This window comes from Cardiocondyla obscurior, linkage group LG11 (assembly GCF_019399895.1).
Source record: "Cardiocondyla obscurior isolate alpha-2009 linkage group LG11, Cobs3.1, whole genome shotgun sequence".
Classification (NCBI taxonomy): Eukaryota; Metazoa; Arthropoda; class Insecta; order Hymenoptera; family Formicidae; genus Cardiocondyla; species Cardiocondyla obscurior.
Genome location: NC_091874.1, coordinates 7,249,949 through 7,322,037, shown reverse-complemented (window position 1 = coordinate 7,322,037; position 72,089 = coordinate 7,249,949). Strand labels below are relative to the sequence as shown.

At 36.0% G+C, this 72,089-nt stretch overlaps 3 protein-coding genes across 3 annotated transcripts; all 3 read left to right on the top strand.

The window, feature by feature from the left end:
• The first annotated feature begins 40,662 nt into the window (after positions 1 to 40,662).
• On the top strand, positions 40,663 to 44,715 carry LOC139106718 (uncharacterized). The gene is made up of 3 exons (XM_070663657.1): positions 40,663 to 41,047; positions 41,105 to 42,840; positions 43,411 to 44,715. Exons 1-3 carry the CDS (start codon positions 40,663 to 40,665, stop codon positions 44,713 to 44,715), a joined length of 3,426 nt encoding a protein of 1,141 aa, XP_070519758.1.
• Positions 44,716 to 60,062: 15,347 nt separating this feature from the next.
• LOC139106717 (uncharacterized) lies at positions 60,063 to 61,781 on the top strand. The gene is made up of 5 exons (XM_070663656.1): positions 60,063 to 60,355; positions 60,470 to 60,728; positions 60,834 to 60,896; positions 61,012 to 61,227; positions 61,327 to 61,781. Exons 1-5 carry the CDS (start codon positions 60,063 to 60,065, stop codon positions 61,720 to 61,722), a joined length of 1,227 nt encoding a protein of 408 aa, XP_070519757.1. The 3' UTR covers positions 61,723 to 61,781.
• Positions 61,782 to 61,885: 104 nt separating this feature from the next.
• Positions 61,886 to 63,091, top strand: LOC139106716 (E3 ubiquitin-protein ligase cblA-like). Its single transcript, XM_070663654.1, has 4 exons — positions 61,886 to 61,905; positions 62,030 to 62,100; positions 62,180 to 62,386; positions 62,736 to 63,091. The coding sequence occupies exons 1-4, from the start codon at positions 61,886 to 61,888 to the stop codon at positions 63,089 to 63,091; spliced, it is 654 nt and encodes a 217-aa protein (XP_070519755.1).
• The last annotated feature ends 8,998 nt before the right edge of the window (positions 63,092 to 72,089 follow it).

Below are 72,089 nucleotides of genomic sequence, written 5' to 3'. Positions count from 1 at the left end.
GCGTTTTACCTTCACCAGAAGCAGAGATATTAACAAAAAACAAAAAAAAAATTTTTGAAAATCTGGCAACGTATCATTGTGCGGTGACGTCAGCATATGCCCACGTGACTATTTTCAGCGTTCTACCTTCATCAGAGGCAGAGATATTGACAAAAAACGAAAAAAAAATTTTTGAAAATCTGGCAACGTATCATTGTGCGGTGACGTCAGCAAATGCCCACGTGACTATTTTTAGCGTTCTACCTCCACCAGAAGCAGAGATATTGACAAAAAACATAAAAAAATTTTTTGAATATTTGGCAACGTATCATTGTGCGGTGACGTCAGCAGATGCCCACGTGACTATTTTCAGCGTTTTACCTTCACCAGAAGCAGAGATATTGACAAAAAACAAAAAAGTTTTTAAAATTTGGCAACGTAACATTGTGCGGTGACGTCAGCAGATGCCCACGTAACTATTTTCAGCGTTCTACTTTCACCAGAAAAAAAATATTGACAAAAAACAAAAAAAAGTCTTTTGAAAATTTTGCAACGTATCATTGTGCAGTGACGTCAGCAGATGCCCACGTGATTTTTTTCAGCGTTCTACCTTCACCAGAAGCAGAGATATTAACAAAAAACAAAAAAAAAATTTTTGAAAATCTGGCAACGAATCTTCGTGCGGTGACGTCAGCTGATGCCCACGTGATTATTTTCAACGTTCTACCTTCACCAGAAGCAGAGATATTGACAAAAAACGAAAAAAAAATTTTTAAAAATCTGGCAACAAATTTTCGTGCGGTGACGTCAGCAAATGCCCACGTGACCATTTTCAACGTTTTACTTCCACCAGGAGCAGAGATATTGACAAAAAACAAAAATAAAATTTTTTTTAATCAGGCAAACAGTCATCGTGCGGTGACGTCAGCAGATGCTTACGTTACAATTTTCAGCGTTCTACTTCCACCAGAAGCAGAGATATTGACAAAAAACAAAAAAAAAGTTTTTTAAAATCTGGCAACGTAACATTTTGCGGTGACGTCAGCAGATGCCCACGTAACTATTCTCAGCGTTCTACTTTCACCAGAAAAAAAATATTGACAAAAAAAAAAAAAAGTTTTTTGAAAATTTTGCAACGTATCATTGTGCAGTGACGTCAGCAGATGCCCACGTGATTTTTTTCAGCGTTTTACCTTCACCAGAAGCAGAGATATTAACAAAAAACAAAAAAAAAATTTTTGAAAATCTGGCAACGTATCATTGTGCGGTGACGTCAGCATATGCCCACGTGACTATTTTCAGCGTTCTACCTTCACCAGAGGCAGAGATATTGACAAAAAACGAAAAAAAAATTTTTGAAAATCTGGCAACGTATCATTGTGCGGTGACGTCAGCAAATGCCCACGTGACTATTTTTAGCGTTCTACCTCCACCAGAAGCAGAGATATTGACAAAAAACATAAAAAAATTTTTTGAATATTTGGCAACGTATCATTGTGCGGTGACGTCAGCAGATGCCCACGTGACTATTTTCAGCGTTTTACTTTTACCAGAGGCAAAGATATTGACAAAAAACGGAAAAAACATTTTTGAAAATTTGGCAACTAATCATCGTGCGGTGACGTCAGCAAATGCCCACGTGACTATTTTTAGCGTTCTATCTCCACCAGAAGCAGAGAAATTGACAAAAAACATAAAAAAATTTTTTAAAAATTTAAAAACGTATCATTGTGCGGTGACGTCAGCAGATGCCCACGTGACTATTTTCAGCGTTTTACCTTCACCAGAAGCAAAGATATTGACAAAAAACGGAAAAAAAATTTTTTTTAATTTGGCAACGAATCTTCGTGCGGTGACGTCAGCAGATGCCCACGTAACAATTTTCACCGTTTATCTCCACCAGAAGCAGAGATATTGACAAAAAATGATAAAAAAATTTTTCAAAATCTGGCAACGTATCATTGTGCGGTGACGTCAGCAAATGCCCACGTGACCATTTTCAGCGTTCTACCTTCACCAGAAACAGAAATATTGACAAAAAACGAAAAAAAAAATTTTGAAAATTTGGCAAAAAATTATCGTGCGGTGACGTCAGCAGATGCCCACGTGACCATTTTTAGCGTCCTATCCCTTCCAGAAGCGGAGATATTAACAAAAAACGAAAAAAAAATTTTTGAAAATTTGACCACGTGACGTCGTGCGGTGACGTCAGCAGATGCCCACGTTACCATTTTTAGCGTCCTACCCCCTCCAAAAACGGAGATATTGACAAAAACAAAAGAAAAATTTTTGAAAATCTGACCACGTGACGTCGTGCGGTGACATCAGCAGATGCCCACGTAATAATTTTTAGCGTCCTATTCTCTCCAGGGGCAAAAATATTGACAAAAAACAATAAAAAAATTTTTGAAAATCTGACCACGTGACGTCGTGCGGTGACGTCAGCAGATGCCCACGTGATTATTTTTAGCGTCCTACCCCCTCCAGGAGCGAAGATATTGACAAAAAACAAAAAAAAAATTTTTTTAAATATGACCACGTGACGTCGTGCGGTGACGTCAGCAGATGCCCACGTGACCATTTTTAGCGTCCTACCTTCTCCAGGGGCAAAAATATTGACGAAAAACAAAAAAAATATTTTTGAAAATCTGACCACGTGACGTCGTGCGGTGACGTCAGCAGATGTTTACGTGACTATTTTTAGCGTCCTACTCCCTCCAGGGGCGATGATATTGACGAAAAACGAAAAAGAAATTATTAAAAATTTGACCACGTGACGTCGTGCGGTGACGTCAGCAGATGCCCACGTGACCATTTTTAGCGTCCTACCCCTTCCAGAACCGGAAATATTAACAAAAAACAAAAAAAATATTTTTAAAAATCTGACCACGTGACGTCGTGCGGTGACGTCAGCAGATGCCCACGTGACCATTTTTAGCGTCCTACCCCCTCCAGGGGCGGAGATATTGACAAAAAACAGAAGAAAAATTTTTGAAAATCTGACCACATGACGTCGTGCGGTGACGTCAGCAGATGCCCACGTGACCATTTTTAGCGTCCTACTCCCTCCAGGGGCGATGATATTGACGAAAAACGAAAACGAAATTTTTAAAAATTTGACCACGTGACGTCGTGCGGTGACGTCAGCAGATGCCCACGTGACCATTTTTAGCGTCCTACCCCTTCCAGAAGCGGAGATATTAACAAAAATCAAAAAAAAAATTTTTGAAAATTTGACTACGTGACGTCGTGCGGTGACGTCAGCAGATGCCCACGTGACCATTTTTAGCGTCCTACCTCCTCCAAGGGCGGAGATATTAACAAAAAACAAAAAAAAAATTTTTGAAAATTTGACCACGTGACGTCGTGCGGTGACGTCAGCAGATGCCCACGTGACCATTTTTAGCGTCCTACCCCCTCCAGGGGCGGAGATATTGACAAAAAACAAAAGAAAAATTTTTGAAAATCTGACCACGTGACGTCGTGCGGTGACGTCAGCAGATGCCCACGTGACCATTTTTAGCGTCTTACTCCCTCCAGGGGCGAAGATATTGACGAAAAACAAAAAAGAAATTTTTGAAAATCTGACCACGTGACGTCGTGCGGTGACGTCAGCAGATGCCCACGTAACAATTTTCAGCGTTCTACCTTCACCAGAAGCAGAGATATTGACAAAAAACAAAATAAAATTTTTTAAATCTGGCAAACAATCATCGTGCGGTGACGTCAGCAGATGCTCACGTTACAATTTTCAGCGTTCTACTTCCACCAGAAGCAGAGATATTGACAAAAAACAAAAAAAAAGTTTCTTAAAATCTGGCAACGTAACATTTTGCGGTGACGTCAGCAGATGCTCACGTGACAATTTTCAGCGATCTACATTCTCAAGGGCGGAGATATTAACGAAAAACAAAATAGAAGTTTTTAAAAATTTGATTACGTGACGTCGTGCGGTGACGTCAGCAGATGCCCACGTGACCATTTTTGGCGTTTTACTTCCACCAGAAGCAGAGATATTGACAAAAAACAAAAATAAAATTTTTTTTAATCTGGCAAACAATCATCGTGCAGTGACGTCAGCAGATGCCCACGTAACAATTTTCAGCGTTCTACTTCCACCAGAAACAGAAATATTGACAAAAAACAAAAAAAGTTTTTAAAATCTGGCAACGTAACATTGTGCGGTGACGTCAGCAGATGCCCACGTAATTATTTTCAGCGTTCTACTTTCACCAGAAAAAAATTGTGACAAAAAACAAAAAAGTCTTTTAAAATTTTGCAACGTATCATTGTGCAGTGACGTCAGCAGATGCTCACGTGATTTTTTCAGCGTTCTACCTTTACCAGAAGCAGAGATATTAACAAAAAACGAAAAAAAAATTTTTGAAAATCTGGCAACGAATCTTCGTGCGGTGACGTCAGCTGATGCCCACGTGATTATTTTCAACGTTCTACCTTCACCAGAAGCAGAGATATTGACAAAAAACGAAAAAAAAATTTTTAAAAATCTGGCAACAAATTTTCGTGCGGTGACGTCAGCAGATGCCCACGTGACCATTTTTAGCGTCCTACCTCCTCCAAGGGCGGAGATATTAACAAAAAACAAAAAAAAAATTTTTGAAAATTTGACCACGTGACGTCGTGCGGTGACGTCAGCAGATGCCCACGTGACCATTTTTAGCGTCCTACCCCCTCCAGGGGCGGAGATATTGACAAAAAACAAAAGAAAAATTTTTGAAAATCTGACCACGTGACGTCGTGCGGTGACGTCAGCAGATGCCCACGTGACCATTTTTAGCGTCTTACTCCCTCCAGGGGCGAAGATATTGACGAAAAACAAAAAAGAAATTTTTGAAAATCTGACCACGTGACGTCGTGCGGTGACGTCAGCAGATGCCCACGTAACAATTTTCAGCGTTCTACCTTCACCAGAAGCAGAGATATTGACAAAAAACAAAAATAAAATTTTTTTAAATCAGGCAAACAATCATCGTGCGGTGACGTCAGTAGATGCCCACGTTACAATTTTCAGCGTTCTACTTCCACCAGAAGCAGAGATATTGACAAAAAACAAAAAAAAAGTTTCTTAAAATCTGGCAACGTAACATTTTGCGGTGACGTCAGCAGATGCTCACGTGACAATTTTTAGCGATCTACATTCTCCAAGGGCGGAGATATTAACGAAAAACAAAATAAAAGTTTTTAAAAATTTGATTACGTGACGTCGTGCGGTGACGTCAGCAGATGCCCACGTGACCATTTTTGGCGTTTTACTTCCACCAGAAGCAGAGATATTGACAAAAAACAAAAATAAAATTTTTTTTAATCTGGCAAACAATCATCGTGCAGTGACGTCAGCAGATGCCCACGTAACAATTTTCAGCGTTCTACTTCCACCAGAAACAGAAATATTGACAAAAAACAAAACAAAAGTTTTTTAAAATCTGGCAACGTAACATTGTGCGGTGACGTCAGCAGATGCCCACGTAATTATTTTCAGCGTTCTACTTTCAGAAAAAAATTGTGACAAAAAACAAAAAAAAGTCTTTTAAAAATTTTGCAACGTATCATTGTGCAGTGACGTCAGCAGATGCTCACGTGATTTTTTTCAGCGTTCTACCTTTACCAGAAGCAGAGATATTAACAAAAAACGAAAAAAAAATTTTTGAAAATCTGGCAACGAATCTTCGTGCGGTGACGTCAGCTGATGCCCACGTGATTATTTTCAACGTTCTACCTTCACCAGAAGCAGAGATATTGACAAAAAACGAAAAAAAAATTTTTAAAAATCTGGCAACAAATTTTCGTGCGGTGACGTCAGCAAATGCCCACGTGACCATTTTCAACGTTTTACTTCCACCAGGAGCAGAGATATTGACAAAAAACAAAAATAAAATTTTTTAATCAGGCAAACAGTCATCGTGCGGTGACGTCAGCAGATGCTCACGTTACAATTTTCAGCGTTCTACTTCCACCAGAAGCAGAGATATTGACAAAAAACAAAAAAAAAGTTTTTTAAAATCTGGCAACGTAACATTGTGCGGTGACGTCAGCAGATGCCCACGTAACTATTTTCAGCGTTCTACTTTCACCAGAAAAAAAATATTGACAAAAAAAAAAAAAGTCTTTTGAAAATTTTGCAACGTATCATTGTGCAGTGACGTCAGCAGATGCCCACGTGATTTTTTTCAGCGTTTTACCTTCACCAGAAGCAGAGATATTAACAAAAAACAAAAAAAAAATTTTTGAAAATCTGGCAACGTATCATTGTGCGGTGACGTCAGCATATGCCCACGTGACTATTTTCAGCGTTCTACCTTCACCAGAGGCAGAGATATTGACAAAAAACGAAAAAAAAATTTTTGAAAATCTGGCAACGTATCATTGTGCGGTGACGTCAGCAAATGCCCACGTGACCATTTTCAACGTTTTACTTCCACCAGGAGCAGAGATATTGACAAAAAACAAAAATAAAATTTTTTTAAATCTGGCAAACAATCATCGTGCGGTGACGTCAGTAGATGCCCACGTGACTATTTTCAGCGTTTTACTTTTACCAGAAGCAAAGATATTGACAAAAAACGGAAAAAAACTTTTTGAAAATTTGGCAACTAATCATCGTGCGGTGACGTCAGCAGATGCCCACGTAACAATTTTCACCGTTTTATCTCCACCAGAAGCAGAGATATTGACAAAAAACAATAAAAAAATTTTTCAAAATCTAGCAACGTATCATTGTGCGGTGACGTCAGCAAATGCCCACGTAAAAATTTTTCACCGTTCTATCTCCACCAGAAGCAGAGATATTGACAAAAAACAAAAAAAAAATTTTTGAAAATCTGGCAAAAAATCTTCGTGCGGTGACGTTAGCAAATGCCCACGTAACAATTTTCACCGTTCTATCTCCACCAGAAGCAGAAATATTGACAAAAAACGATAAAAAAATTTTTCAAAATTTGGCAATGTATCATTGTGCGGTGACGTCAGCAAATTCTCACGTGACTATTTTTAGCGTTCTATCTCCACCAGAAGCAGAGAAATTGACAAAAAACATTTTTAAAAATTTGAAAACGTATCATTGTGCGGTGACGTCAGCAGATGCCCACGTGACTATTTTCAGCGTTTTACCTTCACCAGAAACAGAGATATTGACAAAAAACGAAAAATAAATTTTTTTAAATTTGGCAACAAATTTTCGTGCGGTGACGTCAGCAGATGCCCACGTAACAATTTTCAGCGTTTTACTCTCACCAGAAGCTGAGATATTGACAAAAAACAAAAAAAAGGATTTTTGAAAATTTGGCAAAGTATCATTGTGCGGTGACGTCAGCAAATGCCCACGTGACCATTTTCAGCGTTCTACCTTCACCAGAAACAGAAATATTGACAAAAAACGAAAAAAAAAATTTTGAAAATTTGGCAAAAAATTATCGTGCGGTGACGTCAGCAGATGCCCACGTAACAATTTTCAGCGTTCTACCTTCACCAGAAGCAGAGATATTGACAAAAAACAAAAAAAAAATTTTTGAAACTTTGGCAACGAATCTTCGTGCGGTGACGTCAGCAGATGCTCACGTAACAATTTTCACCGTTCTATCTCCACCAGAAGCAGAGATATTGACAAAAAACGATAAAAAAATTTCTCAAAATCTGGCAATGTATCATTGTGCGGTGACGTCAGCAAATGTTCACGTGACTAGTTTTAACGTTCTACCTCCACCAGAAGCAAAGATATTGACAAAAAACATAAAAAAATTTTTTGAAAATTTAAAAACGTATCATTGTGCGGTGACGTCAGCAGATGCCCACGTGACTATTTTCAGCGTTTTACCTTCACCAGAAGCAAAGATATTGACAAAAAACAAAAAAAAAATTTTTGAAAATTTGGCAACGAATCTTCGTGCGGTGACGTCAGCAGATGCCCACGTGACCATTTTCAGCGTTTTACTTCCACCAGAAGCAGAGATATTGACAAAAAACAAAAAAAAATTTTTTAATCTGGCAAACAATCATCGTGCAGTGACGTCAGCAGATGCCCACGTAACAATTTTCAGCGTTCTACTTCCACCAGAAACAGAAATATTGACAAAAAACAAAAAAAAAGTTTTTTAAAATCTGGCAACGTAACATTGTGCGGTGACGTCAGCAGATGCCCACGTAATTATTTTCAGCGTTCTACTTTCACCAGAAAAAAAATTTGACAAAAAACAAAAAAGTTTTTAAAATTTTGCAACGTATCATTGTGCGGTGACGTCAGCAGATGCCCACGTGATTTTTTCAGCGTTCTACCTTTACCAGAAGCAGAGATATTAACAAAAAACAAAAAAAAAATTTTTGAAAATCTGGCAACGAATCTTCGTGCGGTGACGTCAGCTGATGCCCACGTGACCATTTTCAGCGTTCTATCTTCACCAGAAGCAGAAATATTGACAAAAAACAAAAAGAAAATTTTTGAAAATCTGGCAATGAATTATCGTGCGGTGACGTCAGCAGATGCCCACGTAACAATTTTCAGCGTTTTACTTTCACCAGAAGCAGAGATATTGACAAAAAACGGAAAAAAAATTTTTGAAAATTTGGCAACGAATCTTTGTGCGGTGACGTCAGCAGATGCTTACGTAACAATTTTCACCGTTCTATCTCCATCAGAAGCAGAGATATTGACAAGAAACGATAAAAAAATTTCTCAAAATCTGGCAATGTATCATTGTGCGGTGACGTCAGCAAATGCCCACGTGACTATTTTCAGCGTTCTATCTTCTCCAGAAGCAGAGATATTGACAAAAAACAAAAAAAATATTTTGAAAATCTAGCAAATAATCATCGTGCGGTGACGTCAGCAGATGCTCACGTAACAATTTTCAGCGTTCTATCTTCACCAAAAGCAGAGATATTGACAAAAAACAAACAAAAAATTTTTGAATATCTGGCAAAGAATCATCGTGGGGTTGACGTCAGCAGATGCCCACGTAACAATTTTCAGCGTTCTATTTTCACCAGAATCAGAGATATTGACAAAAAACGATAAAAAAATTTTTGAAAATTTGGCAACGAATCATCGTGCGGTGACGTCAGCAGATGCCCACGTAACAATTTTCACCGTTTCATCTCCACCAGAAGCAGAGATATTGACAAAAAACGATAAAAAAATTTTTCAAAATCTGGCAACGTATCATTGTGCGGTGACGTCAGCAAATGCCCACGTGACCATTTTTAGCGTTCTACATTCACCAAAAGCAGAGATATTGACAAAAAACAAAAAAAAGTTTGTGAAAATCTGGCAAAGAATCATCATGCGGTGACGTCAGCAGATGCCCACGTAACAATTTTCAGCGTTATACCTTCACCAGAAGCAGAGATATTGACAAAAAACGGAAATAAAATTTTTGAAAATTTGGCAACGAATCTTCGTGCGGTGACGTCAGCAGATGCTTACGTAACAATTTTCACCGTTCTATTTCCACCAGAAGCAGAGATATTGACAAGAAACGATAAAAAAATTTTTCAAAATTTGGCAATGTATCATTGTGCGGTGACGTCAGCAAATGCCCACGTGACAATTTTCAGCGTTCTATCTTCTCCAGAAGCAGAGATATTGACAAAAACAAAAATTTTTGAAAATCTAACAAATAATCATGTGATGACGTCAGCAGATGCTCACGTGACTATTTTCAGCGTTTTACTTTCACCAGAGGCAAAGATATTGACAAAAAACAAAAAAAAAATTTTTGAAAATTTGGCAACGAATTTTCGTGCGGTGACGTCAGCAGATGCCCACGTAACAATTTTCAGCGTTCTATCTTCACCAGAAGCAGAGATATTGACAAAAAACAAAAAAAAAATTTTTGAAAATCTGGCAATGAATTATCGTGCGGTGACGTCAGCAGATGCCCACGTAACAATTTTCAGCGTTCTACCTTCACCAGAATCAAAGATATTGACAAAAAACGATAAAAAAATTTTTGAAAATTTGGCAACAAATCTTTGTGCGGTGACGTCAGCAAATGTTCACGTGACCATTTTCAGCGTTCTATCTTCACCAGAAGCAGAAATATTGACAAAAAACAAAAAAAAAAGTTTTGAAAATCTGGCAATAAATTATCGTGCGGTGACGTCAACAGATGCCCACGTAAATATTTTCAGCGTTCTACCTTCACCAGAAGCAGAGATATTGACAAAAAACAAAAAAAAAATTTTTGAAAATTTGGCAACGAATCTTCGTGCGGTGACGTCAGCAGATGCCCACGTAACAATTTTCACCGTTCTATCTCCACCAGAAGCAGAGATATTGACAAGAAACAATAAAAAAATTTTTTTTAATCTGGCAATGTATCATTGTGCGGTGACGTCAGCAAATGCCCACGTGACTATTTTTAGCGCTTTACCTCCACCAGAAGCAGAGATATTGACAAAAAACAGAAATTTTGAAATTTTGGCAACGAATCTTCGTGCGGTGACGTCAGCAGATGCCCACGTAACAATTTTGCGTTCTATCCTCCACCAGAAGCAGAAGATATTGACAAAAAACGATAAAACAATTTTTCAAAATCTGGCAACGTATCATTGTGCGGTGACGTCAGCAAATGTCCGTAACCATTTTAGCGTTCTACATTCACCAGAAGCAGAGATATTGACAAAAAACGAAAAAAAAATTTTTGAAAATCTGGCAAAGAATTATCGTGCGGTGACGTCAGCAGATGCCCACGTAACAATTTTCAGCGTTTTATTTTTACCAGAATCAAAGATATTGACAAAAGACGATAAAAAAATTTTTGAAAATTTGGCAACAAATCTTTGTGCGGTGACGTCAGCAAATGCCCACGTGTCCATTTTCAGCGTTCTATCTTCACCAGAAGCAGAAATATTGACAAAAAACAAAAAAAAAATTTTTTTAAATCTGGCAATGAATTATCGTGCGGTAACGTCAGCAGATGCCCACGTAACATTTTTCAGCGTTCTACCTTCACCAGAAGCAGAGATATTGACAAAAAACGGAAAAAAAACTTTTGAAAATTTGGCAATGTATCATTGTGCGGTGACGTCAGCAAATGCCTACGTGACTATTTTCAGCGTTCTATTTTCTCCAGAAGCAGAGATATTGACAAAAAACAAAAAAAATATTTTGAAAATCTAGCAAATAATCATCGTGCGGTGACGTCAGCAGATGCTCACGTAACAATTTTCAGCGTTCTATCTTCACCAAAAGCAGAGATATTGACAAAAAACAAAAAAAAATTTTTGAATATCTGGCAAAGAATCATCGTGGGGTTGACGTCAGCAGATGCCCACGTAACAATTTTCAGCGTTCTATTTTCACCAGAATCAGAGATATTGACAAAAAACGATAAAAAAATTTTTGAAAATTTGGCAACAAATCTTTGTGCGGTGACGTCAGCAAATGTCCACGTGACTATTTTTAGCGCTTTACCTCCACCAGAAGCAGAGATATTGACAAAAAACAGAAATAAAATTTTTGAAATTTTGGCAACGAATCTTCGTGCGGTGACGTCAGCAGATGCCCACGTGACTATTTTTAGCGTTTTACCTCCACCAGAAGCAGAGATATTGACAAGAAACATAAAAAAATTTTTTGAAAATTTGGCAACGTATCATTGTGCGGTGACGTCAGCAGATGCCCACGTAAAAATTTTCACCGTTCTATCTCCACCAGAAGCAGAAATATTGACAAAAAATTTTGAAAATCTGGCAAAAATCTTCGTGCGGTGACGTCAGCAGATGCCCACGTGACTATTTTCAGCGTTTTATTTTCACCAGAAGCAAAGATATTGACAAAAAACGAAAAAATAATTTTTGAAAATTTGGAAACGAATCTTCGTGCGATGACGTTAGCAAATGCCCACGAAACAATTTTCAGCGTTTTACCTCCACCAAAGGCAAAAATATTAACAAAAAACAAAAAAAAATTTTTTGAAATACTGGCAACGTATCATTGTGCGGTGACGTCAGCAGATGACCACGTAACAATTTTCAGCGTTCTACTTCCACCAGAAGGAGAGTTATTAACAAAAAACGATAATAAAATTCTTCAAAATTTGGCAACGAATCTTTGTGCGGTGACGTCAGCAAATGCTCACGTGATCATTTTCAGCGTTCTACTTTCACCAGAGGCAGAAATATTGACAAAAAACAAAAAAAATTTTGAAAATGGCAACAAATCTTCGTGCGGTGACGTCAGCAAATGACAAATTTCAGCGTTCTATTTTCACCAAAAGCAGAAATATTGACAAAAAACGAAAAAAAATTTTTGAAAATCTGGCAATGAATTATCGTGCGGTGACGTCAGCAGATGCCCACGTAACAATTTTCAGCGTTCTACCTCCACCAGAAGCAAAGATATTGACAAAAAACGGAAAAAATTTTTCAAAATCTGGCAATGTATCATTGTGCGGTGACGTCAGCAAATGCCCACGTGACTATTTTTAGCGTTCTACCTCCACCAGAAGCAGAGATATTGACAAAAAACATAAAAAAATTTTTTGAAAATTTGGCAACGTATCATTGTGCGGTGACGTCAGCAGATGCCCACGTGACTATTTTCAGCGTTTTACTTTCACCAGAGGCAAAGATATTGACAAAGCAGAAAAAAAAATTTTTTAAATTTTGGCAACGAATCTTCGTGCGGTGACGTCAGCAGATGCCCACGTAACAATTTTTACCGTTCTATCTCCACCAGAAGCAGAGATATTGACAAAAAACGATAAAACAATTTTTCAAAATCTGGCAACGTATCATTGTGTCGTGACGTCAGAAAATGTCCACGTAACCATTTTTAGCGTTCTACATTCACCAGAAGCAGAGATATTGACAAAAAACGAAAAAAAAATTTTTGAAAATCTGGCAAAGAATTATCGTGCGTTGACGTCAGCAGATGCCCACGTAACAATTTTCAGCGTTTTATTTTCACCAGAATCAAAGATATTGACAAAAGACAATAAAAAAATTTTTGAAAATTTGGCAACAAATCTTTGTGCGGTGACGTCAGCAAATGCCCACGTGACCATTTTCAGCGTTCTATCTTCACCAGAAGCAGAAATATTGACAAAAAACAAAAAAAAAATTTTTGAAAATCTGGCAATGAATTATCGTGCGGTGACGTCAGCAGATGCCCACGTAACAATTTTCAGCGTTCTACCTTCACCAGAAGCAGAGATATTGACAAAAAACGGAAAAAGAAAATTTGGCAATGTATCATTGTGCGGTGACGTCAGCAAATGCCCACGTGACTATTTTCAGCGTTCTATCTTCTCCAGAAGCAGAGATATTGACAAAAAACAAAAAAAATATTTTGAAAATCTAGCAAATTATCATCGTGCGGTGACGTCAGCAGATGCTCACGTAACAATTTTCAGCGTTCTACCTTCACCAGAAGCAGAGATATTGACAAAAAACAAAAAAAAAATTTTTGAAAATTTGGCAACGAATCTTCGTGCGGTGACGTTAGCAGATGCCCACGTAACAATTTTCACCGTTCTATCTTTACCAGAAGCAGAGATATTGACAAGAAACAATAAAAAAATTTTTTTAAATCTGGCAATGTATCATTGTGCGGTGACGTCAGCAAATGCCCACGTGACTATTTTTAGCGTTTTACCTCCACCAGAAGCAGAGATATTGACAAGAAACATAAAAAAATTTTTTAAAAATTTGGCAACGTATCATTGTGCGGTGACGTCAGCAGATGCCCACGTAAAAATTTTCACCGTTCTATCTCCACCAGAAGCAGAAATATTGACAAAAAAAAAAAAAAAATTTTTGAAAATTTGGCAAAGAATCTTCGTGCGGTGACGTCAGCAGATGCCCACGTGACTATTTTCAGCGTTTTAACTTCACCAGAAGCAAAGATATTGACAAAGAACGAAGAAATAATTTTTGAAAATTTGGCAACAAATCTTCGTGCGATGACGTTAGCAAATGCCCACGAAACAATTTTCAGCGTTCTATTTCCACCAGAGGCAAAATATTAACAAAAAAACAAAAAAATTTTTGAAATACTGGCAACGTATCATTGTGCGGTGACGTCAGCAGATGACCACGCGTAACAATTTTCTCAGCGTTCTTACTCTCCACTTCTGGTGATGAGAGTTATTAACAAAACGATAATAAAATTCTTTCAAAATTTGGCAACGAATCTTGTGCAGACGTCAGCAAATGCTCACGATCATTTTCAGCGTTCTACTTTCACCAGAGGCAGAAATATTGACAAAAAAACAAAAAAATTTTTGAAAATTTGGCAACAAATTCGTGGCGGTGATCGTCAGCAAATGCTCACGTGACAAATTTCAGCGTTCTACTTTCAAAAGCAGAAATATTGACAAAAAACGAAAAAAATTTCTTTTGTGTAACTATAATGAATTATCGTGCGGTGACGTCGCAGACGCCCAACAATTCTTTCAGCCGTCCCAACCTCCACCAGAAGCAAAGATATTGACAAAAACGGAAAATAAATTTTTCAAATGTAACTCAGGCAATGTATCATTGTGGTGTGTGACGTCAGCAACGCCCACGTGACTATTTTTAGCGTTCTAATCTCCACCAGAAGTTATGAGATATTGACAAAAAACATAAAAATTTTTTTGAAAATTTTGGCAACGTATCATTGTGGCAGACGTCAGCAGATGCCCACGGACTAGTTTTCGTTTTACTTTCACCAGAGGCAAGATATTGATTTCAGCAAAACAAAGAAAAGTTTTTGAAAATTTGGCAACGAATCTTTCTCGCAGGACGCCGTAAGTAGATGCCCATTGTAAATTTTCAGCGTTCTACCTTCACCAGAAACAGAGATATTGACAAAAACGAAAAAAAATTTGAAAATTTGCGCATCATTGTGTGGTGACGTCAGCAAATGCCACGTGACTATTTTCAGCGTTCTATCTTCCCTCCAGAAGTGTAGATATTGACAAAAACAAAAAAAAAAAAAATATTTTGAAAATCCCACGTAACAATTTTTCAGCGTTCTACCTCCACCAGAAGCAGAGATATTGACAAAACGAAAAAAAATAATTTTGAAAATCTGGCAACAATCATTGTGCGGTGACGTCAGCAGATGCCCACGTGACCATTTTCAGCGTTCTATTTTCACCAGAAGCAAAGATATTGACAAAAAACAAAAAAAAATTTTTGAAAATCTGGCAAAGAAATCATCGTGCGGTGACGTCAGCAAATGCCCACGTAACAATTTTCAGCGTTCTACTTCCACAGAAGCAGAGATATTGACAAAAAACGAAAAAAAAATTTTGAAAATCTGGCAACAATCATTGTGCGGTGACGTCAGCAGATGCCCACGTTATTTCAAGCGTTCTACTTTCACCAGAAGCAGAAGATATTGACAAAAAACAAAAAATTTTTGAAAATCTGGCAACGTATCTTCGTGCGGTGACGTCAGCAGATGCCCACGTGACAATTTTCAGCGTTCTATCTTCACCAAAAGCAGAGATATTGACAAAAATCAAAAAAAGGATTTTTAAAAATCTGGCAAAGAATCATCGTGCGGTGACGTCAGCAGATGCCCACGTAACAATTTTCAGCGTTCTACCTTCACCAAAAGCAGAGATATTGACAAAAAACGATAAAAAAATTTTTCAAAATCTGGCAACGTATCATTGTGCGGTGACGTCAGCAGATGCCCACCATTTTCAGCGTTCTACCTTCACCAGAAGCAAGATATTGACAAAAACGAAAAAAATTTTTGAAATTCTGGCAACGAATCATCGTGCGGTGACGTCAGCAGATGCCCACGTAACAATTTTCAGCGTTCTATCTTTACCAGAAGCAGAGATATTGACAAAAAACAAAAAAAAAATTTTTGAAAATCTGGCAACGGATCATTGTGCGGTGACGTCAGCAGATGCCCACGTGACAATTTTCAGCGTTCTACTTCCACCAGAAGCAAAGATATTGACAAAAGGAAAAAATTTTTGAAAATCTGGCAACGGATCATTGTGCGTGACGTCAGCAGATGCCCACGTGACCATTTTCAGCGTTCTTTCACCAGAAACAGAGATATTGACAAACGAAAGAAAAATTTTTGAAATTTGGCAACGTATCATTGTGCGGTGACGTCAGCAGATGCCCACGTGACCATTTTCAGCGTTCTATTTTCACCAGAGGCAAAGATATTGACAAAAAACGAAAAAAAAATTTTTGAAAATCTGGCAACAAATCATCGTGCGGTGACGTCAGCAAATGCCCACGTAACAATTTTCGGCGTTCTGCCTCCACCAGAAGCAGAGATATTGACAAAAAACGAAAAAAGTAATTTTGAAATTGTGGTAAACAATCATTGTGCGGTGACGTCAGCAGATGCTCACGTGATTATTTTCAGCGTTCCACCCCCACCAAGGGCGAAGATATTGACGAAAAACAAAAAAAAATTTTTTACTATCCGGCAACGTAGCTTTGTGCGGTGACGTCAGCAAATGCCCACGTGACAATTTTCAGCGTTCTACTTCCACCAGAAGCAAAGATATTGACAAAAGAGGAAAAAAAAATTTTTGAAAATCTGACAAAGAATCATCGTGCGGTGACGTCAGCAGATGCCCACCTAACAATATTAAGCGTTCTACCTTCACCAAAAGCAGAGATATTGACAGAAAACGATAAAAAAATTTTTCAAAATCTGGCAACGTATCATTGTGCGGTGACGTCAGCAGATGCCCACGTGACCATTTTCAGCGTTCTACCTTCACCAGAAGCAGAAATATTGACAAGAAACGAAAAAAAAATTTTTGAAATTCTGGCAACGAATCATCGTGCGGTGACGTCAGCAGATGCCCACGTAACAATTTTCAGCGTTCTATCTTTACCAGAAGCAGAGATATTGACAAAAAACAAAAAAAAAATTTTTGAAAATCTGGCAACGGATCATTGTGCGGTGACGTCAGCAGATGCCCACGTGACAATTTTCAGCGTTCTACTTCCACCAGAAGCAAAGATATTGACAAAAGAGGAAAAAAAAATTTTTGAAAATCTGGCAACGGATCATTGTGCGGTGACGTCAGCAGATGCCCACGTGACCATTTTCAGCGTTCTACTTTCACCAGAAACGGAGATATTGACAAAAAACGAAAGAAAAATTTTTGAAATTTGAACAACGTAGCATCGTGCGGTGACGTCAGCAGATGCCCACGTGACCATTTTCAGCGTTCTACCTTCACCAGAAGCAGAGATATTGACAAAAAACAATAAAAAAATTTTTTTTAATCTGGCAACGTATTATTGTGCGATGACGTCAGCAGAGGCCCACGTGACCATTTTCAGCGTTCTACCTTCACCAGAAGCAGAAATATTGACAAAAAACGATAAAAAAATGTTTCAAAATCTGGCAACGTATCATTGTGCGGTGACGTCAGCAGATGCCCACGTGACAATTTTCAGCGTTCTACCTGTACAAAAAGCGGAGATATTGACAAAAAACGAAAAAATGTTTTGAAATTTTAACAACGTATTATCGTGAGGCGACGTCAGCAGATGCCCAAGTGACTATTTTTAACGATCTACCCCCACCAAGGGCGGAGACATTGACAAAAAACGAAAAAAAAATTTTTTTTCATTCTGGCAACGTAGCTTTGTGCAGTGACGTCAGCAGATGCCCACTGATTATTTTCAGCGTTCTACTTCCACCAGAAGCAAAAATATTGACAAAAAACAAAAAATAAATTCTTGAAAATGTGGCAACATATCATTGTGCGGTGATGTCAGCAGATGCCCACGTAACCATTTCAACGTTTTACCCCCACCAGAAACAAAGATATTAACAAAAAACAAAAAAATAATTTTTGAAGTTTTAACAATGTAGCATCGTGCGGTAACGTCAGCAGAGGCCCACGTGACCATTTTCAGCGTTCTACCTTCACCAGAAGCAAAGATATTGACAAAAAAGGAAAAAAAAATTTTTGAAAATTTGGCAAAGAATCATCGTGCGGTGACGTCAGCAGATGCCCACCTAACAATTTTAAGCGTTCTACTTTCACCAAAAGCAGAGATATTGACAGAAAACGAAAAAATTTTTTGAAATTTTAACAACGTAGCATCGTGCGGCGACGTCAGCAGATAATCACGTGACAATTTTTAGCGTTCTACCTCCACCAAAAGCGGAGATATTGACAAAAGACAAAAAAAAAATTTTTGAAATTCTAACAACGTAGCATCGTGCGGTGACGTCAACAGATGCTCACGTGACCATTTTCAGCGTTCTACTTTCACCAGAAGCTGAGATTTTGACAAAAAACGAAAAAAAAATTTTGAAAATCTGGCAACGTAGCATCGTACGGTGATGTTAGCAAATGCCCACGTGACCATTTTCAGCGTTCTACCCGCACCAGGAGCGAAGATCGTAACGAAAAACAAAAAATAAATTTTTTACATTCTGGCAACGTAGCTTTGTGCGGTGACGTCAGCAGATGCCCACGTGACTATTTTCAGCGTTTTACCTCCACCAGAAGCGAAAATATGGCCAAAAAACAAAAAAAAAATTTTTCTTAAATTTGGCAACGATTTATTGAGCGGAACTTTAAAGAAATGCATACGAGCCTATCCCCAGCTTCTTATTTTTACCAGAAACCGAGATATGGCAATAAACAAAAAACAATATTTTTAAAATCTGGCAACATAGTTTTGTGCGGAACTTAAAAGGGATGCCTACGTGCCTATCCCGAGCTTTCTATTTTCACCAGAAGTTGAAACATGGCCAAAAAACAAAAAAAAATATTTTTGAAATCTGGCAACGTAGTATTGTTCGGAACTTGAGAAAGATGCATACGGGCCTATTTCGTGCTTTCTATTTTCACCAGTAGCCGAGATATGGCCAAAAAACAATAAAAAATATTTTAAAAATCTGGCAACGTAGCATTGTGCGAAACTTAAAAAAATGCATACGGGCCTATTTCGAGTTTTCTATCTTCATCAGCAGCCGAGATATGGCCGAAAAACGAAAGAAAATATTATTTAAATCTAACAACGTAGCATTGTGCGGAACTTGAATAAAATGCATACGGGCCTATTCCGAGCTTTCTACTTTCACCAGTAACCGAGATATGGCCAAAAAAAAAAACAAAAATTTTTGAAATCTTATAACGTGTCATTGTGCGGAACTTGAAAAGAATGCATTCAAGTTTATTTTGAGCTTTCTACCTTTACCAGTAACCGAAATATAGCCAAAAAACAAAAAAAAAGTATTTTTGAAATCTGGCAATATGTCATTGTGCGGAACTTAATAAAGATGCGTACGAGTCTGTTTTGAACTTTTGATTATTACCAGTAACCGACATATGGCCAAAAAGCAAAAAAATATATTTTTGAAATCTGGCAACGTTTCATTGAGCGAAAATTAAAGGAAATGCATACAAGTTTATTTTGAACTTTTTGCCTTTACCAGTAATCGACATATGGCCAAAAAGCAAAAAAATATATTTTTGAAATCTGGCAACGTTTCATTGAGCGAAAATTAAAGAAAATGCATACAAATTTATTTTGAATTTTTTGCCTTTACCAGTAATCGACATATGACCAAAAATAAAAAAAAATATTTTTTAAATCTGGCAACGTAGCATTCTGCGAAACTTAAAAAAAATGCATACGTGCTTATTCCGAGCTTTCTACTTTTATCGGTAGCCAAAATATGATCAAGAAACAAAAAAAAATATTTTTTTAATCTGGCAACGTAGCATTGTGCGAAACTTAAAAAAATTGCATACGGGCCTTTTTCGAGTTTTCTATCTTCATCAGCAGCCGAGATATGGCCAAAAAACGATAAAAAATATTTTTTTAATCTGGCAACGTAGCATTCTGCGGAACTTGAAAAAAATGCATACGGTCTATTCCGAGCTTTCTACTTTCACTAGTAGCCAAGATATGGCCAAAAAACAAAAAAAAAAATTTTTGAAATCTGGCAACGTAGTATTGTTCGGAACTTGAGGAAGATGCATACGGGCCTATTTCGAGCGTTCTACTTTTACCAGAAGCCGAGATATGGTCAAAAAACAAAAAAAAATGTTTTTTGAATTTGGCAACGTAAATTTGTGCGGAACTTAAAAGAAATGCCTACGTGCCAATCCCGAGCTTTCTACCTTCACCAGAAGCCGAAATATGGCCAAGAAACAAAAAAAATATTTTTGAAATTTGGCAACGTAGTTTTAAGCGGAACTTAAAGGAGATGCATACGGGCTTTTCTTGAGCTTTTTATTTCTACCAATGGCCGAGATGTGGCCGAAAAACAAAAAAAAATTTTAGAAATTTAGCAACGTCGCGTTGTGCAGAACTCAAAGGGAACTTAATTAAGATTATCCCGAGCATTCTATTTTTACCAAGAGTTGAAATATTTACGAGAAACAAAAAAATAAAAATTTTTGAAATTTGACATTGTAGCATTTTGCAGGGCTCAATGATAAAATTTATTTGAGCTTTCGCGAGCCATCTACTTTCACTTGGAGCCAAGATATGGCCAAAAAACAAAAAAAAATTTTGAATATTTAGCAATGTCGCATTGTGCGAGGCTAAAAAAAAAACTTATTTGAGTTTTTCCCGAGCTTTCTACTCCCACCAGGAGCCGAGATATGGCCAAAAAACAAAAAAAAATTTGGAAATTTAGCAACGTCGCCTTGTGCGGGGCTCAAAGGGGACTCATTTAAGCCTATCCCGAGCTTTTTACTTTTACCAGAAGCCAAGATATAGCCAAAAAACGAAAAAAAAATTTTGGAAACTTGGCAACGTAGCATTGTGCGGGGTTTAAAGGGGACCTATTTGAGCGTATCCCGAGTTTTTTATTTCCACCAGAAGCCGAGTTATGGCCAAAAAACGACCTGTGTAAACTTAGCACCCCACTTTTATATAATTAACTTTTTTTTACAGAAATAGATAGCATTTTGTTTGTAGTTGTTTGTAGTAACTTTTATTTCGTTTGTAGTTCTGTATAAATTTTTGAGTTTTACAAATGAGAATTTACGAAAACGCCGTGGGGATATTACGCGGTCGTGGCCGGTTTGAATTTATGCGAACAGGCGGGTGTAAGTCCCTTGTATGCGAGCCACGCGGAAGCACGCGGTGAGCACGTGTTCGTCTTGAGTAATGCGCTCTGAGTCTAGAATGAGTATATCTAAGTTTTTTCTTGAGTCGAGAGTCTTTTGATTGTTTTTGTATTCCCGCACTGAGTTTAACAAAGTCACAATTCTATTAATCGTGAGATCACGCTGCAAGATCAGACGAGTTACTGAGCACGAGGTTCAACACCCCTCGTGCTGCAGGATGATGTCTTCCAGATGTTCCTTTGTGTGTTGCACACGGCGAGGATGCTCTGGTTGAGTTGCACTGAAGACAAAGCTTGAGTTTTCGGATGAGTCGCACGATGAGTAATTTTCCAAGAGAGTTGCACACTGCACGTCGTTACGCACGAGGCGATGCTAGGCACAGCTGAACGAACAATGAAAGTCTCGAGCCGGCAACGCCTTCGAGAATCGGAGGCAAATTATCGAACGACAGATCGATATCGATCCGTCGCCGGCGATCGGCCACGAGGTGCTGCCCCCGCGGCGGTGACATAACTAATCACCAAATTCAAATCTTTTAACAAGTTCCGTTAATTATTATTATAAAATATTTAAAAAAAGAGTAGCACCCGAGATTAAGATATTTGAAATCCGCTTGCGCAGGTAGCTAGAGAATTATTTGTAGTAGTTTTACTTTCATTTGTAGTTCAACGGTTCAAAATTTATTAACAATTAATGTTATTGCAAAACGCCAACTTTGTCATTTTTTAAGATATTTGAAATCCGCTTGCGCAGGTAGCTAGAGAATCGTTTGTAGTTGCTTGTAGTAGTTTTACTTTTGTTTGTAGTTAAACGGTTTAAAAGTTATTAACAATTAACGTTATTGTAAAATGCCAACTTTGCCATTTTTTAAGATATTTGAAATCCGCTTGCGCAGATCGTTAGAGAATCGTTTGTAGTTGTTTGTAGTAGTTTTTTTTGTTTTTTTTTGTTTTTTATTTTTTTAATTTTTTTTAATTTTTTTGTTTTTATTTTTTGTTTTTTTGGTTTTAATTTTCTTGTTTTTATTATTGTTTTTATTTTCTTTTTAAATAAAGATGTTTATAATATATAAAAGGTACATGTTTAAATTTTATTTTTTTACATAATATAGAACGTGAATGCTTCTTTTTTGGTAAAGTTTGCGACTTGTTACTGAAGATATTTTTTTATTTGTTGTAAGATCATCGTACTTTTGCCAGTTTTTTTAAATCTTTTTTATAAAAGTTATATAGTGTTCAATGCTCCCTGGTATATGTATAAATACTATAACTGCAACAAGTTTATATTCGTTTTGGCAAAATTCTAAATCGGTTAATAATTAAGCCAATGTAAATGTTTTATTCGACTCAGGATAGCCTAACCGTGATGCCAAAATTTCATTCTCAATGTATTCGATATCGATGAACATATGTTCTTCACCGGTGTAGATTGAGCGGTTGTTTGTGTTCTTGCATTGGTTGCAAATAACATTTTGCGTTTTATAACATTGCACCGCTTCTTGGAGTCTTTTCATACCTTGTCTTTATAATGGAATGGCATTTACTTGTAATATAGGACTTATATGTGTTTCTTTAAATGTACAATCGTCACAAATATATGTACATTCTAACGATGGCACATCGTGCATTATTTTGAAATTATAAATGAAATATTTTTGACGCTATCCATAATATTATTTTTTAACAACACAATGCAACTCATTATCTCTGCTCTTTCACTATATATTGTTGTAACCCGACCCTGGCAACAGCAAAGCCGCGCCCGCAAATGCGCAGGCCGGGTTAACAACCGGCGTCAATTGGATCTTCCGATCGCGGAATCCGCTGACTGATCGACGCCTTGCACTTTTCACATAGGCAATGACCGAACGCGGTCACTGTCCTATGTGCCCAAAATCCGCGGACTGTTGCTTTTCCGCCTTAGCAACAGTCGCGTATAAAACCCGCGGCCGCCGAACGTCCGCGGGTTATTCTGATAACAGCTACGACGCGGTAACGCTGCCCGACGCCTGTACGGTTTCAAGGAAGAGAATAAAGTCAGTTATAATAAAAAGAAGTCTATTTATTGTCCCCTCGTGGGTATACAAGTGTTCCGGGAGGACGGACCCCTTGCACCGTTACCTGGTGCAACAATATTTTTTGTGTAACTCCTGTCGTACTTATTTTCGTAATTAGTTGGAAAATTCAATTACACAATTGATCAACATATTTATGATAGTTTATCCATTCATTGTAAGCGGCAATAATGCACTGTATGGTCGCATCAAAGGGACATGTGTTCTTGACCATGACACGTTTATTTCCAACTTTAACAGAAGATAAAGCATTTCCATTTTGTAGGAAATGAGCAACATTACTGCATTTAGGTCTCTTATGCAAATTTTCAATTTCTGGGCAAACAGTTAAATATTTCCCTCGCTTTTTTGTCGCATTTAACCCTCTCCACGATTCAATTTCATTTAAAAAACTGGCATGACTGGCATCTGTTACATCTTGTGATATATTGATAACATTGTCACTTTCATCGGTGTTAGAATTGTTACAATTAATACTATCCAGAATTTCTTTTACCTTTATTGTTTCGGTTTTGCGAACTACGTTGTAATAATCTAAATTAATTGTTTTTTCCAATGAAATATTATTAGAAGCATGCAATAATTTCATTGTCCTCGCCAAAGATCGCAAATGTAAAATAATAAATTTATCTGCTCGAATTGATGCGACATCTTTAAGTATAAAATTTTTTATTTTGCGAAAATATTCCTCACTACAAGCGGAAGATGCAACCAAATTTTCCGAAGTTGTGGACATAACGGCGGTCACAATAAAAAATGTCTACTTAATTTTAGAAAACAAACTCCAAAATCAGGGCAATAATATGGATTAGGACGAGTTCCACTGTTTTCTTTCTTACTGTCTATTTCAATAGATTGTGAAAATTGAAGAACTTTTTGACCGCATACCATATTTAAAGTTTCATCGTCTTCAGAATTGTTAAATGACGCAAACAAATCAGACTCTGAAGTATTGGTTATATTAGTATCAGTTTTTATGATATGGAGAAGTCTGCGTTGCGCACTGTAACATCCATTATCAATGTTCTCTATGCCTTCTGAACTCGAGAAAGCTACAATTAATACATCTGTACAGATGCGACAAAAATCATTAATGGTTGAACATTTAGATAAAATGCTAACACATCGTACAAAAAAATCTTTAGCGCTATTTTGCTTATTGTTAAAACACGGCCATCGGCATACTAATTTTATTATGTGTGCAATGTCGATGCGTATTTTGCAGGTTATCGAATTTTTATCTGTAGGCATTTTCAAACAGTATTCCATATAATTTTGTAAGTCGATATTATTAAATGCAAGAGCAACGGCATTAAAAAGCGCCAATGAATAGTCTGTCACTATCTGTTTAGGACACGGCACCCCTGAACGCAACCACTCTCTCATCCAATATGTTAAAATATTAGTATCATGTTTTTCAGATATCATCTGAAAAACAGGTAATATTTTTTTTCTTATTGTTGCTACCGCTTGGTATAAAAATATAGGGCTTTTAGATCCGTCTGGTTTCGCGAGCGATTTTATTAACGAACCGGTTGCGTCAATACTAAGACTACCTGTTATGTCGTTTTTTTATAAATTCTTTATATAAAAAAATTTGTTCCGGTGTCCAGTATACAGGGTGTCTCATACCTCATGACCCACCCGGAAGACATAGGTAGTTCTAATTATTTTGAACAAGAAAGTCCATTTTTTAATTTGGGCGTTTATTTACGAGAAATCAACGTTTGAAAATTTATTATATCTGACTGAGAGCGAGACGATGCGACGACGCACGAGCGAGCGGTGCGGCGATACGCGAGGCGTGGTTAAAGACATCACGCGAGCGAGACGATGCGACGACGCGCGAGTGACACGATGCGAAGACGTGCGAGCGAATTTAAGTACAATCGCATCGTGTCACTCACGCGTCGTCGCATCGTCTCGCTCTCGGTAGAATATAATAAATTTTCAAACGTTGATTTCTCGCAAATAAACGCCCAAATTAAAAAATGGTATGAGACTTTCTTGTTCAAAATAATTAAAACTACTCATGTCTCCCGGGTGGGTCATGAGGTATGGGACACTCTGTATAAATATTCACATTTTTTTTTATATCTTTTTATTTGTTCACATTTGCGCTCTGTAATATTATTCTCATGAATTGATAAAATTACCTATTTATTTTTAAAATAAAAAATAATTATTTTTTCTTTATTATTTCTTATTTTCTTTGTTTTATTTTTTTGTATTAATTAGTTTGTAATAAATGTTTAATTTTTTTAAAGTTGCAAACCTACATTTTAACATTTTTAAAATAAACCCTGGAACCCATTTGCTGTGAAACCACCTCCGGTTCTTTCCCTGGGAACAAGAATTAAAATTTTTTCCTTTAAAAGAACAAAAATCGCGCTAACTCAAATCTTTTGTTGCTTAAATCTATTCCTAACGCTAAATACACGTGGCGCCGAATCGCACGCGTCACGCAAAGATCGGTAGTTGCGTCTCTCTTTCCAAACTCTTTTCCTCCTCCTTACCTGCTCTCGAGCCATTTCCTTAGCTGCCGAAAAGCGGTAACCTTCCTTTTAAAAATATTTCCTTTCCTGACGTAACACTTCAATTGCCTCCTGTACGTGAAGATTGCGTTTTTATGCAAATATTAAATAATAAAATTAACAAATGCGTTGGTTCTATAACTGCTGTTAATTTGTGGACTACGTTATTTCATTATGATGAATTGACAATGTGCGTCAGCAAGAAGACGATACATATAGGCAATTGTTGTCGAGAATTCGTATTGGTACATTAACAACGACTGATCGTGCTTACTTGAAAATAGAAAAATAATTTTTAAAGGTGATTCTATTGAATCTAGATTAAAGGAAATATGTGATTTTATTATTAATCGTTCATTGAATACTGTTTGTCTATTACCTACTCGTCATATGTGTGACGCTCTTATTCCAGCTATGTTAAGTCGCATTGAATCGAAAGAGATATTACTAATTGCTGAAGATACAATTGACTGTACTTCATATTAAAAAAAAAAAGTATTAAAAGTATTATCAAATAATGACGATGATAATTTAAAAACTGCTGGACTTTCAAAAGAAATTGTAATTAAAATTGGAGCAAAAGTTATGATAAGACGTAATATCGATGCTTCTTTGGGTTTAATAAATGGTACAATAGCTATAGTAGTTTTAGTTGTACGAGACGTATCTACCGATTGTATTAAAAAAATCAAACTTCTTTTACTCTCAGGATTAGAATATTTTATTGAGAGAGTGACCATCAAATTTGAAGTAGTGGATAAAGCATTTGTTGTCAGAAAACAATTTCCACTGTGTCTGAGTTATGGAATAACTATTCAAAAATGTCAAGGATTGAGTTTACAGATTGCTGTTATTGATATAGGCAATTCTATATTTAATTGTGGTCAATCTTACGTTGCATTGTTTCGAGTAACAACTGTGGAAGGATTGCATTTGATTAACTTTGATTTTTCTAAAGTGACAGCTGACGAAAAAGCTATTGAGGAATATAATCGACTAAGGTATAAGTACAAACCAGAGGCAGAAATAATTGCTATTCAAAAAGAACGTTGTCCCAAAGTGAAAGATATTCTATGGATACAATCTAAACTAGTCGAAGCTGTTCAAGAGAATGGTCAGCAAAATCAAACGTTACAAATAAATACCACTTGGGTTTTACGTGGTTTTCAAAATACAGATAATGTCGCATGTTACGCTAATAGGGTTATTCAATGTCTATTTCATTTAAGTGCTATTAGAAAGCAACTGCTTAATTGTGATAAATCAAATATTCTACGTATGTTAATGCATCGGTATGAATATGGAATGAGTAATTTAAATACATATGATGTTCGACAAGATTTAGAAAAATCGTTTTCGATGAATATAAAACTAGATGGAATCAATTTTTTAACAACTTTGTGTACAAGGTACAAGTGTATAAGAGAATCAGTGGAGTATGAAGTAACTTCTACTACTCGGTGTGTTACGTGTCAATATACAAAAACAATTTGTTTTAATAATTTATTTATTTCAATACCTTGTTACGTCTCCGATTCCGCGTCTTTTTTTTCGACATATATTAGAAAATTTAGTTAAGGGGGAGGTAGACCGTAGTCCATTGCAATACAAAAAAAACTTCAGAACCTTTCAAAAAGGCAATTCATAAAATACTAACATATTCCGGGACAAGTTGTTGCGTGAAAGCATAAAAAACATGCAACAAATTGTAAACGGGCGTCAACGAAAATCAGACAAAGAAATTTGTCTAAACATAACACAAAAAATCAAAACCTAAGGGGCTCATAAATATTTCAACTCTGATAGCCTGTCCATCATAAGTGTTACGTCTCCGACTCCGCGTCTCTTTTTTTCGACGTATATTAAAATTTTAGTTAAGGGGAAGGTAGACCGTAGTCTATTGTAACATAAAAAAAAAAACTTCAGAGCCTTTCAGAAGATAATTCATCAGACGTCGACATATTCCGGGACAATTTGTTGCGTGAAAGCATAAAAAACATGCAACAAATTGTAAACGGGCGCCAACGAAAGTCAGACAAAGAATTTATCTAGACATAATACAAAAAATCAAAACCTTAGGGGCTCATAAATATTTCAACTTTGATAACCTGTCTGTCACAGGAAAAAAAAAATAACTTTTTCTTAAAATTGTAATTGCGTACAGCTCCTGAGCTTTAGAAAAACCAAGGGCGCGCGAGGCCCGTAATTACCGGAGTATGTGGCGCAGACAAAGGCAATAAAGCCAGATAACCATATGTCATATGGAAGGTAAAAGTTTCCCCACATTCCCTCGATGGAAATGATAGTAAAATTCTGGAAGGCTTGGAAGGGATAACTTGTTGAAGCGGGGGTGCTTCGTAGGCATATTATTTTCTTAAAACCAATGGATTTCGGGAACTCCTCACCAAAATTTAGAAACTAAGGGCGAAAACTTAGAAGTTTGAGAGGTAGAGAAGGGATAAGGTGCGAATGCCCAATAATTTTGAGATAGAAAAAGTGGAGGAATAAGCTTTGCAAATGAGAGATTAGAATTTCGGAAAAGTGAAAATTCAGGAAGAGTCCTCCCCTTTTCCGAGCTTATAAGATCTTGTGCTTTGGCGGAACACGCTCTCTTGCATCTCAGCTACAACCGACTCAGTTTACTTGAAATTAACGTGAGTGTTAGAGTGTGCAAGTCGAACCACCAGGTATCGAAGAAGCCGTTAGAAGATCTCCTACAAAGTAAGTATCTACGTTTCAATATGTATCCCCGCGAAATACGATTCCACTAAATGTATTTTCCAAACTAATTGTTTTCAAAGTGTTATCTAAAAGAGAAAGAAATGTCCGAGTCAAGATTCCGCGGTTTTGATTCTGTTCTGATTGTTCCTGTGATCTGTTAAATGTGTGAGAATGCCTGCTTCCGAACATCGGCCGGGACACGCTGTCGAATAACTAGCAATTTTCTGTGGTTAACGCCGCGAAATACTGCTGGAAATTTGGCGACTGTCCACGGCTAAAGAATCGGCAAGCAATTCTCGCCAAAGATAGATTACGTGGATTCACTCATGGACGAGTCGAGGCTTTCGGAAATCGTCGGTGACGAATCTCCTTCACTCCATTCTTTCTTAAACATTCCAAAATTCTGTTCAATCGAATTAAAAAAAATTAATAATTTTAGTAAAATCTCTAAATAAGAAAACTCTGAAGAAAAGCCGGGCGCGACGGAATAAACAGATTAAAAATCTGAGGGAGCTGGTCCGCCGCTTCTTCATTCAATACTTGCTCGCGGCGGCGCCAAGCGAAGAGGTGTTTGTCTCTCCCGCGCGCCACGAAGAGAGACCTTGGTCTCCTCGTCCGGGCCCTCCGCCACCGTCACCTATCCACGGCGATCCGGAACCGTTACACGGATATGTCCCGGAAGAAGAAGAGATCCTAAACGTTCCGACCGAAAATTCAACCTCCGAGATCAATTTTTCAAGTCAGTCTACGGAGCCGGGATCGGAACAATTCCGCCCCACGACTCCTTCGTATACCCCGAATTCTTCCCTCATCTCCGAACCACGGTTTCCCGGAGGTGAGTCTCGACCTGTTTCTCTCCTCTCTCACCGCCTCCTTTTCCGTTCGAACCCGAGGAAGCCGACTCCCTGGGCGAAGATGAATTCATCTCTCTCCCAAAAGTAGACCTTCCCGATCAACCTCCATCTCCCGTCCCGAGTATTGAGGTTCTCGAGGAGCATCTGGAACCAAGAGAGGTTAGAGACCCTCTTCTGGAGCTCCTGCGCAGGGCCTGTACTCAGTAAACAGATCCTGTTCCGGAAAGGGCCTTCTCCATTGGCCCTGACCATTTTGAGCCAGAAGAGATCAGGAGACAGGCAGCTCGTTCTGCTCCTGATTCTCACTTTCTTATATATTATCCCGGGGTAGAATTTCCTTTCCTGGCCCCGATGCGACTGATCGACCTGGTCTTCCCAAGAACTACAGCGAGGGTGATAGAGATCGACGAGATCACCCTGGATTAAAACATTTACACACACACACACACACACACATTTTTCTGTAAACACACACTCGGTTCTTTCGCAATGTTAAATTTATATTTATTAATCAGACTAAACCCATTTTCTTACTTTTTAATTTTTTCTGTCAGAACGATAATTTTATTTTTATATTTTAAACAGAACAACTAATATTTAAATTGTTAATTATATCTGCCGAAACGTTAAATCTTGGTTTTATAATTTTTATCACAATGACTAGTAATAAAATTGTTAAATTTTGTTTTGAAATTCTGAGTTAAATATTTTATAATTACCCTCATTATCCTCCATAAGCGAATAATCACGTCTGGTTCAATCCCAGAGAATAAGGATTCACCTCTGTATAAAAATCAAACTTATAATATAAGTTTTACAAATGAGAATTGCAATTAACGCCGCGGGGATGTTACGCGGTCGTGGCCGGTTTATTTAACGCGAAAAGGCGGGTGTTAGTCCTTCGAATATGCGAGTTACGCGGAGACACACGTTGAGCACGTGGCCAGTAGATGAGATCCGCACAGAATCTATAAATGAGTTTCACGCTTGAGTTAGTCTTTAAATTGATATCTGTCTGTTTAACTGTTCTTGAAAACTCGCACTGAGTTAAACAATGAGTCACAATAATATTAATCGTGAGTTCACACGCTGCGAGATGTGATGAGCTACTGAGCACGAGGTTCAACACGCCTCGTGCTGCAAGGTGATGTCTTCCAGAAGATTCTTGGCGTGTTGCACACTGCGAAGATGATCTGGATGAGTTGTACTGGAGACAAGGCGATGAGTTGAACGATGAGTTGAACGATGAGTAAGAATTCTGAGAGAGGCACACTGCACGTTGTTGCACACGAGATGATGCTTAGCACGGCTGAGTGAACACTGATAAGCCTCGAGCCGGCAACGCCTTCGATAATCGGAGGCAATTATCGAACGACGGATCGATATCGATCCGTCGCCGGCGATCGGCCACGAGGTGCTGCCTCCGCGGCGGTGACATGATTAATTACTAAATTAAAATCTTTTAACAAGTGTAATAATATGGTCAGTTTTGCTGCATATTATATGTAACGCAAAGTACTAACGTGTCTCTAGATTGATGTAACTCCCCAACAATACTCTCCCCAAAATAAAACAGAATGTGTATTTTAACCAAAAACAAAACTCTCCCCAAAAACGATTTCCCCAAAAAAAGATTTCCCCCCAAAAAAAATCCTCAAAAAAAACTCCTACAAAATGACTGCAAAAAAAAACTCCCTCAAAATAGAACGTAAAATGTGTACATTAATATTGATTGATTATAAACTACAAAATGAATAAAATCTCCCCAAAATTACATTTTTTTTAAAAAAAGTATAAAAAAGCGCTAAGTATAAGCGCGCGAAAAGCATTTTCGACAAACTTTTTAAGCAAAACCGAGACTCTTCCATAAAAAGACTCTTCCAAAACCAAGACTTTTTCAAACAAAGATTCCCCAAAAAAAGAACCCCCTCCCCTAAAAAAACTCCCAAAAGCAGAACTCCTCCAAAAAAAAACTTCTCTAAAAAAATAATCCCCAAAAAAAACTACAAAAAGTCTACAAAAAAAGACTCCTTTAAAATAGAACATAAAATGTGTACATTAATATCAAATACTCTCTATAAAAATAATGAGATCAAATAATTGCGCCAAGAACCTGAAGAAAATAGAAAATTATATTTAAGCAAAATCAAGACTCCTCAAAAAAAGACCCTCAAAACCAAGACTCCATCGAAAAAAGACTTTCCAAAAATAGAACATAAAATGTGTACTTTAATATAAAATACTCTTTATAAAACTAATGAGATCAAATAATTGCACCAAGAACTTAAAGAAACTAGAAAATTATATTTAAGCAAAACTAAGATTCCCCCAAAAAAAGACTTTCCAAAATCAATCAATATCAAATACTCTGTATTAAAATAATGAGATCAAATAATTGCGCCAAAAATCCGAATCCAAACAAACTAGAAAATTATATTTAAGCAAAACCAAGACTCCCCCTACCAAAAAGGCTGCCCGGAAAAAAACTCCTCCAAACTTATACTCTCCCAAACTTGAACATAAATGTGTACTTTAATATCAAATATTCTATATAAAACTAATGAGAACAAATAATAGCACCAAGAACCTAAAGAAGCTAGAAAATTTTAAACGTTACAAACCTATGTAGAACCGTACACACGTAGACCTAGGTTCGCCCCAATAATGAAACGTTAATATTGCAAACCCATGTGGAACAGTACAAATGTAGATCTAGGTTTGCCCCGATATGATATGATATAACATGGTAATGTAAAGAAAGAAAAAAAAACTTGGCGTTACAAAACCAAATCTTTAAAATCGAAAGAAAGTAAAAAAAAAATTGAATAAAGAAAGTAAAAAAAAAATAATTAAAAAAAAATTCTAATAAAAAATATTGAAACTAAGCAATGCAACAAATTTTTTACGTCCATAATAAAAAAATGGAAAAAAGGTAAGAAATATAATAATAACAAAAATATTGAAAATGGGCAATGCAACAAATTTTTTGCCGTCTCACTTTTACAGACTGCGGAATGTCGGATGTATTTAAAATTTTTAATATACATCCGGTGTGGTTATAAAAATCTGATGCATAGCACATCGTAAAAAGCAAAATTATAATTTGAGATTTGCATTTTAAGTTTGACGTGGGTTAATAACTGTCCAAGCGTATCAAGATTCACGCATCAATTACAATAGGGTGGGTTAGGTTAGTTTTAACAATCGTGTGGCCCCCCCCACAAAAAGGCCGAACCTCCTGTCTGCCATTTTTTATTATGAAGAAAATTATAAATTTAATAAAGTTCCTGCTTTAATTGCCAATGATTATTTAAACTGATGGATAGCAACAGCAAATTATTTTAATAAAGTTAATAAATACAGATGAGACAAACATACAGAGATAGGATAATGCATAAGGATAAAAAAAATAAGTTAAATTGCAAACTCAAGCGTTTTAAGATGTCATCCGTACGAACAAAGCGCGATCAGTAACTAATGAGCGTTAGCCATATAAGTGCAAAATATTAACAAAAACTATATTGTTATTGAATTAGGTGTACATAAAAATGTTAAGAAAGATGCGAAATATTTTAATATTTTATTCTTTAATGTTGTATTCGAAGACTAATCTTACTTAGATTTTTCGTTTTTGATTTATTGCGTTTCTTGTTCCCGGTTTGTGTTTTTGTATGTCGGCGAGAACATTCCAATTTTTCCCTGCTAACACTACCGTTTTGTCCATTCACGACAAACGTTTTACTTTCAAAAACCTTACCACCGTTGGACCTGCAAAGTTGCCTCCTGGTCTTAGTAAGCTGCAACTGACGTCTCCGTTTTCGCTCGTATTCGGATCTCGCCATCCATGTCTTGCTGACACTGGAAATAATCCCAAGAGTTTTGTTATCCAACAATGCAAATATCATACCAGTAACTTCGACGGGCAAACGTTTAATCATATCCAGCATTATTTCGATGCCGTCGACGTATGTCATAATCCAGCTGAAAGCTTCCATCGCGTTTGACCTCTCAGAGTGACTAGTCGAGAAAGAATGCCAGAGAGACTACAGACCTCGGTTGATATAGGTGGTGCGATAGGAATAGCCTCCCGTAATTGGTTAAGAAATAACGCGCTCCGATTGGCTGTATATTCGACTGTTCGACGTGTCCTTTGGCTGCTTGTATAACTGCTTATTGTTCGCGATAAGTGCATCTGTAACTCTTTGGTGTTCCGATTGGTTGTTTCTTCCTGTTGACCAGTTTTGGAATACTTGTTGCTAAGATTAATTTATTTCTGTGATATACCTTTCTTCTAAATGACGCGATCAAGTTAATTAATATGCCAAAGTTTGTTTTGTGTAAGTTAACTACACGTGGTAGAAATTTATTTTGCACAACGTACCTTTTCATTCGAGATAGGATACTAAAAATTTTCTGAAATATAAGTTTTTAAGTACATTGCAAAAAATATTACGTTAAAAATAATTTTTTTTGACAAATAAAGCAAAGTTATCGAAAGTTTGCCAATAATACATAGTCATTTTTATTCGAGCAGAATTTTAAAGCGGTTATACATATAAGCAGAAACATTCGAGAATGCGGAAAATTGTCTTCAATGTCAATGCGTAAAATAGAGAAAAATTACAATCACAATGGAAATAAGATTTAATGCAGCATAAAAAACAGCAATAAGTCATAGAAGTAGTAGTAACGAATGTAATAATTATTTTTGGTAAAACAAATAACGTACAAAAAAAAACTTTATTACATTTACAAGATCGTTATTGAATTAGGTGTACATAATAATGTTAAGAAAGTTGCGAAATATTTTAATATTTTATTCTTTAATGTAATATTCGAAGACTAATCTTACTTAGATTATTCGTTTTTGATTTATTGCGTCTCTTGTTCCCGGTTTGTGTTTTTGTATGTCGGCGAGTCCATTCCGGTTTTTCCCTGCTAACACTACCGTTTTGTCCATTCACGACAAACGTTTTACTTTCAAAAACCTTACCACCGTTGGACCTGTAAAGTTGCCTCCTCGTCTTAGTAAGCTGCAACTGACGTCTCCGTTTTCGCTCGTATTCGGATCTCGCCCTCCATGTCTTGCTGACACTGGAAATAATCCCAAGAGTTTTGTTATCCAACAATGCAAATATCATACCAGCAACTTCGACGGGCAAACGTTTAATCATATCCAGCATATTTTCGATGCCGTCGACGTATGTCATAATCCAGCTGAAAGCTTCCATCGCGTTTGACCTCTCAGAGTGACTGGTCGAGAAAGAATGCCAGAGAGACTCCAGACCTCGGTTGATATGGTGGCGGTGCAGTTGCCCACAGTTCTATTGCCCACGTAGCGATTGGCCACGTATCAAATGGACACAGTGCGATTGGACACGAAAAGTTGCTCACCGTTCAAATGACCACAGATCAATTGCCCACCGTTCAAATGCCCACAGATCAAACGCCTACAGAAAGTGAATTTTTGTTCGTTTGCCCACGGATAAATGCCCACCGTTTAAAAGTCCACAGATCAATGGCCCACCGTTCAAAAGTCCACAGATCAATGGCCCACCGTTCAAAAGCCCACAGATCAATGGCCCACCGTTCAAATGATACTTTTATATCATATACAGGGTGAATCAGAAAATGGAAGTGTCACTTACCATATAAGACTGGTTACCGGAAGATATTAATTTAATATTATTATTTATTTGTGGACCACAGTGGACTTACACACAATTTTTGAGATGTTTTTTTTGGCACGTTAAAAGTGGTGTGTAAGTCCACTGAAGTCCACAAATATATAATAATATTAAATTAATATTTTGCGGTCGGTAACCTGTCTTGAACGGTAAGTCGCACTTCTATTCTCTCTGATTCACCCTGTATATCTACATTATCTATATTATTGTATATAAAACGTTTATAAATTGAAAATATCTGTGCTATAGCACGCGTTGTTTATGGATATTACTTTGTGCGAGGCAGTCAGCGGCAGGATAGAATAAAAATAGTAATTAGGAAGTAGGTATTATGCATAGTGTACAGCATAGAAAATTAATCTTATTTAACAATAATTTATTACGTTAAATTTTATAATGTACTGTTTGTTACAGGTATAAAAATAGATTTAACGAATTTTAAAAGTCGTTGCGAAATAAAAAATTAACTGTATACATATATTTTGATATTTTTTAATAATCGGGAAAAAAATTAACTTACTAACTACACATTCATAACCGATAAGAAAAACAAAAGAAATCGTTACGACAAAAGTATTCACACGCAGCCGATACACATTAGAGTTCGGGTTACATCACGTTCTACGCTTGTAAATAAAATAATAGTATCTAAAGCTATAACGTATCACACTGTATCTAAGTCCGTTTTGCAATCTATAAGTATTACAACTGCATGCTCGAATACTAAAAAATAAAACAAGTTACATCAGAATCGCTGCTACATTACAACGGTTTGGTAAAGCGCACTTTGGCATAATCGGATAAAAATATGTTTTACAACTACACAGTCATAAGCGACGAAAAGATACAAAAGCAACCGTTACGACAAAAGCATTCACACGCAGCCGATACACATTAGAGATCGAGTTATATCACGTTCTACGCTTGTACATAAAATAACAGTATCTAAAGCTATAACGTATCACAGTGTATTTCAGTCCGTTTTGTAACTTATATGTATCAGAACTTTGTTCAAAAATAACAAACATCAGTATAAAGTTATGTTGTATCTTTTCCGCACGAAGTAACACGCCTAAAGATTTTATCTCTTAAATCTAAACATATTTTTACATAAATATGCTGTAATGTCTTATGGTTTTCTAATCCTTATGTAAGTTTCATACGGGTCGTTGCATACGGGACAACGCTTAGCTTCCAAACGTTTGATACATGTAACGCAACAAACAAGATGTCCACAAGGTACGAAAGCATGTGTGCGCTCGTTAGTAAGGCATACCGTGCATATGTCTGAAGAAGATTTTGCTTCTGATGGACTTAGAGTTTTCGTTACATTCCAGTCTACATTGTGGAAATGTAGATCTTCTGTAATGCTAGTATCAGTCAAATAACTGTAGTCATCTTCCGGGATTTCGTATACTCCTTCGTCGTGTAGTACCTCTTCCGTGATTTCGTGTATTTCATCAACATGTGATTCGTCGTTTTGAGATATTTATTTCTTCCTCATCTATTTCGTCGTCCGAGATATAATGCAGTTCTTCATCAAGTATTTCGTCGTCCGAAATTTGATACTCTTCTTCCTCGTGTGTTTCTTCATCCAAGATTTGATACTCTTCTTCTTCGTGAGTTTCGTCTTCCGAGACTTGATTCACTTTTTCCTCACGTGATCCATCATCTATAAGAAAAATAGCAGTCAAAATTAATTTAATGTTAATTTATGTTGTTTTATAAATAATAGTTTGCATTGTAACATTACTTTCAGAGTAAACATAATTATTTGTTTCAGATGTCTCTGGATTTTGTATATCTGCGGTATGTTCTCTATTTGTACCTAAACAAAAGAAATTAAATGTTTCTTGTTAATATATATTGTAAATTTTAATCAAATTGTTGTGTTTCGAATAATTTAATATATCACTTATTACCTGCATTTGATTCAGATGCATTTTGCATCTCTTCTGTGGATACATTTTGTATTTCTTGTGTGGATACATTTTGTATTTCTCGTGTGGATATATTTTGTATCTCTTGTGTGGATACATTTTGTATCTCTTGCGTAGATAATTTTGTATTTCTTGTGTGGATATATTTTTTATCTCTTGTGTAAATACATTTTGTATCTCTTGTGTGGATACATTTTGTTGTATTTGCGTAAGTCTGCCTCTGTTACTTCGTCTTCCTAAAATAAGAAATTTGAATAAATTATAAGTTAAAATTTTTACATACAACTTAAATGATGAAAATTGAAAAATAATGTTAATAGATTTAATATGCTTTTAATGTAAAATGTTACAATGTTAATACTTACTTGTTTGAGGAGTTTCGTCTACACGATCGGAGAACAATGTCAAGTCTGCAATCTGAATCTCGTTTATTAATTCGGTATCTGAAAAATGTAGCTGTTATATACTACGGCTTTAAACTTATTTATTTAATCACTATAATAGTAATAAATGACTATTAATTTCCAATAAATTTGCAAAATTTTGTTAGATATGTTATATACATATATCTAAATTTTATACATTTACCTTCTACTGATGCCATTTGTTCCATTTGAACGATATTAGTGCTTCTGTTAAACATTAATAAAAATTCTCTGACTGACAACCTGAAAAGATTGAAACAGTTAAAAATGGAAAGTTAACCAAATTTTCTTAACATAAAACTATTTTAATGTTAAATGTGACAATAATTTTAAAATAATAAAACAATTACCTGTTATTAGTTAAATCTTCTTGCGCAGTTATTATTTTTCTATCAAGCTCTATAGTAGCCCTTTTACGAGGTCGTCTAGGTTTAACACCATTATTTAAACGACGTAAATCCAATTCTTGATCCATAATTACATGTAACAATTTATCTAAAAAATAAATAATAGATCATTATTTAATTGGTACAAATAAATTAAAAACTGTAATGTTGTATAAAACAATATTAACCAATATTTATATAACATAAATATAACTGCTTATAAATATAACATAAATATAACTATTATATAATTTTGCATATATTAACGATATAATTAAAAATATTTTAGTATGCATTACCTAAGAACGTCCAGACATTGATATTTGTTGTCCCTAATTTTTGTGCAGCAATATTGTGGAAACTTTCCACAATATTATTAGTCCGTGCAGGACAATGGTAAGTACTAATTTTCGATGCCATATTTAACCAAGTAAGTCTCAAATATGACATAAATTGTAAAATATCTGGATATTTATTTGAAAGTCTGTCAGCTTCAGTTTGTATTATAAGCAAAGCTTCTTGAAACATATCTGGTGGTAATAAAGGCAATGTCATAGTCATGGACAGTACAACTTTTGGTATATTTGAGATACGAAGTTGTCGCCAATTACGCAGTACAGCCTGAAAAAAAAATTTAATATATTATACTGTTGTTTTTATAATGAAACCTACAACATCAATTTTATCTCATATTAGAAACAGTATAATTACCTGATTGAAATGAAACCAACATCCAGTTAGGTTTGCTCTAGGAAATTTTTTACTTAAAGACTTTACTGCCGCCATTTCAAAGTCACTCATTATAAATTTAATATTATGTTGAAGTTGTGGTACAAGTTGTATAATTCTGTCCCATAAAGCATCATACACAGCTGTTGTACGTACATCACATAATATAAATATTGTTGCAATACCCTAGAAGAAATAAAATATTTATCTTATCTACAGATGCATCTAAAAAGTAATAAAAATATCTTACCGTATTCATGTGTCGAATGTGTATCGAGTATAGTTGAGCAATATGAGGAACACGTGGCAAGACCTGAAAAGAAGAAAATAAATTTTTATTACACTTAACATTTTTCAATATCTTGGTGTTTTCTTTAATTTTTGTAAAATACATTACAAAAAAAGTGTATCAAAAATTTGTTGTATTACAAGAAGTTAGAATTGTACTCACAGAAAAAGTACCATCCACGTAGATTTCAGTAGCAGAAGATAAGGCTTGCAATAAATCATTAGTTGAGAAAATAATCGCTGTTTTTTCACTAGTTGTAATTACGGTTTCTTTACGAATATTCTGCATAATGGTAGAGCTTTGTAGCATATTGTATAATGATGCCAATGTCGTAGGTATAGATAGCCGATTCTTCATACGTTCACGATGCATAGTACATCTAACCGATGGAAAACTCAAATATTGTGCTGCATCTTGATTCCTAGAAAAAAGTATATTAAAAAATGATTTTATGTTTCTAAATAAATACAACATAGAAATAAAGTATTAAGGTGACTATACAACAAAGAACAAACAGTAAACGTGATATTTGTTTGTTATTTGTTGACTTATTGCTGTCTGAGTCATCAATTATCATTAAAACAACGTTGATATAATATACAAAATATACAATATGGTATTACCTTCGGCATACTGTATCAAAAATTTCTTTAAGTCCAGTAGAAGTTTCACGGGCAAGCTTTAACATTTCTTTTTTCATATCATTTTGAACTTCGATGAATGGCATTTTTTCATGATTATGCTCCCTCGAAACTTCTACATTATTATCTTTTACAACAACACAGCCTGGACATTTTAATGACTTTCGTGAACTGCATCGATAAACATTGTTATAGCGTCCATCAACAGAGTACAAATAATCATCGTAAACATAGACAAAAGTTCCCGCTTTATTTCCAGAAATAAGTTCCATCTAAAACATATAAAGTTTATAACGTTAGCTCGATATTTCATGTTCCAGAAAATCACTTTTCAATTATCTGATTTTTTAAAATATAGTATAACTAATATCAAACTACATTAGTAAAACAACAATGTGATATGTATGCCATCCAAAGTTCTATACATATCTCTTTGCAAATGCACAGGAAAGATAAAACCTTATTTAACTCATGTGCGACGCACAACGATAAATTACTGCTTTTACTTTTTTAATCAAAACATGTCTAGGGCACAAGCACATAATACACAGGAGAAAAATAGAATACTTGAAAAAATCCTTAAATAAAGTAATGTAACACACATAATATTCTGCTGTTATTTATGTATAAATAATTGACATGCTTAAAATAAATCTATTTGTATGAGTTTTAAATAATTAATGATTAGCGGAGACGAATTCCTAGCCTTCCCGGCGCCGTCGCGTCACTCAATACGCACTTTAAATAAATAACGTTTAATGCTAGCCCTTTCTTTGTTTCATCAGACAAAGATTAAGCACGTATTGTGTCTTAATAACGATCTGCAAATACGCAGTGCCATTTTCTGGCTAACGTCACGAACAATTGTGAAATTAGAACTATAACATCCGGCTAGCAACGCAAGACGATCCTGCGGATTCTGAGATCGCCGGGAACCCCGGGATCGCGCCCTCGCTAAAACAAAGAACTTGTGCTAAGCACTTGTCATCGATCTGCTAATAGCGTCAGTACCCCCTGAGTTTTGCCCGAAGACTCTTCATGCGATTTTATCGTGACGAATTCAACTCTATTTTAAAAGCAATTGTGTGCTTGCTTTTTCACTTTCGCGATTCGCGCTTGCTTCAAATTCGCGTGGCTCGCGTTGGTGAAAATTTGTATTCAACAAGTTAAGAATAAAGTGCAGAATTTTCGAGAACGCATTAAAGATAAATCATCCTTTCCCAACTCCTTCACCTCATTCTTGCGAACCTGGAATTTGCCGGAACATTTGGTCCTTCGAGCCGAATTTCTTATCCTCGCCTCGCATTTAAACCTAGCCAAGCGTTCTAGTGATCTTTGAGTGAAGTGAATAAATTGTGAAAAATGTCAAAGTCTTACGAAGCTTTAATTCATGCTCAAGTTGAGCTATACGGTCGAATATCGCGTGCGGTTGAAAATTTACGGAAAATCGGTGCTGCAAACATTACTACCGGCGCCGTAGAAACTCGCCTTCAGCTGCTCGATAGCAATTGGGCAAAATTCGAGGCGGCCCACGATGAATTGTGTACATCTCACTGGAAGGAGATTGAGAGCCATGCCTACATCAAGGATGGAACCTTTGCCGAAGCAGAGGAGTCATATATCACTCAACGAACCGCCTTTCTTGATTATTTAAACGAAGCAAAAAAAACCGACACCGAACGGGATATAGCTACCCAAGCGGTCGCTCGAAGACAGCTACCGCGTATCCAGTTGCCAGAATTTACGGGCAAATTCGAAGAATGGCCAGCTTTTAAAGACTTATTCTAATCTATTATCTCTAAAGACGCTATTCTTGGAGATGTGGAAAGACTACATTATTTAAAAAGATGCCTCAAAGGAGAGGCCGAACAAATGGTCCGGAACATTCCCATGACATCCGAAAACTATCAACGTGTTTGGGACCTTTTGGAGGAACATTTCGCTAATAAACGATTACTTGTGCGCGCGTGCTTTGCATCTCTAACTTCTATGCCAAAAATGAAAACGGAATCTTTTCCCGACTTGCGCAAGCTCTTCCATACGATGCTGCAAACCGTCGGAACTCTTGAAGGAATTGAGCGCCCTATTGCCGATTCTGATTTATTCGTGCATCTTATTACTGAATTGCTGGATCCCCGATCAAGACGCGAGTGGGAAACTTCAATTAGCGGCACAAGCGATCCGCCAACGTATGAGGAATTGAAAACGTTTCTCGAAGGACGATTGCGAACCTTGGAGGCTCTCCATCCCGTACCGGGAAACTTTGAACGATTTCAACAAAAATCAACATCAACTACTACTTTGCGAGGACAGCGACAATCCTACATTGGGAAAGCATTTCCTACCTCACCAGAAAAAAGGTCATCAAGGTGCGTGCTATGCAGTGGTCCACATTATATTCTGAGCTGTCCCGAATTCGCAAAAAAGGGCCCCAAGGCTCGAAGGGATTATGCTTCCTTTCGCCAGCTCTGCTTCAACTGTTTTGGACAACATCGCCTCGCCACCTGCCCTTTTACAAGAAGCTGTACAATCTGTGGACAAAGACACCACAGTACCATCCACGAAGCCTGCGTCAGCTCCCCAGACTCCGGAGCCGGAGGTCAACGAATTACAGCCGGCGCCAAGCCTACCACAACGATCCCGACGACGCTGACAAGCGCACAACCGTCAACCACCGTCGCCTCAACCCAGCCAAGGGAAGCATCTGTTCTCCACTTGCATAACGATTTAAGCTTGCATGTAACTATTTTATTAGCAACGGCGCGAATATATGTTAAAAATCGTTATGGCCAGGAAATCCTCGTACGTGCCTTAATTGACCCGGGTTCGGAAGTTTCTATTATTTCAGAATCACTAGCTCAAAAATTGCGGTTGCCCCGTCAACCAGCTACAACTGCCATTTTCGGTATTGGCGGCACTAAATCCGGACAAGCTCACGGTTGCATCTCACTCGATATTACTTCAAGTACCCGGAGCGCTTATAAATTAAAGGTTTCGGTTTTTGTATTGCCTCGCGTTTCTCTCAATTCAGAACGATCCGTTCATTTGTCAAACCATTGGCCGCATTTGCAAGGCCTGGAATTGGCTGACCCGAATTTTCAGGATTCTGATCCGGTAGAAATTATCCTCGGTGCCGCGGTTCACGCATTAATTATTGAAGACGGGCTTCGTAAAGGAAATCCTAATTCTCCTGTCGCGCAAAAAACTTCTTTGGGATGGATTCTTTCGGGAATTGCAACGGGCAGTACGTTGGATTCTCTGGCAATTGTTCACCTTTGTAATACAAAACACGACTTAGCAAAATTAGTCATGCGTTTTTGGCAGCAGGAGAAGGTTGAGGGGGGAGCGATTCCTCAAACTCCAGATGACATCTGGTGCGAAAAACATTTTATAAAATATCATAAGCGTCTTGATTCCGGCCGATACATGGTCAGTTTACCAATAAGGGAACAAAATAGTAATTTCCTTGGCTCGCGCCAGCTTTCTTTACGCATGCTTGAACGCATGGAGCGAAATTTTCAGCGCAAACCCGAACTTCGGGTATTATACACAAGATTTATGACAGAATATATCGAGCTCGGGCATATGTCCATAGTACCTCCTGCCGACCTTTCAAACAAAGCCATCTGCTACTTGCCGCATCACGGCATATTTAAAACAACAGAAAACAATTCCGCAATCCGCGTCGTATTTAACGGTTCCGCGCAGTTACCGACGGGAGAATCTTTAAATGACAAACTACTTAGCACCTCTCGGTAATATATTAAATAATTGGCGTTGCTATAAAATCGCTTTAACCACTGATATCGAGAAAATGTACCGCCAGATCCTTATAACCAAATCCGATCGAGATTATCAGCGAATACTCTGGCGTAGCTGGCCCTCCGATTCTATTTGTGAATTCCAACTTAATACAATTACATATGGTCTCACTTCGGCCCGCTTCTTGGCAATACGCACATTACGCCAGCTTGCCGAGGATGAACGGGTCAACTACCCTTGCGGAGCCGAGATTTTGGAAAAGGAAACTTATATGGATGATATTCTGACCGGTGCTGACACACTTTCCGACGCTAAGGAAAAACTATATCATTAAAATCTGCCATTCAGCGGGCGGTTTACAGCGTACCTACCAAACGACAAGTACTGTCGGAAACCGCGCGACTTTTTGATCCCCTCGGGTGGCTAGGCCCGGTCATCGTCCGCGCCAAGATCTTATTGCAATCCTTCTGGCTCCAAAAAATCGACTGGGATCAACCTTTATCAATAAAGGATCAAGAAACTTGGAAAATTTTCCACAAGGAATTGCGTGAAATCGAAGAAATCTCATTACCACGTTGGATTTATACCTTTTCAACCGATTGCACAATCGAGTTTCATGGATTTTCGGATGCTTCAAAAAAGGCATATGCTGCCGTAGTTTACATTCGGGTAACTACGATCGAGAATAACGACTTCAAATCCAGAATTGCACTACTTCAAGCAAAAACAAAAGTAGCACCTTTGAAAACCATTTCGCTTCCACGCCTGGAACTAAATGCTGCCGCCTTGCTTGTCAAATTAATTAATAATATAAAACACGGCGCTAGATTTCAAATTGCAAATATTCATTTATGGACTGATTCAACTATTGCTTTGGCCTGGATTCAGGGCCATCCATCTCGATGGACCACCTTCGTAGCCAACCGAGTTACAGAAATACAGGAAACACTTCCGGAGGCTCAATGGCGTCACGTGCCTGGAGAGGAAAATCCAGCGGACTGTGCTTCTCGTGGTCTCTCCGCCGTTGCATTTAAAAATCACCCCCTGTGGTGGCAAGGACCGACATGGCTACAGCATACGGACCACCTGCTACTCAGGCTCGTTGGCAATTCTTCCTTTCAAACCAAAGAAGAAATACGACCTGCCAAAGCACATTTGGGGCCTCAAACGCCAGAAGAAAATCCCATCTTGCTTAGATTTTCCAATCTGCAACGATTTCTAAGGGTCTGCGCCTTGTGTCGTCGATGGTTGCTAAAAAATTCCGGTAAAAGAAACGAACCCATCTTGCCAAATGAAATTGAAGAAATTCAAAACTATTGGATCACCACCATTCAAGCCATCTGGTTTTCTGAGGAAATAAACAATCTAATAAAAAATAAACCCCTCTCTTATCAGAATCCTCTTATCAAATTTACGCCCGTTCTTGACGAGAAAAAATTACTGCGTGTTGGCGGGCGGTTGCAACACGCTGCGATCTCCTTTGATTCCCGAAATCCAATACTATTGCCCCGCAACTCTCATTTTACAAAATTAATTGTCGATACCTGCCACAGGCGCACACTGCATGGCGGGGTGCAGTTAACTTTGGCCGCCATTCGACAACAATACTGGATTATTGGTGCCCAAACCTTAGTAAAAAAACCACATTCATAAATGTGTTGTTTGCACTCGCTGGCGAGGTCAATCGCCTCATCCTTTAATGAGTTCTTTGCCTAACGCCAGAGTTTTGCCGTCTCGCCCTTTTCATAACACTGGAGTCGATTACGCAGGTCTAATTTTAATAAGAACCTCTAAAGGACGAGGCCAGAAAAGCCACAAGGGCTTCATTGCTATTTTTGTGTGTTTTGCTACGCGAGCAATACATCTGGAAGCCGTCTCGGATTACACGACCGAGGCCTTTCTAGCGGCCTTCCGTCGATTTACCTCTCGCCGAGGATTGTGTTCCGATTTATACAGTAACCAAGGTACCAACTTTGTCGGCGCCGACGCGCAATTACGCGGTTTCATACGCGACTTAACTCGAAATCGTCAATTCTTAAATAATTTAGCTAATGACGAAATCCGCTGGCATTTTAATCCGCCTTCTGCGCCACATTTCGGTGGTATATAGGAAGCCGCCGTAAAATCCACAAAGCATCATATCCATCGCGTGATCGGGAATGCTAAACTAACGTTTGAAAAACTCATAACATTTCTTTCGCAAGTTGAGGCCTGCCTCAACTCGCGTCCACTTGCCGCTTTAACTAATGACCCTCAAGATTTAGAGGCTTTATCTCCAAGTCACTTCCTAATCGGAGCACCGCTTATCGCGATACCCGAACCGTCCCGTGAAGACATAGCTGAAAATAAATTAACACGGTGGCAGCTCGTGCAACAAATGAGAGACCATTTTTGGCAACGATGGTCAACCGAGTACCTCCCTACGTTGAACATTAGAAAAAAATGGCGTAGTCCAGATAAAAATTTAACAATCGGAACACTTTGCTTAATTAAAGGCGAAAATACCGCGCCATCTCAGTGGCCCCTTGCTCGTGTAATAGCCACTCACCCTGGCATTGACGGAAATATACGTGTTGTAACCGTACGTACGGCAGCCACTACTTTAGTTCGGCCGGTTGTAAAATTAATACCGTTATCTTTAGCATCCGAGCCTAGCGAGTAAATTTCGCCCTTGCCATGGCGAGACGGGCGGAATATGTATAAGTTTTAAATAATTAATGATTAGCGGAGACGAATTCCTAGCCTTCTCGGCGCCGTCGCGTCACTCAATACGCACTTTAAATAAATAACGCTTAATGCTAGCCCTTTCTTTGTTTCATCAGACAAAGATTAAGCACGTATTGTGTCTTAATAACGATCTGCAAATACGCAGTGCCATTTTCTGGCTAACGTCACGAACAATTGTGAAATTAGAACTATAACATCCGGCTAGCAACGCAAGACGATCCTGCGGATTCTGAGATCGCCGGGAACCCCGGGATCGCGCCCTCGCTAAAACAAAGAACTTGTGCTAAGCACTTGTCATCGATCTGCTAATAGCGTCAGTACCCCCTGAGTCTTGCCCGAAGACACTTCATGCGATTTTATCGTGACGAATTCAACTCTATTTTAAAAGCAATTGTGTGCTTGCTTTTTCACTTTCGCGATTCGCGCTTGCTTCAAAATCGCGTGGCTCGCGTTGGTGAAAATTTGTATTCAACAAGTTAAGAATAAAGTGCAGAATTTTCGAGAACGCATTAAAGATAAATCATCCTTTCCCAACTCCTTCACCTCATTCTTGCGAACCTGGAATTTGCCGGAACACTATTGAAATGGAACAAATGTGAGATTTTTCCTAAGAAAAGTAATCGGTTACTTACGTTGATGAAAAAGCACTGAGAGCAAGTTGAAATACGTATGGTAAAAAATGATAATACTTTTTGAACAGTATTATATTTTGATCTATTATACGTTCCAAAATTCTACACCAGGATGACGATTATAAGAAGTCTTTCGGCAATAGCGACGTCAGTGAAGAACGACATGAGCATTTACACAGGTAAAGACATGAGCATTTACACAGGTAAAGACATGAGCATTAGCACAGGTAAAGACATGAGCATTTCATTCGTAACGACATGAGCATTAGCACAGGTAACGACATGAGCATTTCATTCGTAACGACATGAGCATTAGCACAGGTAACGACATGAGCATTTCATTCGTAACGACATGAGCATTTCATTCGTAACGACATGAGCATTAGCACAGGTAACGACATGAGCATTTCATTCGTAACGACATGAGCATTAGCACAGGTAACGACATGAGCATTTCATTCGTAACGACATGAGCATTAGCACAGGTAACGACATGAGCATTTCATACGTAACGACATGAGCACTTTACACAGGTAACGACGTGAGAATATTATGCATAAAGATTCGAGAATTCTACAGACGTAACGACGTGATCACGTAAGAGGCAAAGGAACAAATGATGGAAAACGCGCGTGAAACTCGTAGAAGATTCTCCCACGCGAGACCCGTTTTATCGCGCATGCGCGGCTAGTAGGGCTCAGTTCAGTACGTGTTGATATAAACGGGAGAGCCTCGGATACCCCGTACATGCTATTTTTACCACACGTAATATTTATTTATTAATATTTATTTAAAGTATGATTGACAGTGTACAATAAATAATAATAGTAAAAACTATTATATTTTGAATAAGTACTAATGAATAAATGTTACTTGTACTAAAAATAACATGCACGGGTACCTTGAGGCTTTCCCGTTTATATCAACACCTACTGAACTGAGTCCTACTTGCCGCGCATGCGCGAGAAAACGTCTCTCGTCTAACAATACTGTCCTACGGAAGATTCCGCACGACTTTCTTCTGTTCATTCTTCTGTTTTAACGGCGCGTGTTGCCAAGAGAATTATATGACGTTTAACGCTTGCTACAATATTCAAAATTACAAGCAATAAGAGTAAAAAATCCGATTAAACGAAATGGACTTTTTCATTACTGGCTGTGCCTTTGCATTGTATAGCAGACTTAATGCACACTTCTTGCGCAATCTCACCGCCACGTGCTTCTTTATCAAAGATACAAACGTGTGTTGGTAGCTGATGTCGTAGCGGCTTTTGCGTAATTGCTTTCTTTGTAATTGCTTTTGTCGTATTAACATTGAAATTTGTTGTTATTGTTATTATCGTAATACTATCGTTAATTACATCGTCTTTAAAGTAGATTTTAAAAAAAAAGGAAAGCAAAAACATGAAACATAATGTCTATTTACGGAAAAAGACAACATTTTTTTTTAAATAACAAGTAGAAAACAGTACTCGAACTTGCGCTAATACCGACCTCAAGTTAGCAAGCCCGCTGTTAGCCGTTGCGCTAAAGCGATATTTCGATAGTATTGTCAAAGTTACCTGTACTCGTGTGGCAACAGTAGCATTTACTAGATATGTGTATATTAAACAGATTATAGAACGATTGAGTATTCTAAGTGTCAAATTCATATATACATATATAAATGTTCAAATGCTACTGTATCACGCAAGTTCATCATAGTTAAAAATCCGGATCAGTTGCCATCAAATATTAAAATGAAAACCGCTGTAAAATTCTGTGCAAATAAGTTTTTATTTGTCAGGTTGGGTAACGATGACAACACTATTAATCTGTCGAAACAGTAAAATATATTTGTTATTTAAAAATTTGTTTTATGTTATTGATAGAAAGAACATGATAAATTTATAAATATTATCATATTTTTTTATTGCACATGAACAAATGTAGCAGTTCGCATTTTCTGTTTCTAAAATTACGTTAATCATTTATACAAAATAAAATAGTAGTGAGCTGACGTTCGACCACGCTCAGTAATCTTTCGCGACTCTATTAGATTCGTTGTAAGATGCTCTATCAGCCAGCTTTATAAGTAACGGTCGAAATAATTTAACAAATCGCTTGTACTATAATCCTGCAAAAGAATTTTTCATTCCGTTTAGTCAATTAAAAAAATAGTAAGTCGCTATTCTACGCGCTGATTTCTCTGTCTGCTGGCTGTATCGTGATTCTGGTTTCTGAGCAACTGGCAACTGCTCGACCTCTGTATTTTGCTAACTCGTGAGGTCTTGTTTTCTATTGTTTCTACCCTTTTGTCGATCCTATTTTTCTTGTTTTCGAACCGTTTGGCTCGTGCGGTATCAAGGCCGGCTCTATCGCACCGATCTTTCTATGCTATCTATAAATGCTTTCGCGCTTTTCAGTATAAATATTTGTTAATAAATATTTTAGTAATAAAATTTTTATGTATTCTTTATCTCTGTATCACCAATGAATCACTCCTACATTTGTAGTGTCTCTTTAAAACATAAATTATTGTACCTAAAATTTGCATAAATAAGAAAGCGTTAAAAAGCGTAAAATATTGTAATTAGTCAGCAAAAAAAAACGTCCTTGATAACATGCGAGCCGAGCGAGTAACGACCAAGCGGTTCGAAACCGACAAAAATAGAACCGATAAACAAGTAGAAATAATATCTAAGAATAATAGAAAATATAATATCGCGAGTTTATGAAAGTACGAAGATCGAACTGTTGGTTGCCTGGAAGAAACGCTTATAAATCAGTCGCTTCAGCAGTCAGGATCGCGAGCAGTCGGAGCGATCAACGCGATAAAAATTGTAAAACGGTAAGCAAAAAACCAGAGTGTAAAAGCAAAAATAAATTGATAGCGGAAACGCCTAAAGTTTAAAAGAAACTCCCCCTCTTTTTAGCGTCTTTAAAAAAAAACTAAATTATTTATTAAAAATAATAAAAAACAAAATTTAATTTTTTTTATCAAATATTTATTTTAAATTTTTACGTAAGTTTTTTATAAAGACTTATTTTTCTACATATCGAGCAAAAAACATTCATACAGTTTTCATTTTCGTCCTCTGTTAAATCTAAAAGTTTTAAAGCACAATTAAAGCAAAAGATATGCCCACAAGATCCTGCCCCAATTGATCGCTCTGTCATATTTTCAACACAAATTGAGCAATACATTGGTAATGCATTTGCATTAACGTGGCGACGACTACATGTCTCTCGATCACAAGTGCCTTTTTTGAAATCGCCGCAAATGTTGGTATTCTGCATTGTTCTTCCGACTTCTTCTTTTAGATTGTTATTTGCCTCTCCAGTCATATAATACATATATTGCTCGACACTCGTACAATGAATGAATGGACAATTCTCTTTGTCGCACTTTGTATTTTGGTAATTGAAGCAGTATCGAAAGGTGTGCACTCGTTTGCAATTCCAAATGTGACATCTTCCTTCAGCAAAGGCTCGGCACTTCGGTGCGCCGTATTTCAATACTAAAATTGTAATTTAATTTTAGACTCAACTACAAAATTCTTTGTACCAAAGTTATTACCTTGCTCTTTTCCATAAAACGACATCGTACCGTTTGTACTGCCTCGTGATATTTCTCGAGTCCTTAATATAACGAGCGATTTTTAAACGACACTGGCAAATACGACAAGGATAACGTAGTATTCACAGCAAGCAATAACTACGACACAAGCAGCATTTACGACATACGACAAAAGCAGAATTTACGAGTAGTACAACATAAGCGATCAACACATGTCCGTATTTTTGGTTAGAAAACACGTGACGGTGAGATCGCGCGGGAAATGTGCATTAAGCTTGATACGCAATGCACGGTACACGCAATAAAAGTAAAAAATACTATTGGTCGAAACGAACTTCTCCACTATTGGTTGTGCCTCTGCATTGTGTGTTTCCCGCGCGATCTTACCTCCACGTGTTTCCTAACCAAAGATACAGACGCGTGTTGGTCGCTAATGTCGTACCACCTTTGTTTAGTTGCTTTTGTCGTTTAATTTTTATATTGAAAATTGTGCTATTTGCTTTTATCGTTTAATTACCGATCAAAAAGTTTTGCTTTGCAATTATGATTTGTCGAGATTATTTCATTCGTTCATGCAACAGAGATTCATGCAATAAGATTCATCGAGCAATAATGTGCACTAATTCATCGTGTAATAAAAATCGCTCATGTACATTATTACATCTTACACCGTACGAAATTCTAGAAGTGAACGAAAACATACGACCATTTAGAGAAACAGTTTTTAATGAAATGAAAAGATTTGCGTTTCTTATAAGAGAAATGTATCCAAAAGAAATAAAAGTTCACACATGTACAAAAGTTATGTTGGGTGAATGTATATGGCCCTGTCTTTCATGCAAGACAGTCTGCAAAAATGGTAAATATAATTATATAATTTGTAATATTTTAATTGTTAAAGAGAAATAATTAAAAATACTTTTTTTATTTAGAAGACAATGACCAACTACCGAAATGCTTCAATTGCTTCATTCCATTAATGGGCGACATAAAAATTTTAGCATGTGGACATGGATATTGTAACATTTGCCTGAAACAACTTCCAGTTAACGTAAATGGTGCATTACCATTTTGGAAATGTGCCAAATGTAATAAATGGCAGTGTTATATTATATTAAAGTTTAATAAAAATTAATTGTCTTTCTAGTGAAAAGTATAAAAGATTTAGGAAAAGAAATCTGTATTTTTATAAGTATATTATCAAAATCTAATAATTAACACGTTTTTTCTTTAATTCATTAAATAGTTTTTTATGTTTTTAATTTTATGTACTCAAAATGTAAAGAATAAAATAAAATATTTTGTCTTTAATATTTATAAATCAATATATATTTTATTAATAAACTACATACATTTTTTGTAAATGGTGATTTTTCTACATATCGGACAATGTACGTTAAAACAATTATTGATACTTGTGTTATCTATTTGCTTTAATGCACAATCATAACAAATCATGTGGCCGCAAAGTGCAATCCCAAATATTCGCACAGTAATAATCTGCGCGCATATCAAACATTTAAACGGTATTACATCCTCTTTTTTAATGTGTCGACGGTGGCAGACTTTCCGTTCGCACACTCCGGTTTTATAGTCGCCGCAAATATTTTTGTTCTGCAGCGTTCGGCCCACTTCTCTCTTCAATTGCTTGTTTGCCTCTCCTGTCATCAAGTACGTGTACTGTTCAACGCTGGTACAATGTAGAAACGGGCAGTCTACTTTGTCGCACTTGGTATTCTGATAATTGTAACAGTACTTAAACGTATGGATCCGTTTACAGTTCCACGTAGCGCAGTTGCCTTCTTCAAAATTTTGGCATTTTGGCACGCCGTTTCTGAAAACTAAAACCGATTGTTACATTAGTATATATTATAAATAATTAACTAAAGAAATAAATAAATATATAATTATAAATGAAATTGATCGAAATGAACCTGACGCATCAGAGAACAATTATCTTTACTTAATGTTTAATTACAGTAAACAATTTTTTGTACCAAAGTTACCTTGTTCTTTTCCGTAAAAAGACATCGTACTGCTTGCACTGCCTCGTGATATTTCTCGAGTCCTTAATATAACGAGCGATCTTTAAACAACACTGGCAAATACGACAAGAATAACGTAGTATTCACAGAAAGCAATAACTACGACACAAGCAGCATTTACGACATACGACAAGAGCAGTTCTTCGAATAGTAGTACGACATAAGCGACCAACACACGTCTGTATCTTTGGTTAAGAAACACGTGGAGGTAAGATCGCGCGGGAAACACACAATACAGAGGCACAACCAATAGTGGAGAAGTCCGTTTCGACCAATAGTATTTCTTACTCTTATTGCGTGTTGTAGGGATCTTGGTTCGGAGGTTGATGACAATATTCGTATATGATATAAAATATATATTTAACAAGTACAATTTAATTAAGATATGTTAACAGTTCGACTTCTGACCAGATAATAAATATTAATTTTTGATTTGCAGGTCTGTTCCTTGGATCACGGAATAATTGATATATAGAGGGTAGTCCGCTGTGTTGTTGGGTTACGGATGGCGCCACAGTGTACCGTGCATTGCGTATCAGGCTTAATGCACATTTCCCGCGCGATCTCACCGCCACGTGTTTTCTAACCAAAAATACGGACATGTGTTGATCGCTTATGTTGTACTACTATTAAAATCTGCTTTTGTCGTAAATTCTGCTTTTGTCGTAAATTCTGTTTTTGTCGTAAATTCTGTTCGTGTTATATTTGCTTTTGTGGTAATTATTGTTTTCTGAAAATTTTAAATTGCTCCTGTCGTATTTGCTGGTAATTGCTTTTGTATTAATACTGCTTTCTGTCCAAATTGTTTTTGTAGTAATCGATGGCGTGCAGAGACTATTTCTTACGAACGTGCAGCAGGCTCAGGTGCCGTCAAAGCCACTGTTTAATTGCATGCAATAAAGAAACATGCAACGCAAATAAATTTTGCAGCTTTGCGCACCTTACAAAAGATGCATTAAATGAAGTCAACGCCAACATACGGCCGATGCGTGCGGAAGTGTACGCTGAATTGAAACGGCTGTACTATATAATGAGAGAGAGTTACCCGGAGGAATTGAGGCCGCATTGCTGCGGCAAAATATTTGTCGGCGAGTGCAGGTGGCCGTGTTTTTCGTACGGCACAGCAACAAGAAAAGGTAATTATTATTAAATAATTTGATAATTGTTAGAGACAAAAAGAGAGAGAGAGAGAGAGAGAGAGGGAGAGGGAGAGGGAGAGGGAGGGAGAGAGGGAGAGGAGAGGAGAGGGAGAGAGAGAGAGAGAGGAGAGAGAGAGAGAGAGAGGGAGAGAGGGAGAGAGAGAGAGAGAGAGAGATAATTAATTAATTATACTTTGTTTTATTTTCAGAGGAGTATAATAAATGGGTACGATGCCCAATTTGCTACGTACTTCTTCAGGACTTCGTAGCCCTTAATTGTGGACACGTGTATTGCCCGGATTGTATTAATTATTTAGCTTTTGGCGTTGAAGGGTCAACGCCAGTATATTGTTGCGATGAATGCAGAAAATGGGCGAAGCAACTTCATGTTTACAAGTACGTATTTTAATAAAAACCAATTTTATTACTTATTAGCAGCAATAAAAATATATTAATAAAAATAAATTTGTTTTCAGATAAGACTATTTGATGCAGAACATTTTGTAAATGCAGAAAGAAAATGATAATAGTGCTTTTGTTGTAATTGTAGCGTTGCTTCTGTCGTATTTGTTGGTAAATTGATAATAAAGAGTTAGTAAATAATTAAAAAGTTTAAAATGTTTTTGTAATTTTAATCATAAAATTAAATATAACTAATTCTAATACCGTACTTCATAGAATAATTATTTATATACATATTTATATACAGTCGGTCACAAAATGATTCGGACACTTTTGCAATAATGATTACAAAACTGAAATAAACAAGTATTTAATATTTTGTTGGGTATCCATTCTGTTTAATAGCGTGCTGTAATTACTTGGATACTGTAGAAATTAAAGTTTTTAAATAATCTACACTAATATATACTCATTTCTCTTTCAATCGTCTCTTCAGTTCTGCTATTGACGTTACAGTTGTTTTATGAACAATACGGTTCAATTTGTTCTAAACATTTTCGATGGGATTTAGGTCTAGAGATTGCGGAAGTGATTGTAAAACATTTTTGCAATTGTAAAGCAAATACTCTTGCACTATTCTTGATATGTGCTTTGGATCGTTATCCTGGTATAATTTAAAATTATTCACAATCCCCATACTTGAAGCACTTCTTTGTAAATTGTATTTTAAAATATCTAAATATTAATTTTTGTCGATAATACCATCTATAAAAACTAATTCCTCTACACCAAAAGCGGAAACACACTCTCAAACTATCACGGAACCTCTTCCATGTTTTAAGTGAAACCTCCTCCATGGTTCCGTGATGGTTTGAGAGTGTGTTTCCGCTTTTGGTGTAGAGGAATTAGTTTTTATAGATGGTATTATCGACAAAAATTAATATTTAGATATTTTAAAATACAATTTACAAAGAAGTGCTTCAAGTATGGGGATTGTGAATAATTTTAAATTATACCAGGAAAACGATCCAAAGCACATATCAAGAATAGTGCAAGAGTATTTGCTTTACAATTGCAAAAATGTTTTACAATCACTTCCGCAATCTCTAGACCTAAATCCCATCGAAAATGTTTAGAACAAATTGGACCGTATTGTTCATAAAACAACTGTAACGTCAATAGCAGAACTGAAGAGACGATTGAAAGAGAAATGAGTATATATTAGTGTAGATTATTTAAAAACTTTAATTTCTACAGTATCCAAGTAATTACAGCACGCTATTAAACAGAATGGATACCCAACAAAATATTAAATACTTGTTTATTTCAGTTTTGTAATCATTATTGCAAAAGTGTCCGAATCATTTTGTGACCGACTGTATTTTCATGTATATATTTTTTTATTCTCTGATTCATTTCATATGTAGTTAAACTTTATAACAAAGATTTTCTCAATATACGCATAGGTTTAGAATTAAAATAGGAATTAATTATAATATCTTTTTTTAAGTGTCTACTTAAATATATTTATTACAAATTTTTACAAAAATGTTTGATATTCTTTTATTTCACGACATACTGGACATTGAACAATTAAGCGGTCGTTGTCGTCATCCGGTATTAATAAATTTATAGCACAGTTACTACAAAATATATGCCCGCATTGGGCACGTCCAAAAGTCTCCGTGGTAAATTCACTAATGCAAATTATACATTCCAACGGTTTTAAATTGTCCATTTTAATATGCCGACGGTGACACACTTCCCGTCGGCAAATACTGGTTTTATAGTCGCCGCATATGGTGGTGTTTTGCAGCGTCCGGCCTACTTCTATCTTTAATTGCTCCGTTGGCACTCCCGTCCGCATATATGTGTATTCTTCTACACTGGAGACATGTAGATACGGGCAGTCTTGTCTCTCGCATGTTGTATTCTGATATTGGAAGCAATATTTGAAGGTATGAATTTTGTTACAGCTCCAAGTGGCGCAATTTCCTTATTGAAAGGCCTGGCACTTTGGTATGTCATTTTTTATAACTGAAATTGATAAATACATCAGTATAATTATAAACATAATTGAAATTAAAAATATATAATTTTATAAGTCGCAGAAAAATTATTTTTATACTAAAGTTATTACATACTTTGATCTTTCCCATAAAACGACATTGTTGCTGTCTCGAATTTTTCTCTCCTCACAAAAGCAAATATAACGAGCAGAATTTACAACAAAAGCAGAATTTACGACAAAAGCAGAATTTACGACAAAAGCAGAATTTACGACAAAAGCAGATTTTAATAGTAGTACAACATAAGCGATTAACACATGTCCGTATTTTTGGTTAGAAAACACGTGGCGGTGAGATCGCGCGGGAAATGTGCATTAAGCCTGATACGCAATGCACGGTACACTGTGGCGCCATCCGTGACCCAACAACACAGCGGACTACCCTCTATATATCAATTATTCCGTGATCCAAGGAACAGACCTGCAAATCAAAAACTAATATTTATTGTCTGATCAGAAGTCGAACTGTTAACATATCTTAATTAAATTGTACTTGTTAAATATATATTTTATATCATATACGAATATTGTCATCAACCTCCGAACCAAGATCCCTACAACACGCAATAAGAGTAAGAAATACTATTGGTCGAAACGGACTTCTCCACTATTGGTTGTGCCTCTGCATTGTGTGTTTCCCGCGCGATCTTACCTCCACGTGTTTCCTAACCAAAGATACAGACGTGTGTTGGTTGCTAATGTCGTACCACCTTTGTTTAGTAGCTTTTGTCGTAATTATTCTTGTGATGTTATACTATCATTGCTATGTGAAATAATATTAACACTGCTTTTTGTCGTTATTGCTATGGTTGTGAAAACTGTACGTTAAAAACATATCCATAATGATATGTCGAGATTTTTTTTTGCGTGTATGTAACAGAAAATCGTGCCAACTAAAGCATTGTCTTATAGCCTGCAATTTATCTTTGTGTAATAAAAGTCCAACTTGTTCATTTACCCATTTAACAACAGTCGAATTAGACGACTTTTACCATAATGTACGGCCGCTACCAATAAATGTATATTTTGAATTGAGAAGATTGACCGTTTTAATGCGAGAAAGCTATTCAATTCAACTTAGGGAACATTGCTGCGCAAAATTTTTTATCGGCGAATGTATCTGGCCCTGTTACTCATGCGACACAGCAACGAGAAAAAGTAAATATTCTATTATTATTTTTAAGTAATTTAATATTAAAGTTTTCAGACAATATTAATTAAAAGGATACTCTTTTTTTACAGACGACAATAGATGGGTAAGGTGCCAGAATTGCTGGTTGTTAGCGACGGACGACATAAAGGCGTTGGATTGTGGGCATATTTATTGTTCATTTTGTATGAATGTATTACCCTTCAACATTGATGGTGCGTTGCCAATATATTGTTTCGCTAGATGTAAAAAATGGGAGAAAGTCTTCGTGCTATGTAAGTTTTATTCTATAAATAGACTTATTAAATATTACAGTCAACAACTTATTAACAAAAATTAATTTATTTACAGATAACACTAATTAAAATTGATTATGGAAAAAATACTGTAAACATGTATACATGTATATGTATGTATATGATTTTACTCATTAAAAATAGTTTTATACAGAATTGTAATTTTTTTATAATAAACACCGCATTTCTATCCACGTAAATTTAAAAACAAAACGTTTTTTAAAAAAAGTACAAATAAGAAATAACACATTAATAAGAAATAAAGAAATAAGGAATAAATGGAAATTTCTGATTTTATATTTAATAAGTAATATATAGCCTGTATTTATAGGCCGTTTTTCATAGTTGGGTCTTATTTTAAGATCATCTTAAGCAATGTCTTAAGACAATAATACGGCTCTGTGATTAATTTAAAACTAAATAAAACTGATCTTAAGACTAGTTTAAATATAACATTCGATTATGAATACCGGCCAATAATTATTAGCAAATTACATAAATCTTTTGTATTCGCTTATTTTTTTGCATTTTGGACAAAGTACCATTATACGATCTTCATCGATCTCTCTGTTTTCTAAACCTTTCAACGAGCAATCAAGACAAACCATGTTTCCACATTCTGTAGCCCCAAATGTTTGCACAGTAATCTTCTTCGCGCATATTGGACATTCCAACGGTTTCACATCCTTTTTTTTAATATGTCGACGGTCGCAGACTTCCCGTTCGCACACTCCGGTTTTATAGTCGCCGCAAATATTTGTGTTCTGCAGCGTTCGGCCCACTTTTCTCTTCAATTGCTCGTTTGCCTCTCCTGTCATCAAGTACGTGTACTATTCAACGCTGGTACAATGTAGAAACGGGCAGTCTACTTTGTCGCACTTGGTATTTTGATAATTGTAGCAGTACTTAAACGTGTGAATTTGTTTGCAGTCCCACGTGGCGCATTTACCTTTTTCGAAGGCCTGGCATTTCGGTATGGTGTTTTTCAAGACTAAAAATGATAGATCCATTAGTATAATTATAAGTAAAATTAAAATAAAAAATATATAATTTTACACGTTGCAGAAAAATTATTTTTATACAAAAGTTATCACCTTGCTCTTTTCCGTAAAAGGCCATTGTGCCTTAATGTTTTTGATAAAAGCCAGTACTCATTAACAACTATAACATGTCTGTATTTTGGGTAAAAAAACACGTGTAAGAATTTTTCTTCTAACTCTAGAAATATTTCTGAAGCTGTCGTTAAACAATAAAAAGATTTTTCGTACTTTACAAAAATATTTTATTGGTCACGCTCCAACCTGCTCTTTATGTGTTTCGCACAGCAACTCGTTGCTCTGCCGACGGCTCGGAACCATCTGCCTTAAAGCAATCATGCAGTCCACGTGCATTCACTTTACTTAACTATCTAGCAAAATTTCGATTCTTTACAGTGGATAATGCTGTCTACATCGCAAAACTCATTACCAGTCATAAATTTCTTTGGTTAAAAAACACGTGGAGGTAAGATTGAGCGGACAACACACAATGCAGAAGCACAGCCAGTAATGAAAAAGTCCATTTCGTTTAATCAGATTTTTTATTTATTGCTTGTAATTTTGAATAATGTAGCAAGCGTTAGACGTCATAAAATTCTCTTGGCAACACGCGCCGTTAAAACAAAAAAATGAACAGAAGAAAGTCGTGCGGAATCTTCCGTGGGACAGTATTGTTAGACGAGAGACGTTTCCTCGCGCATGCGCGGCAAGTAGGACTCAGTTCAGTAGGTGTTGATATAAACGGGAGAGCCTCAAGGTACCCGTGCATGTTATTTTTAGTACAAGTAACATTTATTCATTAGTACTTATTCACAATATAATAGTTTTTACTATTATTATTTATTGTACACTGTCAATCATACTTTAGATAAATATTAATAAATAAATATTACGTGTGGTAAAAATAGCATGTACGGGGTATCCGAGGCTCTCCCGTTTATATCAACACGTACTGAACTGAGCCCTACTAGCCGCGCATGAGCGATAAAACGGGTCCCGCGTGGGAGAATCTTCTACGAGTTTCACGCGCGTTTTCCATCATTTGTTCCTTTGCCTCTTACGTGATCACGTCGTTACGTCTGTAGAATTCTCGAATCTTTACGCATAATATTCTCACGTCGTTACCTGTGTAAAGTGCTCATGTCGTTACGTATGAAATGCTCATGTCGTTACCTGTGCTAATGCTCATGTCGTTACGAATGAAATGCTCATGTCTTTACCTGTGCTAATGCTCATGTCTTTACCTGTGTAAATGCTCATGTCGTTACCTGTGTAAATGCTCATGTCGTTCTTCACTGACGTCGCTATTGCCGGAAGACTTCTTATAATCGTCATCCTGGTGTAGAATTTTGGAACGTATAATAGATCAAGATATAATACTGTTCAAAAAGTATTATCATTCTTTACCATACGTATTTCAACTTGCTTTCAGTGCTTTTTCATCAACGTAAGTAACCGATTACTTTTCTTAGGAAAAATCTCACATTTGTTCCATTTCAATAGATTTATTTTAAGCATATCAATTATTTATACATAAATAACAGCAGAATATTATGTGTGTTACATTACTTTATTTAAGGATTTTTTCAAATATTCTATTCTTCTCTTGTGTATCATGTGCTTGTGCCCTAGACATGATTTGATTAAAAAAGTAGAAGCAATAATTTATCGTGCGTCGCACATGAGTTAAATAAGGTTTTATCTTTCCTGTGCATTCGCAAAGAGATATGTATAGAACGTTGGATGGCATACATATCACATTGTTGTTTTGTAAATGTAATTTTATATTATTTGTTATATTAAAAAAAGCTTAATTATTACTAAAATATGAAAGTTATTTTTATTTTGTAAGATTGATATATTGTACAAACTAGTGTTTATAGTATTATTTGTAATTTTTTATAACATCTTATTTATATTATTACATTTTTTCAATTATTTTCAGATGGAGGAAATATGTGGGAAAAAACCTGGTACAAAAATTTATGTTTATCGTGGTTATGCTTACAATAAGGATTCCCGTAATTCGTCTATTCTACGATGTAATACTAGACGGTCTTCGAAATGTTCTGGAACACTCAAAGTCAATGAAGATGGTCAAATATGTTTAGTTCAAGAACATATTCATGCTCCAATAAAATATAGAACAACACGAAATATTATGATACAAGAAATGTTGCAACAATGTCGAGATACATCTTTATCATTAAAAGACATATTTGATAATATCTGCAGAAAGTAAGTATATTATGGTATATTATTAAAAAGAAGGATTCAAATTATAGATCTTGTAATTTTGCATTTAATATAAGAATTGTTTACTGATTCTAGCTTGTATTTATTATTTTACAGGTATCCTGAAACTGCTACAACAGTCTCGTATACAACATTGAAATCTACCTTATATCGTCAAAGAAAGAAACTTCGTCCAACTTTACCGAAAGACATGAACAATCTTGCTGCGATATTATCAATGTATAAACCGCTTGAGAGATTTTATCAAGGAGATGTAACTTGCACGGATGGAAAAAAGGCGTTAATATTTACAAGTGTCGGGTTATTGCAAGAATTAGAAAAATCAACTAAACTTTACATGGATGGTACATTTAATGTAAGTGCATATATCATATGGTATAATTAGTTTATTTAATTTTTATTGTGAAAGAAAAACACTACATTTAAAAGTAATATTATATTTGTAATGTAATATTTACAGATTGTTCCACGTGTACCATTAATGAGTCAAATGTATTCAGTGCATACCCGATATATAAATGCAGTAAGTAAATTCAAAATAAAAGTATTTATAATTAGCTGTGTTATACTAAAGTATTGTTCCAAAAAAAATATAAAAAAACATTAAACTTACAAGATTATTTAAATAAATAATACGTTATATGTTACAGGGTATTGCTGTGGTCTTTATTCTGTGTGAAAGTCGTTCTAGTAACATGTACAGAGCTGTTTGGAACAAAATTATGAAATTAGCTCCAACACTAAAACAAAATGTAAAGTTTATAATGACTGACTATGAGATAGCAGCCATGAATGTGCTAAGTGAACAATTTCCAGCAGCAGAGGCACATGGGTGCTGGTTTCATTATAATCAGGTATTATAATTGTTTATAATTGAAAATAATGTAATAATTTCTTCATATTTTTATTTTATCTATATATGTAATCTTTGAGGCTACACAACTCATTTACAGGCACTTTTACGTAAATGGAAACAATTAGGATTAATAAATGCACCAAGAATAATTTTATCGATGACAATGACTATGGCATTGATTCCTTCGTATTATTTTGAGAAAGCACTTTCCTACATACAATTCGAAGTTGATCAAGTTTCTCAAGCACATCCTGCTGTTAATGAGTTTTTGACATATGTACGCAGGACGTGGTTACCTTTGGCATCAAAAGTCAGTGGTTTTGACTGTCCTGTACGAACAAATAATATAACAGAAAGTTTCTACAGCATCGCGAAAAGAAAATTCGGCAAAGCGCATGAAAACATCTGGAGTTTCTTGGGTAACGTTATTATTTTCATTCAATTTCATATTACAACAGTACTAAATTCACAGAAAATTGTTTCATTTAGATAATCTAGGAAAACTGATAACAGATGAAGAACTAAAGCTAAAGCGCTTGAAAACAATCCCAACAAATAATCGTACAAATATTAAAACTAAATTACGAGATAACAAAATACTGGAAGTTCAAAAATATTTTGCAGCAGGCAGGTTAGTAAATATTTAATAAAGATATATGACAATAATTTTATTAAAGTTAATATATACGTTTCTGTAAAATTTTTTACTTATTTTATTTAGTTATTTAATATAAAACTGGTTGTAATTGGAACAACAACAAATTTTAATGTAATTTATCTACATGTTTTATTTTTTGTAGAATTGATCTAAATCATTTCTTACATCTCTTTAGCGACAAATATCAAAACATATTGCATATAGAACTAAACAGTACGTTTATTTTTTATAATAAATAGTATTGTTTATTACTGAATTTTTTGCTGTAAAAATACAATTATGTGTGTTTTAGATGATAATACTCATGCAACTGATGCAATACCCGATGAAGATTACAATTATAAGCGTATTGATAATGAATCGATCACAAAAGATAAAGCACAATCTGTAAAAAATAAAAAACCGTTACAAGACATAACAAATTATACAGAAAATAATAATTCACATAAAACATATCCAAGTACAAGTACAAGACAGGAATTGTCCATTAATGATAAGGGTAAGCATAAAAATTTCAGAACTGTAATATTTAATTCTTAAAATTAAATACGCAAATGTTCTATAAAATTATACTTTTATTACGTTAAAATTATATTTCTTAACTAAATGTTTTCCTATTAATTTAGATGAAGAATCTACAAATACACTTTATCAAAATACAAGTTTAACTCATATATCAGACCACAATTATTATAAGTTCATACAGTCGTAAAAAATACAAGGTATACTACAACAGTATAAGTTTACTATAAGATAAGTGACATTGTCATTTAACATGTATGTGCGAATACTATTCAATCTGTTAATTTTTCATATAGATAACTAAATTTAAAAAAAAATAAATTAAGTCTTGGACGACGAAATAGATGAGAAAAAAATAAACGAAGTAACGGAAGAGATACTACACGACGAAGGAGAATACAAAATCCCGGAAAATGACTACAGTTATTTGACTGATACTAGCAATACAGAAGATCTACCTTTCCACAATGTAGACTGGAATGTAACGAAAACTCAAAGTCCATCAGAAGCAAAATCTTCTTCAGACATATGCACGGTATGCCTTACTAACGAGCGCACACATGCTTTCGTACCTTGTGGACATCTTGCCTGTTGCGTTACATGTATCAAACGTTTGGAAGCTAAGCGTTGTCCCATATGCAACAACCCGTATGAAACCTACATAAGGATTAGAAAACCATAAGACATTACAGCATATTTATGTAAAAATATGTTTAGATTTAAGAGATAAAATCTTTAGGCGTGTTACTTCGTGCGGAAAAGATACAACATAACTTTATACTGATGTTTGTTATTTTTGAACAAAATTCTGATACATATAAGTTACAAAACGGACTTAGATACAGTGTGATACGTTATAGCTTTAGATACTGTTATTTTATGTACAAGCGTAGAACGTGATATAACTCGATCTCTAATGTGTATCGGCTGCGTGTGAATGCTTTTGTCGTAACGGTTGCTTTTGTATCTTTTCGTCGCTTATGACTGTGTAGTTGTAAAACATATTTTTATCCGATTATGCCAAAGTGCGCTTTACCAAACCGTTGTAATGTAGCAGAGATTCTGATGTAACTTGTTTTATTTTTTAGTATTCGAGCATGCAGTTGTAATACTTATAGATTGCAAAATGGACTTAGATAAAGTGTAATACGTTATAGCTTTAGATACAATTATTTTATTTACAAGCGTAGAACGTGATGTAACTCGAACTCTAATGTGTATCGGCTGCGTGTGAATACTTTTGTCGTAACGATTTCTTTTGTTTTTCTTATCGGTTATGAATGTGTAGTTAGTAAGTTAATTTTTTTCCCGATTATTAAAAAATATCAAAATATATGTATACAGTTATTTTTTTATATCGCAACGACTTTTAAAATTCGTTAAATCTATTTTTATACCTGTAACAAACAGAACATTATAAAATTCAACGTAATAAATTATTGTTAAATAAGATTAATTTTTTATGCTGTACACTATGCATAATACCTACTTCCTAATTACTATTTTTATTCTATCCTGCCGCTGACTGCCTCGCACAAAGTAATATCCATAAACAACGCTTGCTATAGCACAGATATTTTCAATTTATAAACGTTTTATATACAATAATATAGATAATGTAGATATACAGGGTGAATCAGAGAGAATGGAAGTGCGACTTACCGTTCAAAACAGGTTACCGACCGCAAAATATTAATTTAATATTATTATATATTTGTGAACTTCAGTGGACTTACACACCACCCTTAACGTGCCAAAAAAAACATCTCAAAAATTGTGTGTAAGTCCACTGTGGTCCACAAATAAATAATAATATTAAATTAATATTTTGCGGTAACCAGTCTTATATGGTAAGTGGCACTTCCATTTTCTGATTCACCCTGTATATGATATAAAAGTCGCATTTGAACGGTGGGCCATTGATCTGTGAGCTTTTGAACGGTGGGCCATTGATCTGTGGGCCATTGAACGGTGGGCCATTGATCTGTGGGCTTTTGAACGGTGGGCCACTGTTCTGTGGGCAATTGAACGGTGGGCCATTGATCTGTGGGCTTTTGAACGGTGGGCCATTGATCTGTGGGCTTTTGAACGGTGGGCCATTGATCTGTGGACTTTTGAACGGTGGGCATTTATCCGTGGGCAAACGAACAAAAATTCACTTTCTGTGGGCGTTTGATCTGTGGGCATTTGAACGGTGGGCAATTGATCTGTGGTCATTTGAACGGTGGGCAACTTTTCGTGTCCAATCGCACTGTGTCCATTTGATACGTGACCAATCGCTACGTGGGCAATAGAACTGTGTCCAATTGAACTGTGTCCAATTGAGCTGTGTCCAATCGCAATGTGTCCTATTGATACGTGGCCAATCGATACGTGGGCAATAGAACTGTGAGCAACTGACATACACTCGGTTGATATAGGTGGTGCGATAGGAATAGCCTCCCGTAATTGGTTAAGAAATAACGCGCTCCGATTGGCTGTATATTCGACTGTTCGACGTGTCCTTTGGCTGCTTGTATAACTGCTTATTGTTCGCGATAAGTGCATCTGTAACTCTTTGGTGTTCCGATTGGTTGTTTCTTCCTGTTGACCAGTTTTGGAATACTTGTTGCTAAGATTAATTTATTTCTGTGATATACCCTTCTTCTAAATGACGCGATCAATTTAATTAATATGCCAAAGTTTGTTTTGTGTAAGTTAACTACACGTGGTAGAAATTTATTTTGCACAACGTACCTTTTCATTCGAGATAGGATACTAAAAATTTTCTGAAATATAAGTTTTTAAGTACATTGCGAAAAATATTACGTTAAAAATAATTTTTTTTGACAAATAAAGCAAAGTTATCGAAAGTTTGCCAATAATACATAGTCATTTTTATTCGAGCAGAATTTTAAAGCGGTTATACATATAAGCAGTAACATTCGAGAATGCGGAAAATTGTCTTCAATGTCAATGCGTAAAATAGAAAAAAATTAAAATCACAATAGAAATAAGATTTAATGCAGCATAAAAAACAGCAATAAGTCATAGAAGTAGTAGTAACGAATGTAACAATTATTTTTGGTAAAACAAGAAAACGTACAAAGAAAAACTTTATTACATTTACAAGATCGTTATTGAATTAGGTGTACATAATAATGTTAAGAAAGGTGCAAAATATTTTGATATTTTATTCTTTAATGTTATAATCGAAAACTAATTTTACTTAGATTATTCTTTTTGATTTATTGCGTTTCTTGTTCCCGGATTGTGTTTATGTATGTCGGCGAGTCCATTCCGGTTTTTCCCTGCTAACACTACCGTTTTGTCCATTCACGACAAACGTTTTACTTTCAAAAACCTTACCACCGTTGGACCTGTAAAGTTGCCTCCTGGTCTTAGTAAGCTGCAACTGACGTCTCCGTTTTCGCTCGTATTCGGATCTCGCCCTCCATGTCTTGCTGACACTGGAAATAATCCCAAGAGTTTTGTTATCCAACAATGCAAATATCATACCAGCAATTTCGACGGGCAAACGTTTAATCATATCCAGCATATTTTCGATGCCGTCGACGTATGTCATAATCCAGCTGAAAGCTTCCATCGCGTTTGACCTCTCAGAGTGACTGGTCGAGAAAGAATGCCAGAGAGACTCCAGACATCGGTTGATATAGGTTGTGCGATAGGAATAGCCTCCCGTAATTGGTTAAAAAATAACGCGCTCCGATTTGCTGTATATTCGACTGTTCGTCGTGTCCTTTGGCTGCTTGTATAACTGCTTATTGTTCGCGATAAGTGCATCTGTAACTCTTTGGTGTTCTGATTGGTTGTTTCTTCCTGTTGACCAGTTTTGGAATACTTGTTGCTAAGATTAATTATTTTCTGCGATATATTCTTCTTCTAAATGACACGATCAATTTAATTAATATGCCAAAGTTTGTTTTGTGTAAGTTAACTACACGTGGTAGAAATTTATTTTGCACAACGTACCTTTTCATTCGAGATAGGATACTAGAAATTTTCTGAAATATAATATAAGTTTTTAAGTACATTGCGGAAAATATTACGTTAAAAATAATTTTTTTTGAAAAATAAAGCAAAGTTATCGAAACTTTGCCAATAATACATAGTCATTTTTATTCCAGCAGAATTTTAAAGCGGTTATACATATAATCAGAAACATTCGAGAATGCGGAAAATTGTCTTCAATGTCAATGCGTAAAATAGAGAAAAATTAAAATCACAATGGAAATAAGATTTAATGCAGCATAAAAAACAGCAATAAGTCATAGAAGTAGTAGTAACGAATGTAATAATTATTTTTGGTAAAACAAAAAAACGTACAAAGAAAAGCTTTATTACATTTACAAGATCGTTATTGAATGAGGTGTACATAATAATGTTAAGAAAGGTGCGAAATATTTTAATATTTTATTCTTTAAATTTATATTCGAAGACTAATCTTACTTAGATTATTAGTTTTTGATTTATTGCGTTTCTTGTTCCCGGTTTGTGTTTATGTATGTCGGCGAGTCCATTCCGGTTTTTCCCGGCTAACACTACCGTTTTGTCCATTCACGACAAACGTTTTACTTTCAAAAACCTTACCACCGTTGGATCTGTAAAGTTGCCTCTTGGTCTTAGTAAGCTGCAACTGACGTCTCCGTTTTCGCTCGTATTCGGATCTCGCCCTCCATGTCTTGCTGACACTGGAAATAATCCCAAGAGTTTTGTTATCCAACAATGCAAATATCATACCAGCAACTTCGACGGGCAAACGTTTAATCATATCCAGCATATTTTCGATGCCGTCGACGTATGTCATAATCCAGCTGAAAGCTTTCATCGCGTTTGACCTCTCAGAGTGACTGGTCGAGAAAGAATGCCAGAGAGACTCCAGACATCGGTTGATATAGGTTGTGCGATAGGAATAGCCTCCCGTAATTGGTTAAGAAATAACGCGCTCCGATTGGCTGTATATTCGACTGTTCGTCGTGTCCTTTGGCTGCTTGTATAACTGCTTATTGTTCGCGATAAGTGCATCTGTAACTCTTTGGTGTTCTGATTGGTTGTTTCTTCCTGTTGACCAGTTTTGGAATACTTGTTGCTAAGATTAATTATTTTCTGCGATATATTCTTCTTCTTAATGACGCGATCAATTTAATTAATATGCCAAAGTTTGTATTGTGTAAGTTAACTACACGTGGTAGAAATTTATTTTGCACAACGTACCTTTTCATTCGAGATAGGATACTAGAAATTTTCTGAAATATAATATAAGTTTTTAAGTACATTGCGGAAAATATTACGTTAAAAATAATTTTTTTTGAAAAATAAAGCAAAGTTATCGAAACTTTGCCAATAATACATAGTCATTTTTATTCCAGCAGAATTTTAAAGCGGTTATACATATAAGCAGTAACATTCGAGAATGCGGAAAATTGTCTTCAATGTCAATGCGTAAAATAGAGAAAAATTAAAATCACAATGGAAATAAGATTTAATGCAGCATAAAAAACAGCAATAAGTCATAGAAGTAGTAGTAACGAATGTAATAATTATTTTTGGTAAAACAAAAAAACGTACAAAGAAAAGCTTTATTACATTTACAAGATCGTTATTGAATGAGGTGTACATAATAATGTTAAGAAAGGTGCGAAATATTTTAATATTTTATTCTTTAAATTTATATTCGAAGACTAATCTTACTTAGATTATTAGTTTTTGATTTATTGCGTTTCTTGTTCCCGGTTTGTGTTTATGTATGTCGGCGAGTCCATTCCGGTTTTTCCCTGCTAACACTACCGTTTTGTCCATTCACGACAAACGTTTTACTTTCAAAAACCTTACCACCGTTGGATCTGTAAAGTTGCCTCTTGGTCTTAGTAAGCTGCAACTGACGTCTCCGTTTTCGCTCGTATTCGGATCTCGCCCTCCATGTCTTGCTGACACTGGAAATAATCCCAAGAGTTTTGTTATCCAACAATGCAAATATCATACCAGCAACTTCGACGGGCAAACGTTTAATCATATCCAGCATATTTTCGATGCCGTCGACGTATGTCATAATCCAGCTGAAAGCTTCCATCGCGTTTGACCTCTCAGAGTGACTGGTCGAGAAAGAATGCCAGAGAGACTCCAGACATCGGTTGATATAGGTTGTGCGATAGGAATAGCCTCCCGTAATTGGTTAAGAAATAACGCGCTCCGATTGGCTGTATATTCGACTGTTCGTCGTGTCCTTTGGCTGCTTGTATAACTGCTTATTGTTCGCGATAAGTGCATCTGTAACTCTTTGGTGTTCTGATTGGTTGTTTCTTCCTGTTGACCAGTTTTGGAATACTTGTTGCTAAGATTAATTATTTTCTGCGATATATTCTTCTTCTAAATGACGCGATCAATTTAATTAATATGCCAAAGTTTGTTTTGTGTAAGTTAACTACACGTGGTAGAAATTTATTTTGCACAACGTACCTTTTCATTCGAGATAGGATACTAGAAATTTTCTGAAATATAATATAAGTTTTTAAGTACATTGCGGAAAATATTACGTTAAAAATAATTTTTTTTGAAAAATAAAGCAAAGTTATCGAAACTTTGCCAATAATACATAGTCATTTTTATTCCAGCAAAATTTTAAAGCGGTTATACATATAATCAGAAACATTCGAGAATGCGGAAAATTGTCTTCAATGTCAATGCGTAAAATAGAGAAAAATTAAAATCACAATGGAAATAAGATTTAATGCAGCATAAAAAACAGCAATAAGTCATAGAAGTAGTAGTAACGAATGTAATAATTATTTTTGGTAAAACAAAAAAACGTACAAAGAAAAGCTTTATTACATTTACAAGATCGTTATTGAATGAGGTGTACATAATAATGTTAAGAAAGGTGCGAAATATTTTAATATTTTATTCTTTAAATTTATATTCGAAGACTAATCTTACTTAGATTATTAGTTTTTGATTTATTGCGTTTCTTGTTCCCGGTTTGTGTTTATGTATGTCGGCGAGTCCATTCCGGTTTTTCCCTGCTAACACTACCGTTTTGTCCATTCACGACAAACGTTTTACTTTCAAAAACCTTACCACCGTTGGATCTGTAAAGTTGCCTCCTGGTCTTAGTAAGCTGCAACTGACGTCTCCGTTTTCGCTCGTATTCGGATCTCGCCCTCCATGTCTTGCTGACACTGGAAATAATCCCAAGAGTTTTGTTATCCAACAATGCAAATATCATACCAGCAACTTCGACGGGCAAACGTTTAATCATATCCAGCATATTTTCGATGCCGTCGACGTATGTCATAATCCAGCTGAAAGCTTTCATCGCGTTTGACCTCTCAGAGTGACTGGTCGAGAAAGAATGCCAGAGAGACTCCAGACATCGGTTGATATAGGTTGTGCGATAGGAATAGCCTCCCGTAATTGGTTAAGAAATAACGCGCTCCGATTGGCTGTATATTCGACTGTTCGTCGTGTCCTTTGGCTGCTTGTATAACTGCTTATTGTTCGCGATAAGTGCATCTGTAACTCTTTGGTGTTCTGATTGGTTGTTTCTTCCTGTTGACCAGTTTTGGAATACTTGTTGCTAAGATTAATTATTTTCTGCGATATATTCTTCTTCTAAATGACGCGATCAATTTAATTAATATGCCAAAGTTTGTTTTGTGTAAGTTAACTACACGTGGTAGAAATTTATTTTGCACAACGTACCTTTTCATTCGAGATAGGATACTAGAAATTTTCTGAAATATAATATAAGTTTTTAAGTACATTGCGGAAAATATTACGTTAAAAATAATTTTTTTTGAAAAATAAAGCAAAGTTATCGAAACTTTGCCAATAATACATAGTCATTTTTATTCCAGCAGAATTTTAAAGCGGTTATACATATAATCAGAAACATTCGAGAATGCGGAAAATTGTCTTCAATGTCAATGCGTAAAATAGAGAAAAATTAAAATCACAATGGAAATAAGATTTAATGCAGCATAAAAAACAGCAATAAGTCATAGAAGTAGTAGTAACGAATGTAATAATTATTTTTGGTAAAACAAAAAAACGTACAAAGAAAAGCTTTATTACATTTACAAGATCGTTATTGAATGAGGTGTACATAATAATGTTAAGAAAGGTGCGAAATATTTTAATATTTTATTCTTTAAATTTATATTCGAAGACTAATCTTACTTAGATTATTAGTTTTTGATTTATTGCGTTTCTTGTTCCCGGTTTGTGTTTATGTATGTCGGCGAGTCCATTCCGGTTTTTCCCTGCTAACACTACCGTTTTGTCCATTCACGACAAACGTTTTACTTTCAAAAACCTTACCACCGTTGGATCTGTAAAGTTGCCTCTTGGTCTTAGTAAGCTGCAACTGACGTCTCCGTTTTCGCTCGTATTCGGATCTCGCCCTCCATGTCTTGCTGACACTGGAAATAATCCCAAGAGTTTTGTTATCCAACAATGCAAATATCATACCAGCAACTTCGACGGGCAAACGTTTAATCATATCCAGCATATTTTCGATGCCGTCGACGTATGTCATAATCCAGCTGAAAGCTTTCATCGCGTTTGACCTCTCAGAGTGACTGGTCGAGAAAGAATGCCAGAGAGACTCCAGACATCGGTTGATATAGGTTGTGCGATAGGAATAGCCTCCCGTAATTGGTTAAGAAATAACGCGCTCCGATTGGCTGTATATTCGACTGTTCGTCGTGTCCTTTGGCTGCTTGTATAACTGCTTATTGTTCGCGATAAGTGCATCTGTAACTCTTTGGTGTTCTGATTGGTTGTTTCTTCCTGTTGACCAGTTTTGGAATACTTGTTGCTAAGATTAATTATTTTCTGCGATATATTCTTCTTCTAAATGACGCGATCAATTTAATTAATATGCCAAAGTTTGTTTTGTGTAAGTTAACTACACGTGGTAGAAATTTATTTTGCACAACGTACCTTTTCATTCGAGATAGGATACTAGAAATTTTCTGAAATTTAATATAAGTTTTTAAATACATTGCGGAAAATATTACGTTAAAAATAATTTTTTTTGAAAAATAAAGCAAAGTTATCGAAACTTTGCCAATAATACATAGTCATTTTTATTCCAGCAGAATTTTAAAGCGGTTATACATATAAGCAGTAACATTCGAGAATGCGGAAAATTGTCTTCAATGTCAATGCGTAAAATAGAGAAAAATTAAAATCACAATGGAAATAAGATTTAATGCAGCATAAAAAACAGCAATAAGTCATAGAAGTAGTAGTAACGAATGTAATAATTATTTTTGGTAAAACAAAAAAACGTACAAAGAAAAGCTTTATTACATTTACAAGATCGTTATTGAATGAGGTGTACATAATAATGTTAAGAAAGGTGCGAAATATTTTAATATTTTATTCTTTAAATTTATATTCGAAGACTAATCTTACTTAGATTATTAGTTTTTGATTTATTGCGTTTCTTGTTCCCGGTTTGTGTTTATGTATGTCGGCGAGTCCATTCCGGTTTTTCCCTGCTAACACTACCGTTTTGTCCATTCACGACAAACGTTTTACTTTCAAAAACCTTACCACCGTTGGATCTGTAAAGTTGCCTCTTGGTTTTAGTAAGCTGCAACTGACGTCTCCGTTTTCGCTCGTATTCGGATCTCGCCCTCCATGTCTTGCTGACACTGGAAATAATCCCAAGAGTT

Bases quoted from the DNA above. Each gene is read 5' to 3' on its own strand.
- LOC139106718 (XM_070663657.1), top strand. From the start codon at position 40,663: ATGTCAAAGTCTTACGAAGCTTTAATTCATGCTCAAGTTGAGCTATAC. The intron at 41,048-41,104 runs GCAAATTCGAAG...TTATCTCTAAAG, and splicing joins CCAGTTGCCAGAATTTACGG to ACGCTATTCTTGGAGATGTG. The intron at 42,841-43,410 runs GTATTATACACA...TCTGCCATTCAG, and splicing joins AGCGCAAACCCGAACTTCGG to CGGGCGGTTTACAGCGTACC.
- LOC139106717 (XM_070663656.1), top strand. From the start codon at position 60,063: ATGGAGGAAATATGTGGGAAAAAACCTGGTACAAAAATTTATGTTTAT. The intron at 60,729-60,833 runs GTAAGTGCATAT...TAATATTTACAG, and splicing joins ACATGGATGGTACATTTAAT to ATTGTTCCACGTGTACCATT. The intron at 61,228-61,326 runs GTATTATAATTG...ACTCATTTACAG, and splicing joins GCTGGTTTCATTATAATCAG to GCACTTTTACGTAAATGGAA.
- LOC139106716 (XM_070663654.1), top strand. From the start codon at position 61,886: ATGACAATAATTTTATTAAA. The intron at 62,101-62,179 runs GTACGTTTATTT...TGTGTGTTTTAG, and splicing joins ATTGCATATAGAACTAAACA to ATGATAATACTCATGCAACT. The intron at 62,387-62,735 runs GTAAGCATAAAA...AAATAAATTAAG, and splicing joins ATTGTCCATTAATGATAAGG to TCTTGGACGACGAAATAGAT.